This window comes from Carcharhinus amblyrhynchos, chromosome 29 (assembly GCF_965287045.1).
Source record: "Carcharhinus amblyrhynchos chromosome 29, sCarAmb.v2.hapA, whole genome shotgun sequence".
NCBI lineage: Eukaryota > Metazoa > Chordata > Chondrichthyes > Carcharhiniformes > Carcharhinidae > Carcharhinus > Carcharhinus amblyrhynchos.
Window position 1 is genome coordinate 23905231 of NC_137352.1, and position 72089 is coordinate 23977319.

A 72089-nucleotide genomic window follows, 5' to 3' on the forward strand; every position below is an offset into this window, starting at 1 on the left:
AAATACTGCTACATTGAAGCTGTGATGTCAAACATCCGGGAGCAGCTCATGAAACTGCTCCAAGATCCTGTGAAGATTATCGATTATCATCATGCCTGTGCAGATATCCACCACTTCATTTGGCACCCGTCTTCAATGGACCAGAGTAAACTTTACTGCAAATGGTATCCAGTGAAACCCGAGGTCCTCAACCAAGGCTGCATCCAGGAATGCCTGGAGACAGCACTGGGCTATCGACTCAAGTACAAGAAACCTGGGACTTGCAGGACAAGATAAGCCAAAGTAAAAATGTTGTGAATCGCATGCCCAAATATTTAGTTTAATGTTGATGATCTTATTCTCATTTTCTAAGATGCCCCATTAAGAAATAATACCTTGTGTAGATTTGGAAAATGAGCTGATGTTATCACGAATGCACTTCCATAGGGAGCTCTGATATAATTATTGATGATTTTTTTTTAATACTACCTATACCCACAATTTGCAAAGCCACACAGTTCCCCTTAACAAATATCAATACCAATAAAATTGTTCAAAGTGTTTCTTATTCATATTTTTTCATGAACTTATCAAAGTTATTTCAGAACTTTTGCCTGAATTGTAATGATGTGGAGATGCTGGCATTGGACTGGGGTGAGCACAGAGAGAAGTCTGACAACGCCACTTTAACCTGGTGTTGTGAGACATCTTACTGTGCACACATTGTAATCCCACTGAAGAGTTGTAGTGATTTGTGATGGGAGGTGGGGGCATGGTGGTAATGTCACTAGGCTAGTAATCCAGAGACACAAGGTACTCTTCTGGGGACTTAGTTTAAATCTCACTGCCGCAGATGGTGGAATTTAAGTTCAGCGCAAACCTGGAAGTAAAAGTCGGACCAGGAAATCAACGTTGATGGCTGTAAAAACACACCTAATTCACTGATACCCTTTAGGAAAGGAAATGTGCTGTCCTTTTCTGGTCTACATGTGGCTCCATACCACATGTATGGTTGACTCTTAAAACTGTCCTCTGAATAGCCCTAGCAAACCACTGAGTTTTGGGCAATTAGGGGCCAGAAGTAAATGCTGGCTAGTCAGTGATGCCCACATTCTGTAAATTAATGAAAAAGAAGCATGTCGTTTTCAATAAGTGCAGCCACATTTGAGTTGAAGATTGTCAAGAGACAATCTAAATGCTTAATGTATTCCTGACCACTAATGTCAGATCTGATAATGATTGTGATGGCACTGTGCCTTTAAGAAATGCACTTTAATCATGTTTTTCTGCAGGATGTTTTGCCGGCACCATGTTGTCTGTAGCCAGTGTCCTATATTGTTATTGAGACAGTATAATTGGTATCATGTTGATTTTAATCTGAACTAATGCAGCGTTCAGTGGTTTCAATGATTCCTTGGGATTGCTGAGTAGAGCTTGATTGGAATGATTGACAGGTCATGTCATGTGATTGAGGACAGCTATTTTTCACAGAGCTTTCCAGTTTTTAGTTTTGTTTTCAGAAGCAGCTTGAAGCAGAGAGGTACAGCAGTGTTTTGTTCCTCTCTCTGGAGTCTGAAGTCTGGAAGTCACCAGAGATTAAGTTTACCTCTCTGAAGTTTGGCTGCTTTGAAGATATATCCTTCTCTGCAAACAGCTGGCTTGGAATTCTGGCCATGTGTGTTACAAAGCTGAAAATCCATCATCACGTGAACATGCTTGTTTTGTGTTAAGTCTGAAGAAGGGTGTGGGATTGTGTTTACCTTGGAACAACAGAGATAGCTAGCTGTTGGGGGTTATACTGTGTCATGTTCAAGTCTTGTATTTGTTAAAAGTTATGCTAATTCTTTTTGTTATATTTTACCAGTGTTCTTAAGTAAACTTTGTTTGAGCAAAGCATCCTAGTGGATTAATTGAATCGTAGATGGAGTGAAACATCTCATGTTCACCCAAAATCAAATGTAAAACTTAGGGTCTAAGCTAACTTCACAAAACACCTTACAGTTTCTTGCCTGGGTTTCAACACCAGCAGAACTCTGTGCATGCACAGTGGCCATGAACTTCAGCCTCCCATTTGCTGGCCAGCTCAATCACTGGCCAACCTGGAATGATTCCCCCCCCGCAACTGCCTCAAATCCTGATCACAGCCCCCTGACCATTTGTGGGTCAGCCTCGATTTCACTCTCCCCCAATTCCTGACTGCCCTGATCTCCAGCACATCCCCAACCCAGAGTGGCAATCCCCCTCCACTACCCCCCAGCACAGCACCCCACCTTCCCAGCCCACTCTCATTGCTGGGATCCCTCCTGCCCCCATTGATCCCAATGCAAGAGTGGCAGCAGGACCTGCCATCCCCACCAGTTGCCTCATCAGAACCCACCCCCAGGCCGCGCTCCCAATGGACCATGTTCCCTTGGCACTGCCGCATGCCTGGTTGGCAGTGCCAAAATGCCCCCTGGGCATAGGCATTTTGCCCCACGGGCAGTTCCAGGAGGCACAGGCTGGCACTGCTATGGTGCCCAAGCCAGGGGTCATCACACCCCCACAACGCAATCTCCTACAGGGCACTGATTGCCCCCCTTCTCTCCGATGAGGTTGGGTCACTTGCTCTCCTTTAGTGGGGAGTTACTATAATCCCCGCTGGTGTGAAACGCTCTGGTGGGGAGGGAGAAGTTGGCGGGTGCCGGGAATTCAGTCCCAGGCCCGCTAATAGCATTTAAATGATTTTTAAAATAGAATTGCAATGTTATCCCCATCCCCCCTAGAAATCTGGTACTGGGAGACGCTAGCGGGACACGAACTCTCGTGCAAATCCCACACATCACCCCCTGCACAATTCTCCTGGCCCACTGTGCTAAAAAAGTAACGTAGCGCGACAAGAGAATTGTGGCCAGTGTGTTCTTGTGTCAGCATCTTTCCAGAAAATGTCCTGAAATTGTCTAATTTAGGTAACAAAATAGAAAAAGTAGGCACGTAAATATGAGAAGGATCTGACAACTGGAAAGACACCTTTGTATACAGGGTGTGCAGCCAGATTAATATCCCTCCAGGTGTAAAAGATCTGTATGTGTGTGAAAATTATAATTGGTGATATTTTTATATATCATTCAATACATATTCCTCTGTACTATTTTAAAATGGGCTATTTAAGGATTATTTTCCTTTTTAAAATAACAAGGAGAAAAGATTTAGCTAAAGTAAGCCTTCTTGCAAGAACAGCATTGGTTACAAATTCGACCCTAATGTTATCTATAATCATTGAAACGCTAAGATAAAAAACAAAGTACTATGGATGCTGGAATCTGAAAGTAAAACTGAAAATGCTGGAAAAACTCAGTAGGTCTAACAACATCTGTGAGGAAAGAACAGAGCCAAATGTTTTGAGCCAAGATGACCCTTCATCAGAAAAGAGAACCCTACAATGCAGAATAAGGCCATTTAGCCCATTGAGCCTGCACCGACAGCAATCCCACTCAGGCCCTATCCCTGTAACCCCGTGTATTTACCCTACTAGTCCCCTGACACTCAGGGACAATTTAGTGTGGCCAATCCACCTAACCCCTACATCAACACTTTGGTACAATGGAGAGCCATCTGTTGGTTTAAGAAAACTCTGCATTTGTAATCATTCAACAGTTCTATTTCTTATACTAAAAATTAATGGAAGAAGCAGTTAACTAATTGATTTATAATAATCAGTTAAAGTCCTTATACTCTGCATAATTAATCTGACTTTGTTTTTTGCTCGGGTTGTTCACCCAAAAAGGGGAATTTTACTTTGTCTCTAAGTTTGAGTTTGTTTACTTGATTGGTATGAAAAGAAATGCATAATCAATTTGAATGTATCAAAGCTAGATGGCATAATTACCTCATTGAGGTCATTGAGGTTGGCTTATTGGAATATGAACCCCCTGATTCAGAGTCCAATTCGTGGCCTAATCAGGGAGTCTTTGCCTTGTACTTAACTGGCAGTGTCAGTTCCTCTGACACCTCTGAAGATAGACTGTTAACTGCTGGCACTGTGCGTTCTGCTGTTAGAGTTTGTAAATAAAGGGGTTTTGGTGAAGGGATTTCTGCCTCTGAAGACTTATTACAGAATGGTAACTTACGGAAAAGATCAAAAGTGTTTTTCACTTAAGGTAATCTCAGATGTGCATCAACTGCAAATGGTTCAATAACCTGTGTGATTCTTGTCTCCAATTGTGAAACAAAGTGAGCAAAAACCACAAGGTAATTGCAGGAGCAAACTAGGACCAGACCAGAGCACAATAAATAACAAGGAGCAAAGTACAAGCTAGTTGTTATAGTGAGTTACTAATTATTTAACATTTGTTTGTGCATTTCATTTCCTTTTTCAAACGAACAAAAAGGATTCTGGTACTTCTAAGGAAAAAGCATAGCAATTTATCAAAATAGCTGTAATATTCTCCACATTTTACTGCATCTTTACAGCTCCAATCCCTTGTTAACAGAATGAATTGAATAGACTTTATTTTCTCAGCCTTTGAAGGCCACCTGAAGAAACATTGAAGAACAGATGCCTCTTTTTTTTTGATGATTCATCTCTGTATGTTACTATGTGCTATCGATGAAGGGAAAAACATATGTCAGGGAATTACCGCTGCTATAGAGTTCATCTCTGTGGGAGCAGCACGGTGGTTAACACTGCTGTCTCACAGCCCCAGGGACTTGGGTTCGATTCCTGGATTGAGTCACTGTGTGGACTCTGCACATTCTACCTGTATCTGAATGGGGGCTTTAGTTTCCTCTCACTGTCTGAAAAATGTGCTGGTTACAAAGGGAGGTAGTTCAATCTTAGGGAGGGGTGTGGGGGGCATTGCTCATATATACAAAGGGTGGTCCCTGAAGAATGACTGCCCCCTTCTGGAACTGGGAACTGGAAGCTCTCAGTTCCAGAATTTCAAAAAAAACATTGGGCTGCCTGCTCTCACTTCACTGCCCACCTTTGATGGCACAGCAAGAAGTCTCACAGCACCAGGTCAAAGTCCAACAGGTTTATTTGGAATCACGAGCTTTTGGAGTGCTGCTCCTTCATCAGATGAGTGGAGGTTGATTTACAAATACATCATATAGGCAAAGACTTTGCCTTTGCCTAAATATGCCACGCTCGTGAACCTGTCTTCACTCACATATATTCATAAGATATAGGAGTATTATTAGACAATTTGGCCCATTGAGTCTGCTCTGCCATTCAATCATGGCTAATATGCTCCTTTTCTCCATTTTCCTGCCTTCTCCCATAACCTTTCAACCCATTACCAGTTAAAATCTGTCTAACTTCTGATCATCATTCACCTGATGAAAGAGCAGTGCTCCGAAAGCTCATGATTTCAAATAAACCCGTTGGACTTTAACCTGGTGTTGTGAGACTTCTTGCTAAAGAAAACAATGCTAATTTATCCGCTTTTGCCTCATAACTGAACTTAACATAATTAATCCAGACAACATCTTCGTAACTCTCCCCTGTGCCTTATCTAGCACAATCATATCTTTCCTCTGGTGTAGTGATTAGGACTGCATTGCATATTAATTATTCCCTGATGAGGCCTTAAGAGTTGTCATCAGTATTCTCATAACAGCTGCCCAATCAGATGAAGGAAGAATGAAACAGTTTGAAGTATGTTTTTTGTAAAAGAAATTAAAGGCTTGCAGTTATAATTTCATAGATGCGTGTTCAGTTGAATAGCATTTCTGAAAGTTGTCCACATGATTCAGTTGCTTTAAATTGTCCTAAAAAAAAATCACTTAAAGAGATATTGGTCCAAATCTTCTGGTCTCTGGATTGTTGGAGATGAGACAAAATGCTCATAAGATATAGGAGCAGAATTAGACAATTTGGCATATTGAGTCTGCTTTGCCATTTGATCATGGCTGATATGCTCCTCGTCTCCATTTCCCTGCCTTCTCCCCATAACCCTTCAACCTATTATGAATTAAAAATCTGTCTAACTCCTGATCATTATTCACCTGATGAAGGAAAAGTGTTCCGAAAGCTCATGATTCCAAATAAATCTGTTGGACTCTAACCTGGTATTTTGAGGCTTCTTACTAAAGAAAACAATACTAACTTATCCACTTTTGCCTCACAACTGACCCTGCGAAAGACCTGACAGCCAGATCTTGGAGGGAATTTCCTGGGAGGTTTCAGCTTCTGATGGACAATTCTCCAGCTTTCCCGGGACTCACCATGATTGTCTCCGAATCTGAGTTTGAGTCAGATATTTCGGACAGTTTTACCTCAACTGTTACCAGGAAATGTTGAATTAATCTAGCACCTGGATGACTAACTGGCCCTCTCTAACTATATCCTTCCAACCCAATCCAACCAACCCCGGATCCAACTATCCTCTTCCAATCCACTCAATTACCCACTGAACCACCTCCCTCACCCACCTCACTAGCTGACTCCACTTACTTTTAATTTCCAACTTTCCTCCCAATCTGGTCTGACCTCAACACACTGCCGACCCAACCATCCCCTGACTAACTCCACCCAGACTAACACCCTGACTAGGTATGACTATCCACCCAACCAACTCAACCATCCACCCACCTCTGCTACTCAGAAAGCTAAGGAAATCTAGCATGTCAGCTACGACTCTCACCAACTTTTACAGATGCTCCATAGAAAGCACTCTTTCTGGTTGGTATGTTTCCTGCTCTGCCCAAGACCACACAAAACTACAAAAGGTTGTGAATGTAGACTAATTCATCACGCAAACTAGCCTCCCATCCACTGAGTCTGTCTACATTTCTTGCTGCCTTGGCAAAGCAGTCAGCATAATACAGGACCCCATGCACCCTGGACATTCTCTCTTCCACCTTCTTCCGTTGGCAAAAGATACAAAAGTCTGAGGTCACGTACCAACTGACCCAAGAACAATTTCTTCCCTGTTGCTGTCAAACTCTTGAATGGACTTACCTTGCATTAAGTTGATCTTTCTCTACACCCTAGCTATGAATGTAACATTACATTCTGCACTGTCTTGTTTCATTCTCAATGAATGGTATGTTTTGTCTGTAGAGCGTGCAAGGAACAATACTTCTCACAGTATGTTAATTCATGTGACAATAATAAATCAAATCATTTCTATCCACCTACCTTCTTAGCCACTCTACCAACTTAGCCACCTATCCATTCACTCACTCACCCATTCATCCACTCATCCATTCACCAATGTTCAGATCAAACATTTAAATTTAACATAGGACAACTAGTACCATAAAAGGGAGCAAGTCCTGTTTTTCCTGGACTCAAACCCACTGTGATGGAATTCCCTGATGGACACTGTACTGCATATTTCTGTGGGGGCTGCACTCAGAAGGTCCCTTTAGAAATGCATAGCAGCGTCGAATCAGGGTGGGGTCTTTCAAGTAAAGCAACAATCCAATGATCATTGCTGTTGTCCAGAAAATACAAGACCTAATTAGAGAGTGGAGTAACAACACAAGACAGCAGTAGACATTGGTGCATCTAACCTACCAACTCAACTTTCAGCATATTAGCGTGATTTACTTTAAATTCTGAACCTTATTTGCCAAAGAGAAAACTGGTCTGGTCCCTATTCAAAATTTGGAATCATAGCACTGTTCCAGCATAGAGGGAGGCCATTCAGCTGGTGGTGTATATGTTGGCCCTCTGTGAGAATAACTCAGCTCATCCCTTACCTTTGGCTGTCACTCCTCAACCTTTCACCTTTCTCTTCAGTCAATTATCCAGATCCCCATTTGAAAACCTCAATAGAACTTGTCTCTGCTACACTCCCAGACTGTGGCACAGCATCAGTCACTGATATCATTGTCCTTGCTTTTTGCTGATAGTCTGTCTCATATGTTGGATGCACCTCATATGTTGGATGAACTTTTAATTCACTCAAAACCTGTTCAGTTAAGGAGTTAAAGGGCAGCAAAGTGGTACAGTGGCACTGCTGTCTCACAGCACCAGGGACACGGGTTCAAGTCCTGGCTTGGGTCACTGTCTGTGTGGCATCTGCACATTCTCCTCATGTCTGTGGGGGTTTCCTCTGGGTACTCCGGTTTCCTCCCACAGTCCGAAAGATGTGTTGGTTCAATGCATTGGCCGTGCTAAATTCTCCCTCCGTGTACCAGAACAGGCGCTGGAGTGTGGCGACTAGGGAGTTTTCACAGTAACTTCATTGCAGCGTCAATATAAGCCTACTTCTGACACTAGCGAACTTTAAAATCAGGCCCATCATCACCATTTTCAAATTTAATCCTACCAGCAGAGGACTCTCTGCAGTGTGGTTGAGTGTGGGCTATTTCTCAGGGAAACTAAATTGTCACCAACATAAATATTCCACCATTTAAAAAAAATACTTTGAGCTTGGTATTACTGGCATTGCAACATTTTGAGATTTACCTTGCCAGCAATCCCACAGAAACAATTATATATATGGATCATAATCCCCCAAAATTGCTGGAAAACTTTTGAAATCTGAACACTAGGTTATTCCAATGGAGTCTATTGTGACAATGATTTAATTTAAAATTATTTATGTGGCCGGAAGAGAGAACGGCATTGCAGATGGTTTATCACGAGTAGTAAAAGAATTTTGGGGACATTGGGTGTAAATTCTCTGGGGTGAATTGACGAATGTAGCTTTGGAGTATTAACACAGAAACATGGAAACTAGAAACAGGAATAGGCCATTTGGCCCTTCAAGCTTGCTGCACCATTCATTTTGATCATGGCTGATCATCAAATTCAATATCCTGATCTCCCCTTCCCCCCCATATCCCTTGATCACTTTAGCCCCAAGAGCTATATCGAATTTATTCTTGAAATCAAACAACGTTTTGGCCTCAACTACTTTCTGTGGTAGTGAATTCCACACATTCACCACTCTCTGGGTGAAGAAATTTCTCCTCACCTCATTTCTAAAAGGTTCACCCCTTATCCTCAAACTCTGACCCCTAGTTCTGGACTCCCCTACCATTGGGATCAACTTTTCTGAATCTACTCTGTTAGAATTTTATAAGTTTCTATCAGATCCCTTATCACTCTTCTAAACTCCTGAGAATATAATCTTAATCAATTTAGTCTCTCCTCATATGACAAACCTGTCACCCTAGGAATCAGCCTGGTAAACTTTCACTGGACTCCCTCAAGAGCAAGGACATCTTTCCCCAGGTAAGGACAATAAAAGGTTGTTCTCACAACCTTTGTGAGAAGGTGTGGCCTCACCAACGCCATACTCAATTGCAGTAAAACATCTGTATTCCTACGCTCAAATACTATGAAGACCAACGTACATTTGCTTTCTTTACTGCCGCCTGTAAATGAGTGCTTACTTTCAGCGATTGATGCATGAGGACACCAAGGTCTCACTGAGTATCCACCTTTCTCAATTTACACCCACTCAAATAATAATCTGCCTTCCCATTTTTGCTGCCGAAATGGATAACCCCACATTTATCCACATTATACTGCGCCTCTCGTGCATATGCCTAGTCACTCAGCCTGTCCAAATCATGCTGAAGCATCTCTGCACCCTCATAGCTCACCCTCTGACCCAACTTTGTATCATCCGCATATCTGGAGATAATACATTTAGTTCCCTCTTCCAAATCATTAATATATATGATGAACAGTTGGGATCCTAGAACAGATCCCTGCGGTACTCCACTTGTCACTGCCTGCCAAACAGAAAAAGCCCCATTTATGCCAACTCTTTGCTTCCTATCTGCTAACCAGCTTTCTATCCATCTCAAGACATTACCTGCAATCCCATTTGCTTTAACTCTACATAGTAGCCTGCTGTGTGAGGCCTTGTCAAAAGCCTTCTGAAAATCTAAATAAACCACATCTACTGATTCTCTTTGGTTAACTCTATTAGTTATATCCTCAAAGAATTGGGTGGCACAATGGTTAGCACTGCTGCCTCACGGTGCCAGGGACCCGGGTTCAATTCCCAGTTTGGGTCACTGTCTGTGTGGAGTTTGCAAGTTCTCCTTGTGTCTGTGTGTGTTTCCTCTGTGTGCTTCCATTTCCTCACACAGTCTAAAGATTAGGTGAATTGGCCATGCTAAATTCTCCCCTAGCGTACCTAAACAAGCGCCAGAGTGTGGCGACTAGAGGATTTTCACAGTACCTTCATCACAGTGTGAATGTAAGCCTACTTGTGACTAATACTTTAAGAAATGCAATAGATTTGTCGAGCTTGATTTCCCCTATGTAAATCCTCCATGCTGACTTTGTCTGATTATACCACTGCTTTCCAAGTACTGAGTTATGAAATCCTTGGTAATGAACTCTCACAACTTCCCCTGTACTGATGTTTAGGCTCACTGGAGAGCTGTACTGTCTCTCTGATGCTTTTATGAAAGTTTGCTTTTAAGAAAGTTTTTTTTTAAATGATATTCTCTGCAGTTAGAATCATAGAATCCCCACAGTGCAGAAGGAGGCCATTCAGCCCATCAAGTTTGCACCGGCCACAATCCCACCCAGGTCCTATTCCCGTAATCCTCACATATTTATCCTGCTAATCCCCCTGACACTAAGGGTCAATTTAGCATGGTCAATCAACCTAACCAGCACATCTTTGGACTGTGAGAGGAAACCAGAACACCTGGAGGAAACCCACGCAGACATGGGGAGAATGTGCAAACAGACAGTGACCCAAGCTGGGAATTGAACCCGGGTCCCTGGTGCTGTGAGGCAGCAGTGCTAACCATTGTGCCACCATGCCTCCCATAACATGTTTCATGGTGTTTATCTTTATAGAATCATAGAATCCCTACAGTACGGAAAGCAGCCAACTAGCCCATCGAGTCTGCACCAACCACAATCTCAACCAGGCTCCATTCCCGTAACCCCACGCATATTACCTTGCAAATCCCCTTGACACTAATGGACAATTTAGCATAGCCAATCAACCTAACCTGCACATCTTTGGACAGGGATGAGTTGAGGCAGGGGTAGAGATGGCCCAGGGGTTACTCAGGACCATAACCATGAAGTATTTGGTTAAATAAATCATAGAATCTCTACTACAGAATAAGGCCATTTGACCCATCAAACTTGCTCCTACAACTATCTCACCCAGGCTCTATCCACATAACCCCACGTATTCAATTACTAAGGGGCATAGGTTTAAGGTGCGAGGGGCAAGGTTTAAAGGAGGTGTACAAGGCAGATTTTTTACACAGAGAGTAGTGAATGCCTGGAGCTCATTGTGGGGGAGATAGTGGAAGCAGATACGGTAGTGACTTTTAAAGGGCATCTTGACAAGTACATGAATAGGATGGGAATAGAGGGATATGGTCCCCTGAAGGGTAGAGGGTTTTAGTTATGGTCGGTAGGGGGTTTTAGTTATAGTTGGTGCAGGCTTGGAGGGCCGAAGGGCCTGTTCATGTATGTAATTTTCTTTGTTCTTTGTTCTTACTTACTCTGCTCATCCAATTCATACTAAGGAGTAGTTTAGCATAGCCAATCCACCTAATCTGCGGATTTTTGAAGCGTGGGAAGAAACTGGAGAAAACTCATGCAGACACGAGGAGACCATGCAAACTCCATATAGACAGTCACCTGAAGCTGGAATCGAACCTGGGTCCCCGGTGCCGTGAGGCCGTAATGCTATCCAATGTGCCACCATGCCACCTCATAAGTAGCTTTGTTTTTTTTTCATTGCTGCCGAGCTGTCTGCAAGGACTCCTTTTATTGCTGCTTAATTGGTTTAAATGGGTTTTGTTTATTTTTACCTTGGGCCTCAGGTACTTTCTGGGATTTTTATGACCCCAAGTTGTTAGAGAGAAGAATGATTGACAGGTCAGGTGACAGGAGTTCATTCATTTTCAGTTTTGGACAGTTTTTTTTGTTAGATGTTTAGACATCAGACTGAGAAGCAATGTTTCTCTCTCCTTGCCTGGAATTGTAAATTCTGCTAGCTGTTTGGATTCAGTCAACAGGAAAGTTTGATGTGCTTCCATTCTCCTGTATCTGACTTCCTCTTCACTGTGTTAAACAAAGATACTTGGGAGAGTTTATAATCACTTTCACAATTGAGGATACTGCCATTTGATTCTTAATAATTACTATTCAGCAAACAAAAAGGGTAGCAAAGCTAATCTATTGCTGCTCTACAATTACTTGTGGGGAAACAGGTTTCAGATTGAAACTAATATCTCATTGAGGTTCTTGGATGTGTTTGCAACAGCAAGATGATAATTAACTGTAGATGTGTTTCACCTATGGGAGGCACGGTGGCACATTCGTTAGTACTGCTCCCTCACAGCCCCAGAGACCTGTATTCAATTCCGGCCTTGGGTCACTATCTGTGTGGAGTTTGCACTTCCTCGCAGTGTCTGTGTGATTTTCTCCAGGTGCTCCAGTTTCCTCCAACAGTCCAAAGATGTGCGGGTTAGGTTAATTGGCCATGATAAATTGCCCCTAGGTGTCAGGAGAACAAGCAGGATAAATAAATGGGCTTGCAGAGGTAGGGTCTGGGTGGGATTGTGGTTGGTGCAGACTTGATGGGCCAGATGGTTTCCTTCTGCACTGTAGGGATTCTATGATTCATGGAAAAATGTGTCAGTATTAAAGCCAGGACTGGGATTAGCATGATTCACCCATTGCCACCCTGACAACCTACCACATACACGAACATTGATGAATGAAATATAGCCAATACCAGGAAGCGAACAAGTTCAGCGCTAAAGTAATCTCCACCCCATCATGTGGTAACAGAGACTAAAGGATGTTTGGATTTATTGCTCTAGCTGCTTTGCTTAACAAGGAGAAACATATTAATTTTAATTTCTTCCCCAAAAATGTCATATTATCTACTGTAACCAAAATTCAATCATTATGAAACACTGGCAAAAAAGGCTAAGATTCCATTAGCCTCCCAAATTTTTGAACCAGTTCCATGTATGATTAGAGCCACGGAGGCCTGCTCCAGCTAACACTTAAAGCCACGGCAGAGAGTCTCATCTAAAAGATGCAGTATCATTTATTCTTCGCTGATCCAGCAAAATACATTTTCCCAGACTTGGATATCTAAGCTGCATTGTGTGGTAACTATGAGCTGGATTTGGCTTATATAGTTACTATAGTGGATGCTGTTTGGGAAAAGGAGTGTCTTAGTGAGTTCAGGGAATGTGGGAATATTTTGGTAGCAAAAGATAATTTCAGATAAAATGGTGGAATCAATCTCATAAAATTCTGCCCAATATCTCTTTCTTTGGCTCTGTGTCATACTTTGTTTAATAATATAATGTTCCTATGGAGCATTTTGAGCCATTTGATTACATTAAGGGTGTATGTAAGCTTGCTGTTCTTTAGTTCCAATGTGTATACGCTAATTGAAATCTTTCACTGTGCTCTACCCTATTCATTTTAGCCTCTCCTTCTATAGAATCATAGAATCACTACAGTATAGAAGGAGGCCATTCAGCCTATTTGGCCTGTACTGATAACAATCCCACCAAGGTCCTATCGCCATAACTCCATGGACTTACCCAACTAATTTCCCTGACACTAAAGAGCAATTTAGCATGGCCAATCCACCTAAGTCACACACCTTTGGATTGTAGGAAGAAATGGGAGCAGCCAGTGGAAACCCACGCAGACACAGGGGGAATATGCAATCTTCACCCAAGGCTGGAATCAAACTCAGGTCCTTGGCACCATGAGACAACAGTGCTAACCACTGTGCCATCACGCTGCCCCACTGTGCTACTGTGTCACCCCACTGTGCCACCGTACCACCCCTTCTAGGCCCATTAGACTCATTCTAATCTATTTCATAGTCAAATCTTACTTTAGTTTGCATTGTGGTTAACCATAAACTTCTACAGCTGTCAGGAATACTGCTTAATCTCAGCCAGTTTAAACTGCTCAAGGATGTCCCATCTTGTGTCAGCAGAAATACATGCTGAGAACGGTAAGTATTCTTTTGGGTTCATGTCATCTATCCATGATTCCAATGCTCGCCATTTTCCACTACTGTATCTCGAACATACCAATTTGAGAATCCACAGATTGAAATCATTCACCTACTTGAGATCTTTAGACTTATACAACTCACACCTTGAAGAAAATGAGACCAGGAATTTCACAGTATGTAATTTATCTGGGACCCTTTCACTAGCAGCACTCTGAGTGCACCTATACCACTTGGACTGCAACAGTTCATAAAGGCAAATCACCATCACTTTCTCAAGGGCAATTAGGAAAGGACAATAAATGCATGTGACACATAAATCCTACAAATGAATGAAAAATATAGTGTCAGGCAAATATATATGTAACATGGTCACAATAGAATATCATAGAATCATTACAGTGCAGAAGGAGACCATTTGGCCCATCGAGCCTGCACCAAAAACAATCCCACCTATGCCCTATCCCCATAACCCCACATATTTACCCTGCTAATCCACCTGACACTGCATGGCCAATCAACCTAACCCGCACATCTTCAGAGTACCAGGAGGAAGCCTATGCAGACACGGAGAGAACGTACAAACTCCATACAGACAGTCGCCCGAGGTTGGAATGGAACCTAGATCGGTAATGCTGTCAGGGAGCAGTGTTAACCATCGTACTATTGTGCTGCCCCTATGCAGTATAAAATATTCTGGTACATTTGGAACTACAATCATTTTCTTCCCCTCCACATCCATCAATATATTATGCCAACAATTGCCTCCCCGGGATTAACTGCTCCTTCTAAATCTAACGAAACCCACAGGTTAATGAACTAAAATTCAAATCATAGCACGTTGGCTGTCATTCATTATTTGAATGTTAAATGCTACAATCGACTGGTGGATCAAATTCAGTCACTGAACTGGCAGAAAGGTGACTGATTAATTGCAATGGGATGGCACAGTGATTAGTACTGTTGCTTTACAGAGCCCTGGACCCGGGTTCAATTCCAGGCTTGCGTCACTGTCGGTGCAGAGTCTGCATGCTCTCCCCGTGTCTGTTTGGGTTGTCTCTGGGTGCTCCTGTTTCCTCCCTCAGCCTGAAAGATGTGCTGGTTAGGTGCATTGGACCATGCTAAATTCTCCCTCAGTGTACTCGAACAGGCGCCGGCATGTGGCGACAAGGGGATTTTCACAGTAACTTCATTGAAGTGTTAATGTAAGCCTACTTGTGATACAAATCAATAATCTAAACTTTAGCAATGAGCTAATCTATCTGCGATAATTTGTGTTTTTCATCTTGTGGCTTATTCAAGCGAACATTACATCACCTTAAAAATGATATATTAGCTTTGAAGGAGTGCTGAATGTTCCCAAAGTTCCAGGATTTCAATGATGAAAAGCAATTATGTAAACTTTGCTCTTACTTTTCTGGAATTTGCAAGGAATTATTTGGGTAAATTTAAATAATTTGCGGATGATGCTAAACATGAAAGTATGAGGAGGGTTGTGATGGACTTCAAAAGGACACAGATAAGAGGCAGATGAAATTTAATGCAGTAAGGTGTGAATGATTCATTCGAGTAGGAAGAATGAGATAAGGCAAAATTGAATTAATGTTGGAATTCTAAAAGGAGCACAGTCATAGAGAGCAAAAGAGAAAACGCTGGAAAATCTTAGCAGGTTTGGCAGCATCTGTAAGTAGAGAAAAGAGCTGACGTATTGAGTCCAGATGACCCTTTGTCAAAGAGAGACCTGGTACTATATGTACACAAATCATTTCAGGTGACAAGGTATGTTGAGACTGTCACTCTTAGAGAAGGGAAGGCTGAGAGGAGATTTGATGGAGATGTTCAAAATCATAAGGAGTCTGGATAGAGTGATAAAAAGAGAGTGTTTCCACTGGTGGAAGCATTGAGAAAGGGAGGACAGTGATTTAAGTTAATTGACAAGCAATAAATTAGGTTCACTACTGTAATGCAAGAAATGTGGCAACCAATTTGCTCACGGCAATATTCTACAAACAGCAATAAGATATCATGTGAGGTTGCCGGAGTTGGACTTAGTAGGCACAGTAAGTAGTCTCACATCCCTAGGTTAAAGTCCAACAGATTTATTTGGTAGCACAAGCTTTCGGAGCACCGCTCCTTCATCAGGTGAGTACAGGATTTGTTTCATAAACAGGGCATATATAGACACAAACTCAATTATGAGATAATGTTTGGAATGCAAGTCTTAACAGGTAATCAAGTCTTTACAGCTACAGACAATGTGAGTGGAGAGAGGGTTAAGCACAGGTAAAAGAAATGTGCATTGTCTCCATCCAGGACAGTTAGTGAGATTTTGCAAGCCCAGGCAAGTCATGGGGGTCACAGATAGTGTAACATGAACCCAAGATCCCGGCTGAGGCCATTTATGTGTGCAGAACTTGGCTATCAGTTTCTGTTCAGCAATTCTGCATTGTCGTGTGTCTTGAAGGCCGCCTTGAACGCTTATCCGAAGATCAGAGGCTGAATGCCCTTGGCTCCTGAAATGTTCCCCGACAGGAAGAGAACACTCCTGCCTGGTAATTATCGAGTGGTGTCCATTCATCCATTGTCATAGCATCTGTGTGGTCTCCCCACTGTACCATGCCTCAGGACATTCTTTCCTGCAGTATATCAGGTATCATGATGTGGAGATGCCAGCTTTGAACTGGGGTGAACACAGTAAGAAGCCTCACAACACCAGGTTAAAGTCCAACAGGTTTATTTGGTAGCAAAAGCCACTAGCTTTCGGAACTGGCTGTTCCTTCAACAGCCATTTCCAAAAGCTAGTGGCGTTTGCTACAAATAAACCTGTTGGACTTTAACCTGGTGTTGTGAGACTTCATACTGTGTGTACCAGGTAAACAACATTGGCCGATTTGAAAAAATGTGTATCGTGCATCTCATGGATTGTGTTCTGAAGTGAGATGATAACATCCGTATCAATGATCTAGCACGTCTTGCAGAGATTGCTGTGGCAGGGTTGTGTGGTGTTGTGGTCACTGCTCTCCTGAGGCTGGGTAGTTTGCTGTCTACAAAGGTCTGTTTGAAGTTGCGTGGTTGTCTGAATGCAAGTAGTGGGGATGTGGGGATGGCCCTGGCGAGATGTTGTCTTCATTGATGACATGCTGAAGGCTCCGGAGAAGATGTCATAGCTTCTCCGCTCTGGGGAAGTACTGGTCAATGAAGGGTAATCTGTCTGCCGCATCTTCTGAGGAGGTCGGTGCCATTTTTGCTGTGACATGTCGGAACTGTCAATTGATGAGTTGAGTGACATATCCTTTTTTAAATTCAGAATTCACAATTAGATCACCTTCTCTTTTTAAGTAAGAGATCCAGGGTGGAATTCATTGGCCATTCACACCGATAGGATTCTCTGACTGAGTGCCAAATTCTTCATCCTCACTGGCAGCAGCGGCGGGGTGTGAACGACTGCAGAATTCCAGTCTCAATCCTTTCCTGTTAAGTATACCCACCACATTCTGGGCATCACCCTTGCAAATCTTCTTGTCAGTGCCTCTTTTGTATAGAATGTAACCAGAATGGAATGCAGCGCTCCATTGATTTAATCCATTGAACTTGGGTCTCTGGAGCTGTGACGCAGCAGTGCTAACCACTGTGCTACCGTGCCGCCCTTTTCATCTCAATCCCTCCACAAATAAAGGGTGGAATTTTGTGTTGGCATCTGTGGACTTGCCTGCCTGTTGGATGGCTGGTGAGAGACCTGCAGTGCCTCCATCTTAGGAAGGTCCTCTGAACCATATGGCAGTCAGGTAATGGCAAGGCCACCAGCAGATGTTCCTCTAAAATCCTGGCCCCTGGAGGGGAGCAGGGTGGGGGGGAAAGGTGGTTGGGGTTTGGATGTGGAAGCCCCACACAGCAAGAGCTGCCAATCAATCAGAAATCCATAGATCTTGCGCTCAAAAGTGTTACCTGAGGAGGTGATGGCCACTATTGGAAGGAGACTCCCTTGGTGACTCAAACAGCATTTAAATAATACATGGGGTTGGGGGAGGCAGGAGGGGCATGGGGAGTGGTGAGTTGGTGGTTTTGTGAGTTGGGGTACATGGAGAGATTGGACAAGGGTGGCTCTCAGCTGTCCTTTCCTTCCCAATGTTCAGGCCCTCAATCAGGCACTGATTGCCTGCAGTTGATGGACACTGTTCCCCGAGTAGTGACATCCACAGTTTCACCAGTTGTGCATGCTGCATAGCATCATGACTGCTTGCAGCTAGATTAATGCCAGCAGCAGTGGAGAAAGGCCCTGAAGTGGACATTACAATTAGTCGCTTAAGTGTCTCAATTTGTTGCGGGCCAGAAAGTCAACCTATGGGTCTTTCTATTCTGGTGGAGATGAGGAAGTGCGAACACCACCCTGCCTAATTCCATGCAGTACCTGCCTCCAAGTTCACCATCAGTAAGAGCACAAGATTCCACCCAATGTCCAGTGTTCGCTTTGTAGTTCTAAATGGCCTTGATAACCTATGTCACAACTTTTAGATATATATTTATTTGTATTCCATAATCCCTTTATTCCACAACCGCGCCTGGACTTGCACCTTCTATGTAATAAGGAAGTTTCTTAATCTTCCAGCCAAAATGTACAATCTTACATTTGTCTGTGTTGAATTTTATTTTCCAATTATTTGCTTATTCCACAAGACATTTTAATGTCCTCCTGTAATTTGTTGCAGTTATCCTTAATATCTTTCTCTCTCTCATTTCTTACACACACACACACACACACACACACACACACACACACACACACACACACACACACACACACACACACACACACACACACACACACACACAAACTGGCTGAAATTTTTCCACCTTGCCCACCAAGGGAATCGGAGCAAGCAAGGGGTGGACAATTGGAAGGTACATTGTCCTCGGGTGGGATTTTATGGTTTTGGGATGAGTGAGGCCATAAATTCCCGCCCACTGTGTCCCACCGCACCAATGTTAGTGTCTTCGGCAAATTTAGAAATTGTATTTTTGGATCAAAATCATTCATGTAAATTGAGAATGTCAGTGGACTCTGCACTCAATCTACTTCCCACCTTCTGCTTTATCTGAATAACTGCCCTTTACTCTCTCACTCTGCTCTGAGGCCAGCTAGCAATCCATTCTGCCACTTGTCCCCTGACCTCACATTCCCTGACCTCATTACACCATTATGGGATACCTTTGTGCAGAACCTTTTGAAAATCCAGATGAATTATGTCTACTACATTACCAGTGTCTCCCTTCTCTGTTACCTCTTAAGAAAATTCAATGAGGTTGATTAAGCAAAATTTGATTTTTGAAATCCATGCTGGCTATCCATTACTGACCTGTCAGTTAGAAGCAGTATCTGATATTTAATTCTACTGCCAGCATTGCAACTGAATATCAGGCAGCTGATCTGATACTGCCCATCACCAGAGAGACGCTTCTACCTCCAAGGCTCAAATTTAGAACTTTGGGTGGGATTTTCCGTACACCCGCCCCCCAACTCCCCACTGCCACCTCCACCTGACATACTTTGTGGCAGCAATGGTAGTCTGCCATTAGACGGTGTTCAGTTTTGGTCTCCTTACTTGAGGAGGGATATAGTGACATTGGAGGCAGTTCAGAGGAGGTTTACTGGATTGATTGCAGAGGTGAGGAATTTGTCTTATGAAGAGAGATTGAGCAGTTTGGGCCAATACTCCCCAGAGTTTAGAAGAATGAGAGGACAGCTAATCGAGGTATATAAAACGATAAAGGGAGTAGACATGGAGAGGATGTTCCCTCTTGTGGAGCATTCTAGAATGAGATGTCATAGTTTTAGGATAATGGGTAGCAGATTCTAAACAGACCTGAGGAGAAATTACTTCTCCCAAAGGGTTATGAATCGGTTGGATTCTCTACCCCAGAGTGCGCTGGATGCTGGGGCATTGAGTAAATTTGAGACGATAAACAGATTTTTAATTAGTAATGGGTTGAAAGATTATGGAGAACAGATAGGAAAGTGGAGTTGAGACTGAGATAAAATCAGCTGTAATCATATTGAATAGCGGAGCAGGCTCGAGGGGCTGTATTGTCTAGTCCTGCACCTCGTTCTTATGCTATTATGATGTTAACTGCATTAATTCATGAAGGATCTCAGGTTTAGCTTGTATAGAATCATACAGCGCTGAAGGAGGCCATTTTGCCTCTCGTGGCAACTCTTTAATGGAGTTATTCAACTAATTCTATTCTTCTTCCCTTTTCCTATTGTCTTTCAAACATTTTCTTTTCAAGGACACATCTAATTCTCTCTCAAATGTTCCTGTTGAACCTGTGTCCATTGTCCAATCAGGCTGTACATTCCAAGGCATAGCAACTTGCTGCAACTAAATCACGGACTCCAGATTATTTACTTTGCGTTAGAACAGTTAAAAGAAAACCGTGGCGAAGCAGGTTGCAAAATCAAGTGTTGCTGCTCATGTTAAATATACTATAATGATGCCTAATGAGGGATAGTTAAAAAGTAGGAGGGTTTACAAGCCATAAAGGAGTAGCACTGAAGATAGGCACTTGTGTTTTCCTCACTGCTAGTGCCTTTCTGAAGCACTTCAAAACAAATTGTACCTCCCTGTGTCTTGTACTCCTTCAGAAGAAACACATCGGAATTTGATACTGATATTCTGCAGGTATGGCTTGAGGGAAAATGATTTTTGTCATCTATTTTTACATAACTACATTTGTTTTATTTTTAAATGCCAACATCCAGAAACAGTTAATAGTACAATAGTGCCGGAGGAAATGGCAATATATTTTTTTTAAAAAGAGGGAATATCTCAGCATTGGCCGTGGCATTTCTTATGACGATGTGATGCTTGAAAAATTGATTGATTTTTGATGGAAGCGCTGAGAGATAAATGAGTGGAATTGCTCTGCAGTTGCAAATCTTGGGCTAAAGTCATCAATTGGTGTCAGAATGGGAAATCATCGATTTGCAAGGAATAAAATGTGGCAAAATGAAGCATCAATTTCTTTTATGCTTTTCTAATTATGAGAGGGAGAAAATCTAATTTCACAAGCTACATGTCAAAGGCTTCTTAATCTTTCTTTATTAGTCACAAGTAGTAACAGGTCGGTCTTCATGAAACTGATTGTGGTGTTGTTACAAAGTTACATCTCCACCTTCCACACATCGAGTGAAGGAGATTCCAGATCAGACATGATATGGAGTGAATGAAGACTTTTTGAACAATTACTTGTGGAGTTAGTAATGTGATTCATACACTTTGTGTTGCTATTCTGCTCTGAATTGCAATTCTCACGATTCCCGCAGTACAGTTACTTTGTGTTATTCATTCCTTGGCTCAGCTGAATATACCAGGCAAAAGAAATACCCCCTCCGATTCTTTTTTAAATCATGCTTTAAAAAGGCATTTTGCTTTGTTAAAGTTTATTTCTTAGTCACAAGTAGGCTTACATCAACACTGCAATGAAGCTACTGTGAAAATCCCTCGTCACCACATTCCGGCGCCTGTTCAGGTACACTGAGGGAGAATTTAGCATGACCAATGCATCTAACCAGCACTTCGTTCGGATTGGGGGAGGAAGCTGGAGCACCCGGAGGAACCCTGCCCAGACACGGGGAGAATGTGCCGATTCCGCACAGAGAGTGGCCAAACCTGGGAAGTGAACCCGGGTCCCCGATGCTGTGAGGCAGCAGCACTAACCACTGTGTCACCCCCCACCCCCAATCTCAGACCCCCAATCTCAGGCCTGTTCAATGAACCAGATGTCATAGAATAAATAGAGTCAGATAGTTTTCCAAATGCTTAATTTGTTTCCCTGTGTTGCTTGATTTGGAACAAATATGCAATAAAAATTGGACAACCTGACTGCTGGATACACAACATGAGAATCTTGTTTGATATTCAAAACAGTGTTTCAGAAAGGCCACTGATATGGTGTTAGGTCAAATTGGTTGAATTTCATTGACTATATAATAACTTGCTGACTCTCTGAAATCCAGCATACTGGAATGTTCTTGCGCAACTCCCAAAATAAACTGCCCAGAGATTTCTATCAAATCACTTTAGTGTCTTGTAAAATCATCAGCAACAACTTGCGTTTATGTTGCACAAGTGCCTACATAGAAAAATGCTCCAAAAAGCTTCAAAAGGAGTGTGGGTCGGATGAAAATTCACACTGGTCCAAAGAAAGGATGTTAGGAGGGTTGACAGTTCAGTTTGCTTCCAGGGGACAATTGAAACTATTGGGATTATAAGGCAATAAAGGTATGGAAGAAAGGATTTCAGCAACAGGTCGCATGTGGCAGAGACCACACTACAGAAATGGAAGAAGATGATTTTTGTGAATGGGATTGAAGGAGATAAGCATTTGGGAGGCAGCGGTATAATCAGACAAAGTTGGCATGGATTTATAAAAGGTAAATCATGCTTGATGAATCTATTGGAATTCTTTGAGGATGTAACTAGTAGAGTTGACCTAGGAGAGCCAGTGGATTTGGTTTATTTAGATCTTCAGAAGGCTATCAACAAGGTCTCATATAACAGATTACCATGTAAAGTTAAAGCATGTGGGATTGCAGGTAATGTCTTGAGATGGATAGAAAGCTGGTTAGCACATAGGAAGCAAAGAGTTGGTATAAATGGGTCTTTTTCTGATTGGCAGTCAGTGACTAGTGGAGTTCCATAGGGATCTGTACAAGGTTCCCCAACTGTTCATATTATATATTAATTATCTGGAAGAGGGAACTGAATGTATCATCTGCAAATTTGGAGATGATACAAAGTTGGGTGGGAGGGTGAGCTGTGAGGAGGATGCAGAGATGCTTCAGCATGGTTTAGACAGGCTGAGTATGTGGGCAACTGCACGGCAGATGCAGTATAATGAAGATAAATATGAAGTTATCCACTTTGGTAGCAATAATGGGAAGACAAATAATTACTTGAATGGGTGTAAATTGAGAGAGGTGGATTCTCAGCGAGACCTTGGTGTCCTCGAGCATTAGTCACTGAAAGTAAGCGCGCAGATACAGCAGGCAGTAAAGAAGACAAATTGTACATTGGCATTCATAGCAAGGGGATTTGAGTAGAGGAACAGGGATGTTTTACTGCAGTTATATAGTGCATTGGTAAGGGCACACCTGGAGTATTGTGTGCAGTTTTGGTATCTTTATTTGAGGAAGGATGTCCTTGCTATAGAGGGAGTACAGCAAAGGTTTACCAGACTGATTTCTGGGATGGCAGGTCTGTCATATGAGGAGAGACAAAGTCAATTAGCATTATATTCACTGGAGTTTAGAATTTTAAGAAGGGATCTCATAGAAACTTATAAAAGTCTAACAAGGTTAGACAGGGTAGATTCAGAAAGAATGTTCCCGATGGTGGGGGATTCCAGAACTAGTGGTCATAGTTTGCGGATAAGGTGAGGAGGTAAGGAGAAATTTGAATATTTGGAATTCACCATCACAGAAAGTAGTTGAGGCCAAAACATTGTGTAATTTCAAGAATAAATTAGATATAGCTCTTGAGGCTGAAGGGATCAAGGGATATGGGTGATAGGGGAGATCAGGATATTGAATTTAATGATCAACCATGATCAAAATGAATGGCGGAGTAGGCTCAAAGTCTGAATGTCCTACTCCTGCTTCTAGTTTCTATGGGTGGGATTTTACAGCCTCGCTTGACCCGGGACTGGAAATACCCGTCCGAGAACATTGGACCTACCCAATGTCAGCCCCTTGCCTGCTCCAATTCCCCTGGCAGGTGGGGCAGTAGAATTCCAGCATATGTTTCTAGGGAGACAAAGAGGCTCAGCTAAGAGTCAAGTATGACTCCATGTGAGGCGAGGGATTGAAGCAATGGAGGGGAGTCCTGTTCATATAAATTGATTCTTGCCTTTCCAATGCTTAATTGGAAGTAACTTCAGTTATCTAGGACCACATTCTGGGCAAAAAAAAATAATCACGGTTGAAAACAGCCTGATTTGAGCTACATATATGTGAAATCTAATGTGTACTTTTAGTGATGTTGTAGAGATGCAGCATGTATATGAGAACTAGGAGGATGTCAAACAAAGGTGGTTCTGATGGTCTCACTGTTGAGAGGATAACCAGTCCTGGAGATTCTCTGGCAACAAATAGAGCTATGTGACAGCACTGCCAATCGGCCAGTCACCAGAGTATTGTAGGAGAATGATCATAGAATCCCTACAGGGCAGAAGGAGGCCATTTGGCCCATCGAGTCTGCACCAACCACAATCCCACCCAGGACCTACCCCCTCAACACCATGCAGTTACCCTAGCTAGACCCATTGACACTAAGGAGCATGGCTGATCCACCTAATCTTTGGACCGTGGGAGGAAACCTGAGCCCCCAGGGAAAACCTACTCAAACAGAGGGAGAATGTGCAAACTCCACACAGACGGTGACCCAAGCTGGGAATTGGGTCCCTGGTGCTGTGAGGTAGCAGCGTTAACCACTGTGCCAGCGTGCCGCCCAATGATGTACGTGACTGAATCAAAAAGGCTGAAGAGACATTGAGCAGGGCCCATTGAATCGGAAGTTAAAGGAATATCAAAATTCCTGTTCCTGACTCACTATCCTCCTTAACAAAATTCACTCCGTGCTGCTCATTATCCAGACAATGCCCAGGTTAAGGCCCAGAAATAGAGATAAAAATGTATCCCATAATTCCCAACAATCGAATAATAGAATCCAGATCTGGATCACTGGCCGAATTTTCCCCTTCTTAAATAAAGCATTGAGGCCCATCGTGTTAGCAGAATCAACAGAGCGAGGGGCAAATTCTCCACTGTCTGGAAATTGGATTGGGGACTAATTTGCATAACTTGTCCATTTTGGAAACTTGAGTTGTAGACTGGGCAAAGCCATTGGAAGCATAAAGAATACTGAGGCAATTTTTCCATTCCCTACTGTTGACAGGATGACCTCCACACAGAGCAACGGAATGAAAGATTTGCAAACGCAGGCAAAGCAGCAGCTGAGGATGCCAAACCTTCCATCGCGCTGCACCTGGAGCCTGGGGACTCTTGCATCCAAATCTCCACATACCCAAGACAAGATGTGAGTATTTCATAAGTTTGGAAAGGTAGGGTCAGCGTAGAAAGATGCATATCATTTAAGGCTACGTAAAGCAAGGTATTACTTTGGAAGGCTCTGAAAAAGTCTTGTATAATTTTATCAGGAGTTTTTGAATTAATTTTTGAGGGATCACATTCAGTTACTCTACTTATTTTTATGTATAATTGTTGGAGATTATCAAGATGATTCCATTTAAAAGCTTAAAGTCCAAACGCATTCAATGTATTCAGATCATTTCTCAAATGAAGGACAGTGGACTAACTGGTCTGGCGCTTTTTTCTGCTCATTCAGCTAACTCTCTTGACTAAAAGTGTAATCTACTGTCTGCAACTGCCTCAGCGAGAGGAATCATCACCCGAGCCTGTAAATACTGAATTGATTACAATTGGTCATAATCTAATCAAAGGTCTCGTAAACATCAACTAGAAGAGTCCAGACTTTGTGGCTTGTAGTTTTCAAGTGATTTAATACTGTCCCATCACTGTGTTTAAAATTTAGAGTTCTCGTTGAATGATCTGCATTCAATGAATGATCATTTAAAGGCCAAATTCCCACATCCGCCAAAAATTAATTGGCAACAGGAAGAGCTAAGCACCCAGGCTGGCAAGTTTCCCTGGGCCCATTGGAGAACTCCTCAATTTCTAATGTCTTAGAATCCCTATGGTGCAGAAGGAGGCCATTCAGCCTATCAAGTCCACACTGACTCTCCGAAGAGCATCCCATCGAGGCTTAAAACCCCTATCCCATCCCCACAACCTTACATGACTAATCCACCTAACCTGCACATCTTGAATTTTGCCTATCCTCTCTATGACCTTTCAAACCCCAGCCCCCAATTTACCTCACCCCTCGCCAGGACCCACCAACCTGGCCTGAGTGAGGCACCTGAGGATATATCCAAATCCTGAACCAGCTCCCCACATTTGTTTCCCTGGAGTCCAAGAGAGCTACTGGCATCTGTTTGACGTTGGATCTGTTGTAACTTAACCAATGGTAACATGCTGTGAGGGTCAGCTGACTAGCTGACCTGGTGGACAATGCAACCAATGACAAAATGCTGTGGTGGTCAGCTGACTAGCTGACCCAGTATAAATAAGAAGCAGATGGGAATTGTGGGGAACTTGTATGGCCCACGATATGGCCTTAAGTTTTGGAGTAATGAGGTTTCTTTATTAAACCTTTCTCTTGGATTTACTTTCTGAAGTAAGCTCATTTTATTGCTTGCAACTGAAGAATTCCTTCTGCTGGATGAAAATTGGTAGTAGAGGACAACCCATTTTAACTTGGTGGTGTTCTTGAAGATTCAGGATACAACTATGGCAGATGGTAGAAATAAACCAACATCGTTTGATTGTCCCTCTCTCTTTTCAGACGTCGAACCATATCGGCTATGGAAGGCAGAAATGGAAATGTGGACCCTTGTCAACTCAGTACCAAGGAACAAGCAAGGTATGGCCTTAGCTTTGTCACTTCTGATTAGAAGTAAGATAACAAGCGAAGTGGTTTCTGAGTGGACTACAAATGCCCCAAATAAAGAAGAAAGGTTACAGTTTCTGCTGCGAAACCTAGATACATTTTAGTAAAAAGATGAATTTTTGGAGAATTATGAAGGATGGGTGATATTTGACAGGATTAGGAGACAAGGGACCTAGCCCATGGAGGATTTTGATAGGGGCCGTAACAGTCTAATTATGAATTTGGAGCATTTGAACAAGATGTAGAAACACAGGAAGTACCTTGTATCTCACATACACATACCTTCCGCAACTCTGATGATCAGACAGTTATAGATGAGAGGAAATATGATGATCATCTCAGTAACAGTGAGGCAGCACATGAAGCTGTTACTTCAAAGATTCAGTTACCCAAAGTGGGCACAATGGTTTCATAGGTACCCAAAAGGTCAGGTAGGTGGAGGGATGCCACTATAATTGGAAGGGCAGGAAAATATAAACACTGGCTCAATGTCCCAAGAGCAAGAGCAAAAAGCAAAAGCTATAGATTGGGAAAATAGGATGGAAATATGGAAGCCAAAAAAACAGGATTTAAATTCTAAGGATGAGTCGTGAATTCAGGAAAAGGTCATGGATCTGTGACTGAGGTTGTGTCAACAGAGAACAGCGGTCTGATAGTATCAGGGACAGACATGGCACGAGATGTTGGAGTCTAACAAAGGAGGATAGGAATCAAACCAATGTCAGTAATAGGAGTTGAACTCCCCATGATAGAGACGTGTTGATGACTGCCAATAAAATGGAGCTTATGAAAATGAGAGAGGCCAAACAAACAGAATTAGACAGTTGGAAAGAGACACCAGATGAAGGGCAGCCTTCTCTGTTCCATCGGTAGGTTTGCGTAGAGAAAGCTTTGCAAGATGGGACTTATAAAGCAAAAGCCAGATTAGTAGCCCATGGATATGAAGAACACTTGGAGGAGAGAGATATTAGCTTTCATTCACCACAGCAGGGAAAGTGATGCTAAATGTTTTTCTCTTCCCTAGCCTTTAACAGATGGGAACATCAGTCGATAGATATCAAAGCAGCATTTCTGCAGGGTAAAACATTTCAAACAGAAGTTTTTTTGAAGCCACCCAAAGAAAGAAGTAATACACGGGGACATTTTATGGAAATTGAACAAATGCTTCAATGGAAAATGAAGAACTGATCAACGAAAAAGAAACAGAATTGTTGAGGAGTATAATAGGGCAGCTAAATTGGCTATGCACATAGACAAGACTGGAGGGGAACTATAATGTCCTTCAGCTAAGTAATATATTGAGGCACACTTCAGTTAGAGAGACCTTGCAGGCAAATAAAACCGTGTAATTGAATTTCCAGCACTAGGAGAACCAGAAAACATGAAGTTAGTTGTATTTAGTGATGCTTCATATGCCAACCTACCAAATGGGCATTCAAGTGGTGCCAGGTTCATAATATTCTTGGTAGGTAAGGGAGGAAAATGTTGTCCTTTGATCTGAGAAGCAAAGAAAATAAAAAGCGTAGTCAAACTTGCGCTGCCTCAGAAAAGCAGCCGGCATAATTAAGGACCTCACACAGCTCGGGCATTCTCTCTTCTACCTTTTTCCATCTGGAAAAAGTTGGAAAAGTCTGAGGTTACGTACCAACCGGCTCAAGAACAGCTTCTTCCCTGCTGCCATCAGATTCTTGAATGGACCTATCTCACGCTAAGTTGATCTTTCTCTACACCCTAGCTATGACTGTAATACTACATTCTGCACTCTCTCTTTTCCTTCTCTATGAACAGTATGCTTTGTATAGTGCGCAAGAAACAATACTTTTCACTGTATACCAATATATGTGACAATAATAAATCAAATCAAAATGTACACTGGGAGCTGAAACCCTAGCATTAGTGGAGGCTATAAATATGGGAGATAGTTGTCTGATACATTAACAGAGTTATTTTTCATGACAATGTTGTGAAAGAAAGTAACAATTCAGCGTTACGTGGACAATTGGTCTTTATGAGACAATATTCATTCAATAAAAAGTGTAACAGAAAAGCGGCTGAGAATTGATTTGGCCGGCATTAAACAAAAGCGAGAAAACAAGTAAGTTTCAAAGCTCAACTGGATTGGTGCAAATCTACAGTTATTTGACTGTTTTACTAAAAGGGGTGCAGGTACTGGAAAGTTGTTAAGAATACTGGAGGATGGCTGTCTTAAATTAATTTGAAAAAGGAAAAAGGGGAATCTTTTTTAGAATGTAATAAATGATAACATTGGATCTGTTATAATATAACCAATGGTAACATGCTGTGAGGGTCAGCTGACCAGGTAGACAATGTAACCAATAATAAAATTATGTGGTGGTCAGCTGATCCAGTATAATTAAGAAGCAGATGGGAATTGTGGGGAACTTGTATGGGCAGAGTGTTGGAGTAATGAAGCTTCCTTATTAAACCTTTTTCTTTGATTTCTTTCTGAGGTAAGTTCTTTTTGTTGCTTGCAACTGAAGAATTCTTTCTGCTGGGTAAACACGCTCTGCCCTATCTACATAGCACCATGGCTAATCCACATAACCTACACATCTTGGGTCACTAAAGGCAATTTAGCATGGCCGATCCACCTAATCTGCATATTTTTGGACTGTGGAAGGAAACCGGAGTACCTGAGGGAGACCACGTTGACACGGGGAGAATGTGCAGACTCTGCACAGTCAGTGACCCAAGGCTGGAATCGAACCCAGGTCCCTGATGTGGTGAGGCAGCAGTGCTATTCACTGTGCCACCGTGTTGTCCCATTGGTATACGGCAGCAATTTGACATGCAACAACCTGAAATCCTGACCAAGTACTGCACCACACAAGAGGAGGAGTAGGCCATTCGGCCCCCTTGAGTCTGCTCCACCATTCAGGAAGATCATTACTCCTTGACTCTGTGGCTGCTCAGAAATTTAACTCAATCTTGAGCATATTCAATGGCCCAGCCTCTACTGTTCTTGGAGGAAGACAGTTCCAAAGACTAATTGTCCTCATCTCAGTTTTGAATGGGAAGCCCCTAATTTTTAAACGGTGCCTCTTAATTCTAGACTCTCCTTGTGTTGTTTTTACTGGCAGCTCTGATTATTTAAGATGCTATCATAGTATTATGTTAAAATGTATGCAATGTTCTCTTGCAGAAGGGATTCGCCCAAGATCTTGCCCAATGTGCTTTATAAGATTGGTGACACTCCCCTCATCCGAATCAATAATATAGCAAAGGAGTATGGACTGAAGTGTGAGCTATGTAAGTAATAATAAGTTTCTGTCTCCTAGGAATGAGCTCCGATTCTTCAATAGACCTGTAACTTTTAAAATAAAACATTTCTTTGTGGTTTTGCAGCATATAAACATGACAGACTGGAGACAAGTTTCTACGAGCTTGGAGCTGTAGCATTAAATTTATGCTACAATCATATTGCTCCAGCATTTTAAGGAGCTGGCAAAGTTCAAGTCATTGTAAAGATAGTGGGTGGCACAGTGGTCAACTGCCTCACAGCATCGGGAACCCAGGTTCAAACCTGTTCTTGGCTGACTGGGTAGTGTTTGCACGTTCTCCCTGTGTTTGCGTGGGTTTCCTCCAAATGCTCCGGTTTCCTCCCACTGTCCAAAGATGTGCAGGTTAGGTTGATTGGCCATGCTAAATTGCCTCTTAGTGTCAGGGGGATTAGTAAGATACGTATGTCGGGTTATGAGGATAGGACCTATGTGGGATTGTTGTTGGTACATGTTCAATGGGCCAAATGGCCTCCATCTGCATTCTAGGGATTCAATAAAGATACAAAATTTCTATTGGTTACAGTCAGATAAAAATCTGTGGGTTCACCCTTCAATCAAACGATCTTCAATCGGTTTATGCATTTCACAGGAATGCTCATTTTTCAAATCAATATTCTGTAAAGTGAAAGTTTACATGAGAATATTTTAGAATGAGCTGCCAAAGGAGGTGGTAGAGGCAGGTACAGTCACAACATTTAAAAGACATTTGGACAGGTACATGGAAGTGAAAGGAATATGAACCATACCCAGGCAAATGGGTTTATTTCAGTTTAGGAAACCTGGTCGGTATGGACGAGTTGGGCCAAAGGGCCTGTTTCCATGCTATGTATCTCTATATGTGATGACGTCAGCCAAGTTAATGAGATTGGCTTCCTAGAATATGAACTACCTGATGAGTCCTAATTGATGGTTAAATCTGGGAACCTCATGCTCCCTATTTAAAGCAGGTGTGTCAGATTCTCAGCCTGCATTCAGCAGGGAGCAGCTGGAGAGCTAGCTGTGTACAGATGTATGATGTAAATAAAGTAACTTGGTGATGGGACTTTGGCCTCCGTGGAGTTATTATGCCATGACTTTATGACTCTATGATTAAAAGAAATCTCTCCCTTATTAGTAGGCTTATAAAAGTGAAGAACAAGAACAAAGAAAAGTACAGCACAGGAACAGGCCATTTGGCCCTTCAAGCCTGTGCTGATCATGATATCTTAACTAAACTTTCAAAAAATCTTTTGGCCCTTACTTGGTCCATATCCCTCTATTCCCTCCCTGTTTATTTATCTATCTAGATGCCTCTTAAATGTTGCTAATGTGCCTGTTTCCATGATCCCCTGTGGCAGCGCATTCCAGGCACCAGCCACTCACTGTATGAAAAACTTCCCCTGCTCAACTCCCTTAAACTTTCCTCCTCTCACCTTGACCCTGTGTCCCCTTGTAATTGATACTTCCTCCCAGGGAAAAAGCCCTTAACTATTTATGCAGCTCATAATTTTGTGGACCTCCAACAGGTCTCCTCTCAGCCTCTGTGGAAACATTCCTAGTTTATTCAACCTCTCCACATAGCCAACACCCCCGAGACCAGGCAAGATCCTGGTGAACCTTCTTTGCACTCTCTCCAAAGCTTCCATGCCCTTCTGGTAATGTGGTGACCAGAACTGCACGCAATACTCCAAATGCAGCCTAACCAAAGCTTTATACACCTGCAACATGATTCTCCAACTCTTGTATGCAAAAAGATGAAAGATTGAGGTTTGACTTTAATTTTCTCACCCTGACAGAAACTGAGCTGCTTTTGGTTACTTTGTGTCAGAATGTTTTTGTGTTAGAAAAGGAAATGCAAAATATTATTTTTAAAAATAGCAATATCACTACCAACTTCCATTACTTAATACAATACAAACTCTATATCTGATGCAACCTTATTTGCACCTCCAACATGTTGGTTCTTTATAATAGATATTGATGAAATGTTGGAACGGACATAGCTGGACACCCAACTCCCCTAAGGAACCTCTTCTATCATTTTTCCTAGTGGCAAAGTGTGAGTTCTTTAATGCCAGTGGGAGCATTAAGGATCGCATTGCTTTACGGATGATTGAGGATGCTGAGAAGCAAGGCATTCTGAAACCAGGAGACGTAATCATTGAACCATCCTCAGGTAACACAGGTAAGAATTATTTTGACATTGGATATAAGTTCCAAGTCTGAGTGAGTCACTGGACTACAACAAAGTAGAAGATAACAATACATCTGAGGAGGTACATTTAGAAGTCTCACAACACCCAGGTTAAAGTTCACCAGGTTTATTTGGAATCACAAGCTTTCGGAGCACTGCTCCTTTCTCAGGTGAGTGGAGAGTTGGGTTCACAAACATGGCATGTATAGACAGGCACAGTTGCAAGATAATGGTTGGAATGTGAGTCTTCACAGGTAGTCAATTCTTTACAGGTACAGATAGTGCGAGTGGAGAGAGGGATGATCACAGGTTAAAGAGGTGTGAATTGTCTCAAGCAAGGACAGCTAGTAGGGTTTTGTAAGCCCAGGCCAAATGGTGGGGGTTACATGTAGTGTGACATGAACACAAGATCCCAGTTGAGGCTGTCCTCATGAGTGAAAAACCTGGCTATCAGTTTCTGTCAGAAACCCACCATTTGACCTGGGCTTGCAAAGTCCTACTAATTCTCCTGGTTTGAGACAATCCACACCTCTTTAACTTGTGATTATCCCTCTCGCCACTCGCATTGTTTGTACCTGTAAAGACTTGATTACCTATGAAAACTCACATTCCCATTATCTTGCAATTACATCTCTGTCAATATATGCCATGTTTGTGAACCCAACTCACCACTCACCTGAGGAAGGAGCAGTGCACCAAAAGCTCGTGATTCCAAATAAATTTGTTGGACTTTAACCTTGTGTTATGATACTTCTTACTGTGCCCACTCAAATCCAACACCGGCATCTCCACATCTGAGGAGTTAATCAATGTCATCCTTCTTCCATTGTGCATCCAGTTTTGTACTATTTTCCAGATCTTTTGTTCAATTTGCAAGACTGTGTCTGAAGGTCTCTGAAGCCAATGGAACAGGACCTGATACATAACATTGCCCAGGAATAGAACAGCTGCAAAGAATATCAATGTCCTTCACCAATCTGTGCTAAATTTGTGGAGAACATTTTGTAGATGTCCCGTGTGGCAAATCGGTGCAGCTTTCAATGCATCCTGGATATATTTTGCCAAGTGTCCTCCTAGCAGATGTACCACATCAGTGAGCTTCCAAACACAGCAATCAAAGTAACCTGTTCCATTTCATTGCTGCAGAACATCAGTCGGAAGATCCCAATACACAATGCCTAAACATTCACTGTGCATTGATTTCTGCATTTAAATATTTGTCCCATCTCCTGGAATGCGAAGGAAAACTGAGGATATAGTGAAGCTGATACTATAACTGGAGATGGAGCAAGTGGTCATGTTTCTAGATGCATACTCTTCCAGCTTTGCCGTTGCCCATATCCTGGGGCACACAATAGCATAGCCAACACCAGCAAGGAATGTTGGTAACACAGAATGGTTGTATGACTGTTTTTGCCAGCAATGTAAGGATTAGAATATATACCCTTGCATTACACGTCAAGTACTGCCCACAGCAAAATAGTTAGATTTTGAATTAACGCCTCTCTACCTTCAGTGCGTTATGTACTCCAGTTGCCATCAATTATACCAGGAAAAGGTTCCACTGTCCTGGTGAGCCAGGAAATCAGGGGCCAGAACCAATACATTCTAGCACGTAAGCTGTAGATTTGAATGATTTTGATGTTGAGGGCTACATGCTTATCTGTCCTAAGTGATTCAATAATATCTTCATCAATTCATATTTTCACAGGCATTAGCCTGGGACTGGTGGCTGCTGTGAAAGGTTATCACTGTATCATCGTCATGCCAGAGAAAATGAGCTTAGAGAAGGTAAACGCAGCGTGAAGTAATCCTGAAAATGAATGACAGGAAGATCCATATTCAGAAACACCCAACCAGAGGTGGAGTGGGGGGAGGCAACCATCAATTTCAGATGCAACAGAGTTCCTGCTGGGGAAGTTAATCCAGAGGCGGATTTACAGTTTGTAGGGCCCTGTGCTCAGTTTCATTTTCGGGGTCTGCGCCACCGAGGGATCAGAAGGCTGAAGTTCACCCGTCGGACACACTTTCTCTTGTCCCTTGCACACACTCTCACTTCTTCCATGTCCCTCATGCACACACACTTTCCCTTACCTAAAAAAGAGTATGGGAGATAGGACAACTCGAATGGCTCTTTCTGACAGCAGTTTAGTGCTAATAATGGACCAAATAACTACAACTTTCACTGTGAAACTCTAAGGTTCCCACATGGAAATCTGATATCATGTCAGGTGTATTGCCATCCATTATTTCCCAACATGTTGAGTAAAGAGAGAAATTCTAGCCTGTACCGTCAATAATCTACTTTCTTGCCACACTCTAATCTTCAACCAGTTATCATTGTTCCATAATATACAAAGCTAACTCTAGGTAATGTGGTTATGCTTCAAATAGGATAAAGGAAGTGATTGACAAAACGTCTATTGAAACCTATACATTCTTAGAACTTGGCTGTATGTGTATCAAGTCTAATAATAATGTAGTGATTATTATAATGAATATATTTATTAGGCCTAAAGAGCTTGTTGCCCTGGTGTTGAGATTCTTTAATAGTATTCATTGCCATGATTTGCTAATGCTTGCAAGTACACAAAGGAAGGAAGGGAGATGGGTGCTGAAGGAAGAGGGATGGGGTTGAAGAAGAAGGTTGAGATGAAGGAGTTGGTTGGAGTGAAGGAAGGAGATGGAAGGTGAAGGAGGGAGATGGAAGGTGAAGGGAGGAATTGGGGGGTGAAGGGGAGAGTTAGGGGATGAAAGAAGAGGGATGGGGTGAAGGAGGGGATATGGGTGCTGAAGGAAGATAGAAGGGGTTCAAGGAGGGGGAAGTGCATGCTGAAGGAAGAGCGATGGGATAAGTTAAATGCTTGTGATTCAAATTCCCACTGCCCGGGCTGGGTTTCCAATTGCACACCTCACATTCAAACCCTGCCTGCGTACAGCCACTCCTGCACATTCCCTCTCAGGCACCGTAGAATGGGTCTCGGTCTGATTTCATATTGATGCTCCTCACGGCACAGACACTCAGCCACATACAGCAAGGGTACTGTGCTTCCCAACTGGTGAATGTCTCCACAATGCCTGTACAGAACCTAGAGTTGCAGTGGTTCAGATAAGGCCTATCTGTGTTTGGCCGAGACTTTTGAATTATGAGCATGTATAAGGTACATCTCTTAAAGAGTGACTTGTGAAAGATATCTGAGAGCCAAAACATGGGGCCTCCTGGCCTTTGGAGGTCACATGCCAGAGCACAGTGTGTTTCATTGTAAATCCATCCCTAAATTAATCTGATGAATGTTTCCCCACAGCGGCCCTTGGCCAAATAATGTCATTCAAAGTGAAGTGTGGTCATAGCCACATAGAGAGTGTGGATAGGGAACCAGGGCTATTGGTTAATACATGAAATAACTTTTCTATTGCTTCTGTAATGAAGAGCATTCTGTCTATACATATCCCTTCACTGAGGTTCTTAGATGAGTTGTGTTGTTTGCATATTTTTTTGGAGCAGCGGAGTAGTCAGTGAGGAGGAGGGGAGTGGGGGATGGAGGTTGTGTTAGGAGGTTGGGGGGAGTCGAATGTCTGACCTTAATCGTCTTAAAATGCTGTCTGATCTTTTTCCTTTGCAACACCCCACATCCCTGCTTCTCTCAATCTGTGAACATTTTTTATTTATTCATTCATGGAACATGGGCATCACTGGCTGGCCAACATTTATTGCCCATCTCTAGTTGCCTTTGTTCAGAGGGCAGTTGAGAGTCAATCACATTGCTGTGACCTTGTAGGCCAGATCAGGTAAGGGTGGCAGATTTCCTTCCCGAACATTCTTTCTATCATCACAAACCCTCCTCATTTCCAACAATATCAACTGATCCCGGCAACTGCTACACCTGTAATTCACAAGCACTGAAATCTCGGATGACATTATCTTTCGATGCAGTATTTGAGGAAGTGCTGTCCTTTTGGAGATGTGTTTTGAATGAGACGTGAAATAGAAACACAAGCCGGGATTTTACTACGTTGCTTGGCCGAGGCTTGTAAAATTCTGCCTGAAGCCAATGGTGAATGTCTCTCTGCGAGCTTGTCCCGGGGGGCGTGCCAGTAAAATTCCAGTACCTCTGCTAATGATGTTGGCTGAAGAATAACTACTGGTCTGAACACGGGGAGAACTCACCAACTCTTCCGTGATTTAGGTGGTAAAATTCCAGCTACTGTCTGCTCTCTTGTTGGATGTAAAAGATCCCATGGCACAATTTCAAAGAACAGGGGAATTGCCCTCAGCACTCTAACTAATAATTAGGCTTCAATCAATGTCACTTAGAGATCGTGTAGTTATTTTCACATTGCTATTTCTGGGAGTTTGTTGGACAAAGATTACTTGCTGTATTTCCTGCTTAATATGAATAGGGGCTAGGGGAAGAAAGAAGATTTGAGATTTTACAACCTCACTCACACCGAAACTGTAAAATCCCACCTGATGTCAATGGGCCTTCCCATTGTCTGCCTCTCACCTGCCCAGATTCTCATAGTGGGCCAAAAGATCATGTCCAATCTTATTGAATATCAGAGCAGACACAAGGGTCTATGTGGTCTTTCCTATTTCTTATTGCAATTAATGGCTACACATCAAACTTATCTTATTGGCTGAAAAAAGCTTTGGGATATCCTGTGATCATCAAATGCACTATTTAAGTACAAGTATTTTTTTTCTGTTTCTTCACTGGTCATCATTGTCATACACTTAAATGATCTGGCCAAAATGTTGCATGATTTCAAGAAGAAGTTAAATTTTAGCTCTTGGTGCTAAAGGGATCAAGGGATATGGGAGGGAATACAGAATCAGGATATTGAATTTGGTGATCAGCCATGGACACAATGAATAGTGGAGCAGACTTGAAGGGCAGAATGGTCTTCTGCTTCTACTATCGATGTTTCTGTCTCTCTCACTTTGGACTTGTGGGCCAGACAAAATGAGCTCAGGGGATTCAAGGATTTAATCTCTTTAAGGAAAACTGGAATCAAAATTTCCAACAACATTTTGTGGTCAAAATGGACACTTGTCTTAATTAGACATTGGCTTTACACAAAAAAGGGTAGGGTTTTTCTAGTTCATGAACATGTTTTCGCTTTGTCAGTATGTTTTTATTGGAGTTACTTGCAGATTTCAACAATTTTTATTTTTGGTATCATTACACTGATTAGCAACTACTTCCCTAATCATCTCCCTTTGTGTAGGCTGATATGTTAAAAGCCTTGGGGGTTGAAGTGGTGAGGACTCCAAATGCTGCAAATCTCAATAGTACCGACTCTCACATTGGGATGGCCTGGATGCTGAAGAGCAAGATTCCAAACTCGCATGTGTTTGATCAGGTGAAAACTCATCTTTCAGTATAACTACTACAAACCTGCCATCCCCTTTATATTACAACACATTGTGCGATATATATTTCAAAAAATGCATCTAGCAAAACACTGAATCTCCCATCTACTGACTCCGTCTACATTTCCCGCTGCTCCGGGGGAGAAGCCAGCTTAACCAAGGACCTCACACACCCCAGACATTCTCCCTTCCACCTTCACCTGTTAGGAAAAGATACAAAAGTCCGAAAACAGACAGATTCAACAACAGCTTCTTCACAGTGACATTGTGGTTAACACTGCTGCCTCAGCGCCAGGGATCCAACTTTGGTCACTCTCTATGTGGAGTCTGCATGTTCTCCATGGGTTTCCTCCGGGTGCTCCAGTTTCCTCCCACAATCTGAAAGACACGCTGATTAGGTGCATCTGCCATGCTAAATTCTCTCTGAATATACCTGGACGGCACCAGAGTGTGGAAACTAGGAGTTTTAGAGTAATTTCAGTACAGTGTTAATGAAAGCCTACTTGTGACTAATAACTAAATAACTTTTCCCTGCTGTCATCAGACATTTGAATGGTCCTATCATATATTAAGCTGAAATTTCTCTTCACCCTACCTGTAACTGAAACACTATATTCTGTACCCTATCTTTCTCCTTTCCCCTATATATTTTATGAACAGTGTATTTTGCCTTTATTACACGCAAGAAACAATACTTTCCGCTATATCCCAGTGACAATAAATCGAATCAAAGGAGATACCCTCATGGGACAGAAGGAGATGCAAGCCATTTAAGTTCAAACAACTTTCAGAAAGTTTTGAAACTGCATCCTCCCAATATCCCAGCAATTCTGAAGGCTTGTCTCTAAATCTATTCCCTTGATTTAAATGGGATCAATATTTATTTTATCCACAGTATCAAAATGCTGGCAATCCATTAGCGCATTACGACATTACTGCAGAGGAAATTCTGGAACAGTGCAATGGTAAGTATAATGGATAGTGATTCTTTGCAGGAGCTATTCTTAACTTGCCCAAGAACACATAAAACATCTTGTGCCCGAATGGTATTGTAGGTTGGAATAATGACTGAGCAATAAGCTCTGTTATATTCATGCTGTCCTTGTATGCTAGCTTTCAGTGAAAAAATAAAGCAGATCACAATGTAGTTGCCAAGTGGATGGAATTCTTCACACCCCTTATCCACCTGAACATGAGGTCTAATGCAAACTAGGATGAATTTTCAGGAGTGTTCATGCCAGTGCTCCAGGATGTCATTGTCACAAATGGTTCGGTTGTGCACAATTTTCTTATCTTCTAAATCTGCACACAGCTAGAATTTGCATTTTAATCAGAAACGCTAATGCTGGAGATTATTTTATTTACTTGATTTTGATAGATAGTTAATACATCCCCACACTGAGTTTAATACAGCCCACACTGACACTGTGTGGACTCTGCACGTTCTCCCCGTGCCTGCATGGGTTTCCTCCAGGTGCTCTGGTTTCCACCCACGCTCCAAAGATGTGCACATTAAATGGATTTGCCTGGCTAAATTCTCCCTCACTGTGCCCAAACAGGCACCTGAGTGTAACTCCATTGTCTACTTGTGACTAATAAATAAACTTACTTAGTTTCTCCCTTTGTGCTTATGGCCTTAATTTAGTGTAACCTAAAGTGATTTCAAGATCCTTCCTATTCATTACCTAGAAGCTACTGCCTTGTACCAACACCTACAAGCACTAGGATCAGCTTTTATATGGATATTGACAACAAACTCAAACTCTCTGCCAGCACCATTATCTTTAGGGCGGTTGTACCAAATGACTGAATATCTCTCATTGCCTACGCAATGTCAGCAAAGCTGAAATCATCTTACTTGCCACTACCTCGTTGGTATTGACTCTATCTTCTCTGGCTGTTTAGGAAAACCCCTTTCATACCACTGTATTCTGTTCAACCCAGAGGTCAGATTTGTGTGCCATATTTGGTCCACTGTAAATTCTGAAGTATTTGCCAGCACACCCCTATGCCACACCATGTGCCAAAATGTATGTCAAAAACTGCATGGCATTGAGCAATGAGTTCTCAAATGTCAAAGTTTCCCACAACTCCCCACAACTTCTGCTAATCCAAATCTACACAGTCTGAGAATTTATCCGTCCTCAGTTCTGAACATTTATTACTCTTTCTTTGCTCCCCCATTCAGACTTCAGGACCTTTGTCTTCACGTTTAAATCCTGTCTTCTCTACCATGTATTCCAGTCCATGTCCTGGATGATCTTCTATCCTTTATGATCCACCAATGAATGGTAACCTCTCCAGCCCCTGTGGCCCAGTTTCTGGAACTCTCCTCTGTGCTTTTCTGTTCTCGTCTTTCCAAATAACCTTCCATCAATCAACTTCTTTTATCATGACTTTTGTCTCATTCTTACCCTTTCTCTCTCTCTTTGGGTACTATGTCCTAGGAGGACATTGGTAACCTTAGGCCTCCATGTTAATCTTGCTCTGGAGGCCTGGATCATCTTCATTGACAGATGTTTACAGAGTGCGGATTATTTGTGGTTTTATAGGCATATCTTTCGCCTGAATTAATCAACAGGATGACAGTGCCTACTCATGTCTCTTAATAAAGAGCAAAGTGTAACCTCACTGAAATAACTCTTCAGAGGCCAGTATCCCTTCACCAGATTCCCTTTATTTACAAACTTATCTCCACTCAGAAGAGGTACAAAGGTACAAAGTCAGAATGTGGAGTGCCAGTAGCTCTGATGATCTTTAATATATATGTGGAATCATTGGCTCATTAGTAATTCCAACATTTGATGGATTTTCCATTTTGTTTGACATTTATAGGACAAGTAGACATTTTGGTAGCAGGTGCTGGAACTGGCGGTACCCTCACTGGCATAGCAAGGAAATTCAAGGAAAAATGTCCCGGCTGTCAGGTACTTCATGTCATAGAAAATAAATGAATGGCGAATGAGTAAACCTATTCGCTAATATTGAATCAACCACTTCCCTTTGGGATGAAAGAGATACTTGAAAAGGATGATAACTTCCTATTGCCTTTTAGAGAGTAACAATATTAGTGTAATAATCTGCCAGCTGTGCCTATCAACTGTAATTACTAATTTTGGAATAATTAATTTGTATTTGTTGAGGGACTGCAGATATCTGTCCGGTTATGTATGCATGAACCCAGAGTTAGGTCACTTTCAATTTTGGGAGTTTGGGTGCCTTGAATTGTATGCTCATAAAAAGAGGGAATATTTGGCCAAGAAAATGAACCACACTTGAAAGCATCGTGGCCTGAACTTTTACGAAGGCAGGACTGGGGCCCCACCTTCTGAAGAGAAAACATTGCCTCTAACTCTGAGGGACCCACTGCCATTTTACGCTCTAAGGACTATTGATCGCCTTTGTTAGAAGGAAGCCCCACTTTGCAGAGTTGCTGGCCAGTCCGATTGACAGACAGTTCTCCAGTGCCTCCGACAATAGCGCTGCAGTGGCTGGAAGAGGCGCTGCATGGAGCTGTCAGAACCTAAGTCCTGGGAATCAGAGGTCCAGGTAAGTGTCGGGGGGTCTCAGGCTGGGGAGGGTAGGAAAGTCCTAGAGGATTAAAATGGGGGTGATCGAGATCTCAGGGGATAGGTTGAGAATGTGGGGTGGGTGATGGGAGGTCTGGAGGTCATCTGGCCTTAAGGGGAGGGCACCCCCCCCCGCCCCAGTCAGAAAGGACCTTATGATAGACACTCTCTCCCACAATTTTTCCTACCTAAGATTGATCTTCTTATCAGATCTTCCCCCTGAGCTGTCAATTGCCTGTCACCCTTCAAATTGAGGCTGGGCAGAATACAGCCATTAAGTATCCAATAACTGACCAGTTAAGGGCCTCAACAGGGGCAAGGGGGGGAGGGGTTCCCATCTGAGGCTCTGTCTGCCCCAGCATAAAATCGCTGTGAGATCAGTGCAGGTGGGTACTCCTCGGGGATCCCGTCTGTGTAATTTCATAGTCCCCCTCACTCCACCCCTGTCAATATCACAAAGCCATGTACTTTGTCTCAATGCCATCACAAAATACAGAAGTTTACTTATTTATTTATTCATCATAAATATGCTAACATTAGCACTGCAATGACGTAACTGTGAAAATTCCCAAGTTGCCACAGTCTGGTTCCTGTTCAGGTACACTGAGGGGAGAATTTAGCATGGCCAATGCACCTAATGAGCATGTCTTCCCGACTGTGGGAAGAAATTGGAGAACCCGGAGGAAATCCACGCAGAAACGGGAGAATGTGCAGACTCTGCACAGACAGTGACCTAAATGTGTTGTTCCCAAACTCCTGCAAATAATGTATTGTTGTGTCATATTTACTAGTCTCACTTATAGTGATAGAGGTCTGAGCTATCAACATTATATGGCTCTTAGAGCAGAAACATCACTGAAACTTAGCATTGTGATGGTGCAATATTTGATTAAGAGCTCACTAACCTCATTCTAAGGTTGAAATTGTAGAAAGTGGCCATTTTGTGTAACCAGAACTCTGCTGCAATTTTAGCTAAGTCAAGTCTGGAAGATGTAATTTACCTTCTTTATCCTCATTAGATCATTGGAGTTGACCCTGAAGGTTCAACCATGGCTGAACCAGACGCACTGAACCTGACAGTCAAGACTTCATATGAAGTGGAAGGAATTGGCCACACATTTATACCCACAGGACTGGACAGAAAAGTATGTCCTGACACCCCAAACAATGGTCGTAATTATTTAACGGCCTCACTGTCCGTAATTTATGATAAAATGAGAACAATATGATATTTCAAATTCATTCAGCTTGAATCTTGGTTTAAAATGTGCAACATTCAAGGCTAATTTCATTGTAAATGCTTTCCATTTGGAAATAGCGTTTAGTAATGATGACCTGGAGGAGAACCACTCTTGCTTCTGCTTGGCATTATAATTTAGAAATGATTTATTGGCATAGCTTCCCTCATCAGGCAGTAAACATCACTTATTTGAGATTTGAGCTGTATAAAATTTGGAAGAGCGCAATATAAATGAATAAGGAGATGCTATTCAGCTGAATGTGCCTGCTGCTCCCAATAGACCATGACAATTTTTTCCTCATGGGCTTTTGATGGATGAATTATGCACCAATTAAGGATATATCCCAACTTGTTCCAAAACCTTTGCTTCTGTTTTGAACAAAATACACGGCACTGACAGGATGATGGTTCCTTTCTCTGATGTTTCTTTAACGTTTATTTTTATTAGTGTCACAAGTAGGCTTACATTAACATTGCAATGAAGTTCCTGTGGATCATTGAATCCCTACAGGGCAGAAGGAGGCCATTCGGCCCATTGACTCTGCACTGACCACAATCCCACCCAGGCCCTATTCCCGTAATCCCACATATTTACATTGCCAATTCTCCCTTACACTAAGGTCAATTCAGCATGGCCAATGCATCAAACCAGCATGTTTTTTGGACTAAGGGAGGAAACCAGAACACCCAGAGGAAACCCATGCAGACACAGGGAGAAGATACAGACTCCACACAGACAGTGGCCCAAGTTGAGAATCGAAACCTGCTCCCTGGCGCTGTGAGGCAGCAGTGCTAACCACGTGCCACCCGTCTAGAGATACAGAGCTGACTCATATCCCATCTCATATGGGATGGGCAAGAAACCTGCCTATACATCACAAAATGTAGAAGTGTGCCATTACCAAGCTCTTACCAATGTAACACATGCAATATTTCCCTATCCAACAACAGTGTCTACCTAAAGATGTGTTTAATTAAATGCTTTAGTGGCAGATTGGTAACATCTAGAACCAAATAGCTAAGTTAAAAATATGATGACCTTTAGCTTAATTCTAAAGGGTGGCACAGTGGTTAATACTGCTGCCTCACGGTGCCAGGGACCTGGGTTCAATTCCAGCCTCGGTCACTGTCTGTGTGGCGTTTTCACGTTCTCCCTGTGTCTGTGTGGGTTTCCTCCGGGTGTGCCGGTTTCCTCCCACAGTCCACAGATGTGCTGGTTAGGTTGATTGGCCATGCTAAATTGATCCTAGTGTCAGGGGGATTAGCAGGGTAAATGTGTGGCGTTATGGGTATCTGGCCTGGGTGGGTTTGTGGTCAATACAGACTCGATGGGCCGAATGGCCTTCTTCTGTACTGTAAGGAATCTTCAGAGCAACATTCTCCCACATAATAGTAACAAGAATATTCTTTCTCAAAAAGGTGATTGACAAATGGGTGAAGACAAATGATGAGGAAAGCTTTGCAATGGCTCGGATGTTGATCAAAAAAGAAGGATTGCTGTGTGGTAAACCATGTTTCAGACAGTACTTGCATGATCTTTTTCCTGCTTTTGTATCAAATGATTTTCACAATGCACATCTTCCCAACTGCCCTGTTTCCCAGGTGGGGGTGTCATTGAATTGTGGGACTTACTGCTTTTGAACTAAATATAACCGCATGAAGATGTTCTGAATTTGGTCCAGAGCGCAACTGGAAGCTTAAATGATCGATCTCTCGCAGGTTGTTATTATCAAATAGTGCAACTCCTTACCAGCATTGGAAACAGACCTTGGAAGGGAAAAGTTGCCTCAAATGTTCTGTAAAGGGATACTTGAGTTTTAATGATTGTCTTGGTTTTAAAGCGTACCTCGGTACTTGTGTTGCATAGCATGTATTCATTTGATAGGTTATAGCAGCTACCTTGGGGAATTTGATGGACACTTCTGTCGTGGAGTTGTTATCTTTAGCCAGATGGCCTTTCAAAGAAGACACTGGTGTTATGTAAACATGGCATTTATTGAACCCTATAGTGGGACCTTGTGGTTCCTTGTGGCCTTGGGCAGAGCAAGTTGCACACTAAGCTATGATACAGACAGAAAGAATGCTTTCTATGGTGCATCTGTAAAAGTTGATGAGATTTGTAGTGGATTTGCGAAAATATCAGTGAAAAATTGATAATGCTGTCACATTCCCCATACCTTTATACAGGTGAAATCCCATCAGCAATAGAGAACACTTTATAAAGAGTGAGTCCATCCTACAGCTGGCATGGATGAACTGATAGAACATGTACTTTGAAGAAAGTGGTTTTAGATTTGCTTCCTAGTTATTATTGAAGAGATTTTGCTTAAATTGTGAGACAAGTTTGCAAGTAACAAATGATTATTGCAAAATTGAAAATTTCATAAAATCATAGAATACTGATAATGCAGAAGGAGGTCACCGTCTGCACCCACCATAATCCCACCCAGGCCCTATTCACATAACCCCACATATTTACCATGCTAATCCCTTGATGTGAGGGTCAATTTAGCATGGCCATTCAACCTAACCCGCACATCTTTGGACTGTGGGAGGAAACCAAAGCATCAGGAGGAAGCCCTTAAAGATATGGGGAGAATGTGCAAACTCCATACAGTGAACCAAGGCCGGAATTGAACCCAGATCCCTGGCACTTTAAGACAGCAGCGCTAGCCACTGTGCTGCCATGCTGCCCATTTGCTCTCCGCTACTGTCTGTTCATTGATATCTATGTGCTGGGAGATAGCCTCATAACTTTCCCTTAATGTCATACTATTTTGATTATAAAATTAACTAAGGAGAAAGGATGCCTCCTAGACATATGTCCGAAGATGTGCAGGTTAGGTTGAATGGCCTTGCTAAAAATTGCCCCCTAAGTATCAGGGGGAGTAACACAGTAAATACTTGGGGTAAAAGGGATAGTGGCTGAGTGGGATTGTGGTCGCTGCAGACTCGATGGGCTGAATGGCCTCCTTCTACATTGTAGTGATTCCAGGAATTGTATATTGCAAGAAGTACCTTTTTCAAGGTTTTGAATAATATCCCTTTATCTAGTTAAGGGAAAGAACCAAAATGGCATTAATGAGGTAGCTGAAGATTTGCTTGTCTTCTCTGAAGCACCTTCACATTAGAGTCAAATTAACATTATCGGTCTGACAGAATTTGGAGAAAACCAAAGTTTTCAGAGTCGTTGTCCATTATGGTGTTGAATATTTTGCAAAAGGGCTAAGCTGGTCCCAGCATGACATGAGATCTTTTTGAAAAATTAAGCTCTATTGGTTTAGCTTTCAGGACAAGACTGGGCAGATCAGGGAGTCCCAATCTTGAAGCCACTTAAAAGCCATTACAGACACAGTTTAAGCATAAAAAGGTCTCCCATTTAAGACAGAGAGGCGGAGAAATCTTTTATTTCAAATACCGTTAGTCTGTTGAGTTCTCTTTCCCAGAGAGCAGTGGAAGCTGGATCATTGAGTAATCTTTAAGGCTGAATAAGTAGGGTTCTTCACTGATATTTGGCATGTCCACTACGAATCTCACCAACTTTTACAGATGCACCATAGAAAGCATTCTTTCTGGCTGTATCACAGCTTGGTGTGCATCCTGCTCTGCCCAAGACTGCAAGGAACTACAAAAGGTCGAAAATATAGCCCAATCCATCACCCAAACAAGCCTCCCATCCATTGACTCTGTTTACATTTTCCATTGCCTCAGCAAAGCAACCGGCATAATTAAAGACCCCATGCACTTCAGACATTTTGTCTTCCACCTTCCGTCAGGAAAAAGATACAAAAGTCTGAGGTCACATGCCAACCGACTTAAGAACAGCTTCTTCCCTGCTGCCATCAGACTTCTGAATGGACTTACCTCACATTAAGTTGATCCTTCACTACACCCTAGCTATGACTGTAACATTACATTCTGCACTCTCTTCTTTCCTTCTCTATTAATCCCATGTCTATGTCCCAAGCATTTATTTCACTGCAATGCATAGCTTTACATGAAGAATAATCAGTTCACTTTATTACGTATCAATGGGAATACTTCAATGCGATTTGCTACTTGCCCTGCTTGATGGGATCATTATTGCTAGGCATGTAGAAATTCTTTACCCTGGCAGATTCAAACTCACATCAGGAAGATGGAAATCCGTGCCTCAGCGATCGCTAAATGTTAGCGGACAGTTTTGGTTGATGTTGTGGTAAGCACTGTTGCTTCAATATTGACTGAAAAAATCTGGTCCAATGTACGATGAACATGAGCCTGTGAATGACGTTTTGTTTCCATCTTTCCTGCCATGTAGGTGGGAGTTCAGGTAGTGCCCTGTGTGGAGCCCTGAGAGTGGCGAAAGATCTGAAAGAAGGGCAACGCTGTGTGGTGATACTCCCAGATTCTGTCCGTAATTACATGTAAGTCATTGAGTAACACTTCCCTATCTAACACAGGAACACTCATACCTGCCTTTTACCCAAAGGCTTTCTTTTCATCTCTGAACCTCTGTTGATTTTGAGATGGGACTTTGGTGAAATTTAATGTTGTTTCTTCTCCTAATGAAACTGGCAAGCAAAGAAACTAAAAAGAATGCATGCACCCCAGGAAAAGTGAATGATCTCTTAAGTATTCATCCTATCACGATAAATTTCACTCTATTGAACTGCCAGTCTGGAGGGACACAAGTTGGTTAGCATTGCTGCCTCACAGTGCCAGGGACCCAATTTTGATTTCTGACTTGGGTCACAGTCTGTGTGGAGCCTGCACGTTCTCCACGTGTCTGTGCGGGTTTCCTCCAGGTGCTCCAGTTTCCTCCCACAGTCTGAAAAATGTGTTGATTAGGTGCGTTGGCCATGCTAAATTCTCCCTTAGTGTACTTGAGCAGGTGCTGGAGTGCGCCAACTAGGGTATTTTCATAGTAACTTCATTGCAGTGTTAATGTAAGCCTACTTGTGACACTAATAAATAAACTTTAATACTTAAAGTTTACAAGTTGAGCACAGAGGATGCACCTGTATGCACACTGCCAGATTTCAATTACTCTAGTCTTTGTTACTTCTTCTAAGCATAAACCTGGAGTGAAATAGCAGAAACCCTGCAATCTTTCAGCGCACTCTGTCGAGTTGCCTGACCAAATGTTGTTCAAGGAACCTAATTGCATTTACATTGACCAACATGTAGCAAGCTACGAGTGTAGAGTAATTACCACTGAGCAGTGAAGCTGGTTTAACCATCACTGAGCGTAGCCTGTGAGTAAGCCTTGATAGAGAAATGAAAGTTTTAGCACAGCTGACATCTAAATTTGATCTTAAAATCATGAAGATGACAGGAGAAGCTGAAGAGACCATTCTGAGGTTCAGGGAAGGGGAAGTTTGCAAAGGAAGTTGTGTATTGAGCTGAATTTCAACTTGGATAGCTAACATTCGTGGAACTTCCCGGAGTTTCCCGGAGATCGAGATTAATCTCCTTGATACTCGGTAAAGAACACAGGGATATTTTCTGATAATCCATCCATCAATGCTATCGAGGCACAACCTCTTTGCATCTCTGAAAGTGTTCAGCACTTCCCTTTACATTGCATGACTTTGTTTTGCTAAGCTGCAGATAGATCTGGCATCCTGTGTTCCATGGAATTAATTCCACGATGGAGGAATTCCTGTCCAAATGGAAAAAAACAGTTTGAACCAGTATTCTTATTTCCCTGATTTTACTGGTGTTCCATTTTAAGGTCTACACGGGCAGTTCAGATGAGTAATCCTTTTTCCTTGTTTTTACTATTTTCCACTTGGATAAGTTCTTGCTGATACTCTGTTTACTCACACTTGCCTCTACGGCAGGTCTAGGCTGTAATGGTTGCCAATGGAAGCAAACATTTCCTGCCACATGTTGACCAGTGGGATCAGGTCCTCCAAGACCCAGTTCAATATGCTGCAGCTTTTCCTGGTGACTTTCTCCCAAATTTTCCCATTCACATCAAGTTACATGACTTGAATCGATACATCAAATCTGAATTGCCAATTTTAATTTCAACTCAGTATCAGGGAATTACACAATCCTTAAAGTGCAGAAGAGGCCAGTTGGCCCACCATATCTGCACCAAACATCTGACTGTGTATGTTACCCATGCCTTCTCCCCCATCCTTTCCCTGTAACCTCACACATTTGCCATAGCTAATCCATCTAACCTACACACCATGGAACACTAATGGGCGATTTAGCATGGCCAATCCACCTAACCTGCACACTTTTGTGCAGTGGAAGGAAGTCAGAACACTCAGAGGAAACCTACGCAGACACAGATAGACCGTGTAAACTCCACACGGAGAGTCACCCAAGGCCAAAATTGAACCAGGTTCTTGGAGCTGTGAGGTAGCAGTGCTGACAACTGTGCCATCCACCAGAAATAACATTAATGAAAAGGCTTTGGTGATGGTGTGCTACAGTTCACACAGAGTGTCTGATTTGTCATGGCAATGTGCACTTGTACATCCATATTGTAGTCTGAAGCTTTGAATTGCGATGATCGAAGGCTGTTTTCAATATATGGCTGACCAAGCATCTCATCCAGCCATTGGTGTGCATTGGAAGGATTTGCCAATTAGCCTCTTTGGTGTCATGATGAATACAGCAAGGTTTCACAGGGTTGGTAAAAATATTTCAGTAAAATGTGGGTGGCACAATGGTTAGTGCTGCTGCCTCACAGCCCCAGGGACCCGGGTTCAATCTCAGCTTGGGTCACCATCTGTGTGGAGTTTGTACATTCTCTCCATGTCTGTGCGGGTTTCATCCAGGCGTCCTGTTTTCCTCCCACAATCCAAAGATGTGCGAGTTAGATTGATTGGTCATGCTAAATTGATCTTAAAAGGTCAAGGGGATTAGCAGGGTAAATACGTTGGGTTATGGGAATAAGCCTGGGTAGGATTGTGGTCAGTGTAGACTTGATGGACCAAATGGCCTACTTTTGCACTGTAGATTGAAAATGATTAGACAAAACTATTTAAATTTAGGAAGCTTTTTGGCGCCATTATAGTAACAACCTGAGAAAAATCATCCAGCATTGGGCATTTACGTTTGAATTTCTGAAAATTAATTATTCAACTGTTATTTATCCTGCACTAATACAGGTCAAAATTCCTCAGTGATAATTGGATGGAAGAGAAAGGGTTTCGGCAGGAAGCCTGTGACCAAAAGAGGTACAGAATTAAAGTGAGCTGATTGGTTCTCCAATGTGCTGAGGTATAGTTAATCAAACAATTCTCTGGGTGGAATTTTCTCGTCTGGCTCCCCATGGGAATCATAGCAGGCGGAACATGAACCATATAAAGGTCCGTTGACCTCGGGTGTTTTCTGGTCTTGGAACGAGCCTGCTCAGAAAACCCTACTCTCCAACAGTAGGCACTGACCTCCTCACTAACCCTCACCGATGGAGAACCCAAAACAGCCTTTTATGAAGCATATCAGTTCCAGGCTGATTGGGCAAGCACGGTGGTAAAGGCAGATGTGCTGATAAAGTGGGGCATGGCAGCTTGTTAAGTGGATTGAAATCCATGCAAAAACATTTAGATTGACATTGCGCCTATTTTGGACAGGTTCCCGATCGTGGCCATTTTCGGGCCTGGGAACCTGACGCAGATCGCGCTACTCACCTCATGCCCAACTTTACCAATTTTTCGCACCCAAAAACGGGCACAACATGATGGTAAAATCGCCCCCAGTGTTTCATTTGTTGGATAATGATTTTAAACAGGAGATATTCACACGGTGGCATAAGTACATTTCTGAGAAAGAAACTGAAAAATTATTTCGTGGTCTCAATAAAATGTTGGCACCTTTATCAGTTAACGTTGCAACTCAGGTTTCCAAATGTACAGGTACCAATGGTGTGTACATTCCAATGAATGTATTAGAATATAAGGAGTAGTAATGGTTGCTAAATATTTGAAACATGAACATTTTATGTTTATCTTGTCTTATGAAGAGAGATCAAGCTGTTTATGCCTATACTTGCTAGAGTTTAGAAGAATGAGAGGAGAACTAAGTGAGGTGCGAAAGGGGATTGACAGGATAGACATAGAACGGATGTTTCCTTTTATTGAACATTCTAGAATGAGAGACTATAGTTTTGGGCTGAGAGATGGCAGACTTAAAGCAGAAATTAGGAGAAATTACTTCACTGAAAGGATTGTGAATCTGTGGAATTCTCTACCCCCGAGTGCAGTTGACACCAGAATGCTTTACACATTTAAGGAGGGAATAGTTGGGTTTTCAATTAGTAGCAAGATGAAGGCAAACGTGAAGCAGACGGGAAGGTGCAGATGAGGCCAAGATGAGATCAGCCATTAATGTATTGATTGGTGGAGGGCTGAATTACATACTCCTGTTCCTAATTCTTATATATTTAGAGAAAGTTATCTGATCTAACTAACATTTACACTTATGTCTACCGTGAAGAGTTCAAGGAGCAACCAGAATGATAATTAGAGTGGCAGGGAGTTTAGCGATACATCGCCTCATCTCTATTAATTGAATTGACCTGTGGTTTTTCTTGGTTTTTGCAGCTGGTGGAATGTACCGATCAATCAGATGAAGATTCTCCCACCTCTGACTGTCCTTCCAGAAGTCACCTGTCAGACCATCATCCAGCTTCTCAAAACGAGTAGTATGGACAATGCAGTTGTTGTTGACTCCAATGGGTAGGCACTATGCCAAGAATTAATTTACGATGAAACCGAGAATTTTATACTAAAGACTAATTCATTATTCCATGCAATTGCGAAAGGATATTAGATGTGGGCGTGGAATTCACAAGTATTCCCAAAAATTGTAGAAGCAATTGAGTTTGAGGTTGGTTTTTTAACTTTGCAAAGATACAAAGCAATGCCCACATAAATCATCCAAAACGTCTATCATATCACTGATATGAAATGTTACACTGGTTGATTGTGGAAAATACCAGGTACAGCTAATAGTTTTGCCAATTCCAGTATTCTAATTCTACCACAGAGCACAACAAGAGACAATTGGAAGTCATTCTTAATGTTCTAAATAGGTCCACAGGGTGACTTCATATCACCAAATTCTTTCTGAAGTGTGTGAGCTGTTACAAACAGCTTAGTGCCTTGATGGTCATGTAAATGGGTAATTATTGTTTTATTAATTTACCTGCAGCGCGATACTGGGTTTAGTCACTCTGGGGAATGCTGTGTCATCAGTTAATGAAGGAAAACTGCAGCTCACTGATCCAGTGTCCAAAATAATTTACCAGCAGTACGAAAAGGTAAGGGATTCTCTTCACAAACCACAAATGCGCTTGTTGACTTTTCCTGGCAGCCTATTGAGGAAATCAGTACACGCTCTGAAATAATTGTTAGCCACAATTTTATTGCTGATTTATCTTTCATTTGACATGGTTAGAAAATAAAATAGACTTTAAAACTTGACAATTTGTCCCTTGGAAAAATGCAGGTATCCGCAATTTTAAAACTCTTTAATGAAAAGTTATTTTTTGAATGACAATTTAGAGTACATTCTTGTACTTAGGATATTCAGATTTTTCTTTCTACATTAACAGCAGAATTCTTCCATTCGGGATTATGACATGGACGGGGACCGGGAGTGCTTCCTGCTGTGGAGGCCAATGGATACCAGGCCATAAGGTTGCAATGGTGGCACAATGGTTAGCACTGCTGCCTCACAGTGCCAGGGACCCAGGTTCAAATCCAGCTTTGGGTCACTGTCTGTATGGAGTTTGCATGTTCTCCCCATGTCTGCATGGGTTTCCTCCAGGTCCTCAGGTTTTCTCTCACATTCCAAAGATGTGTGCGTTAGGTGGATTGGCTGTGCTAAATTGATCCTTAGTGTCTCAGAATGTATAGGTAGATGGATGGTAAATGTATGGGGTAATGGGGGACAGGGTGATGGAGAAGGCCTGGGCAAGATGCTCTGTCAGAGAGTCGATGCAGACTCACTAGGCCAAATGACCTCTTTCTGCCCTTGTTTGGTATTCCACCTGCCATCCCTGGTGTAATGAATAATGCATCCAGTGGCCTTGTGCCATCTCCTGCGACAGGACAATACCTGTGGGGCTGAGAATGGCTGGGGTGGGATTCCCTAACAGAAGGGGAGGCCTGTGTCCATATGGAGGGGGTTCCCTGAGGGAGAGGGTCCTATATGCGTGTTGGGAGGTGTTGGGGCGGAAGGTTCCCAGGGTGGGGGCAGTTCTGTGTCCATGGGGGTGGGGGGGTTTCCTTGAGGTGTTTCTGCTTTCACTTTTTTTTTTATTTCTGCTTTAATTTTTCTTACAGATTGGTGCATACTTTTATCAGGGCGGAGTTTCTGGCAGGGTGGGCCCAGCCAGAGCTTCCCTCCAGCCCCATCCCAGCATGACGTTGTGGGACCTGCCCTTTCCACTTTTCTTTCAAAATGTTAAAAAAAAATAGTGAGAGAAAATGGCAAGGCAGCTGACCGACTGCCCTCCACTTTTCTCACCTGAGACAACAGGCAAGATTTTACCATTTTCATTCTAAGTGCTGAATCTGGGCACAATTCAGATCCGACTTGGGAATCTGTTCTCAGGAGCCCCCATATTCACTCAGACTGAAAAGAAATTGCAAGTCCGAATCGCGCTGTGGGCAGGGCTTAGCACACCTGAAATGATTGGAGCTCTGAATTGTGTACGTGCAGTTTAAACAAAAATGTGAAAATCGCATCCCTGTCACATCGCTTCCGGGCCACAAAAAGTGGATAAAAGCAGATCAGGAGCAATGGCCCCCACAGACGTCAGCCCCACTCCTACAACATTACATTCCCCCTTATCTACCCAGACCGATCATGATTCTTTGCCCCCTTTACCCCCTACGATCACCCGTAGAGTGGCAGCAGACCCCCCCCTGCCCCTGCCCCTGCCCCCCCCCCACCCCAGAGATCCGTCTGCCCCCTCCCCCTCCCCGCCAGAGATCCATCTGGCCTCCCTTCTTCCACCCCCCCACATTTCACCCACCTCCTCTCCCCCACCCTCCACTCCCAACCAGGCAATAATCTGTCCTCCCTCCACCCCCACTCCCACCAGAGAATGATCGGGCCGCCTCCCATTCCCACCCCCTCCCCAACTAGATGACAATCTGACCTCTCTCTGCCTCCCCCCTCGCCTCCCACCAGAGAGCGATCTGTCCTCTCTCTCTGCCACCCCCATCCACCAGAGATACCAGCCTCCTCCTCCAGATCCCACCCCCCCCCCAACGCCCTCCCACCACTAAATGATTGGGCCTCCCTTCTCCCGTGCCCCTCCCTCACCAGAGAATGATCTGGCCCACCTCCCTCCTCCTCCCCACCACCATCAATCTGAGTCAGAGAGCCACTGGAAGCTCTGAACTCACCTCTGCAGAAGCTGGAGTGCCCGAAACAGGCCTTTGGCCGAGCATGCCTGTTTAGCGCTGAATCTGGATGTGCGAACGCGATGGTAAAGGAGGAAATGCTGATAAAGTTGGGCAGGCAGTTCATTAATTCAATTTAAATACATGCAAAAAAATTTAAATCACCATTGCGCCCATTTTGGGTGCGAATTGGATCATGGCCATTCTCGGGCCTCAGTTAAGTGGCAATCTGCGCAGACGCAGGCGCAGATCGAATTAATGGCCTCACACCCGACTTTATCACATTTTCGACGCAATGGTAAAATCAGGCCCAATGTGTTGAAAAATTGTAAAATTCCACCCATACCAAGCTGACTGACCACACTGTCTACTTCCAAACTAACTGCAAACTGCCTTCTGCCACCAGAATCTGTGATCACCACTACTGATTTCTCCTGCAGTTTCAAGCTAGGCAAATCTTCCAGCTACTTTTTTCCCTCACGAAACTGAGCACGGGTCCCACCCGCATTCCACACAATGAATGACAAAGTTAGCATTTGTTCTGCTTAAATTGCAAGGCTGACCAACATGTATTCTCCTCGGCTCTTCCAACTCAAGTGATCCACAGTCTAAACCAAAACTGCAACTGCCTGCTTTCTGAGCAAACCCACAGACAACCCAAACAATAGCCCCACACCCCATCTCTATGACTACGTGGAAACTTTTGAAGTGGTCTCAAACAGAAATGTAAACAAATTATTTTACCTTCAACACAACATTGTAACCCTCTCTCCAGACTCCCTTGTTCCACTAAGAGGTCCAGAAATGTGTCACCCACTGTTTAAGTATTTTTTTCATTGTCAACTCTGACAGCGTATTATAAAGTAAGAAGTCTTACAACACCAGGTTAAAGTCCAACAGGTTTATTTGGTAGTAAACGCCACTAGGTTTCAGGGTTTTGCCCCTTCGTCAGATGAGTGGGGAGTTCTGATCACAAACAGAGCATATAAAGGCACACACAGTTTATAGAATACTGATTAGAATGGAGTCTTTACAGCTAATCAAGCCTTATTATAAACACAGGTTGCAAACTGCTATCTGTTAAATATAATACACCCAGGATTGTTTGAATTGCATTTACATCAGTTTCTCCATCAGATGTCTCAATTTACCTACAGTTAATACATTAATTCCTAAAACTAAAAGCTATGCTAGTCTGAAACATAAATTACAAACTAAGTTATTGCAATAATAGTCCAAACCCGTTAATGAGATTGCATCAATGTCTGGGTAGTTTTTTTGCCATGTTATAATATGTTTAAATAAAAATCACTGACAGTCCAAACGTACCCCCATTTTATTCTCTAATACCAAATGGCTGCTACATGGGTCACTTTTGGATTATATAGCTACAACCTCATAGACATTTGGGTTGCCAATATAGCACTGTGTTCAAGCACCATTATTGTATGTTTGATTTTAATACAATTTCTCCTATTTTAACACCAGTTGTAGCAAACAGTGTTTCGGGAAAGTTATGCTGCTGTTTTCTTCACGTCCATTCTGAATATTTAAAAATATTTACTGAATTTCTTTCCATGCTTGAGGTGTACTCATGTAACTCTGACACATGGGAGGATTAGCCCTGAGCCAAGATTGCCATTCACGTTACAAACATGATAACACTCCTGTTATTTGAATGCCTATATTGTGTAGTTGTCGTGTGCTACAGGAGCACAAAGTTGAAAATGTTTCAAAAGAGTCTGTCCTAGGCCAAAACTTTCTGACCATTCACGTCCTGTCACTGCTGCAAGCAAGGACAGAGAACTTGGCACTCAGCTAAGTCTCCGTTCACTGCAGCGGGACTGGAGAATCCCGCTGGCATGAACATCTGAACAAATTATTGTTGAGGGAATGCTTTGAACATTTTTTTACTTTGTGTTTTGCTTCCCTTCCAACTCAAAACATAACCTTTGCTTTTCCAGAAAAATATATTTTCTTTAGATCGTGAGAATGCATTCTATCTCAGGTAAACTGAGTAACCTCTTGCCTCTCTTTACAATCTATACAACTCGATCAGCTAATCTATACACACTGACTTACTTACATATTCAGGTAAAAGAGTATCTTTGGGTGTTCAATATCAATACGATTATTACTCAATGGTCAAACTTAACAGTTTAATCGGTGAAAAGAGTTATAATTACAAGAAATGATCTTCCTCACTTTAAATCTGTAATGAAGGTAACTGGCAATATTGTGACTTGTACCACTTTTAAAGTGTAGTGAATATCAAATACATTGCCACAGATTAGCCATCTGTTTTCTCTAATAGGTGAAGTTAAGTGATAGTCTTGGAAAAATATCTCGGACTTTGGCACTGAATCACTTTGTCTTGATCATTCATGAACAAATACACTGTGAGTCATGACTGATTTTTTTGCTCTTGTTGTAAATGCATACTGTAAAGCACAGGGTGGCATGGTACGCAGTGGTTAGCACTGCTGCCTCACAAAGGTAGGAACCCAGGTTTGATTCCCGGGTCTGTGTGGAGTTTGCACATTTTCCCCATGTCTGTGTGGGTTTCCTCTGGCTGCTCTGGTTTCCTCCCACAGTCTGAAAGACAAGAGATTGGCCATGCTAAGTTCTCCCTCAGTGTACCCAAACAGGTGCCAGCGTTTGGCAACTAGGGGATTTTCATAATAACTTCATTGCAATGTGAATGTAAGCTTTAATTGTGACACTAATAAACAAACTAAATTTGATCTTCCCCGCCAGACCACTGCTCAGGCAGAGGGCAATGCAACTAGAAAATGCTGGATAAAATTTGTGGAGAGAGAGACAGAATTAGTGGGCAAGATCTTACCAAAAAAATGGCAGAGTGTTTGTTCTGGCACAAAACGGAATGCTTCATGACGACAGAGCTGTCGTGTTTTTGGGCCTAATCTTATGGTTCATGCCGCCAGTCCATGCTTCACGGTGGGAGAACTGACCAGGCTGTTCAATGGAACATTTGTGAAATAGGCCAATGGGGCTTAAGTGACCTAATTCCATTCATATATCCGTACGTTCTGAAGTTATAGAGGTTCAGTATTGGCGTCATCAAAACTTACACCATTGTATCCTAAACTTTATCAATTTTTTTCTCTTTGTTTGTTTAGGTAACAGTGATGGTGAAAGTGGAAAGAGAGAAATTGTTCACGGCGTAGTAACATTTAATGATCTGATAACCTTTATTAAAGCCAAGGAAAGAAATGATGGCTACGACGGAAAAAAGCAAGCCACAGATTTGAGAAAGTGATAGAATATTAACAACATCAGCAATTTGTCTGATGTTTTGCCTAATGCAGCTTATCTAAGTTTGTGGAAACATTGCACCAATTGTGTCTCTATATAACATAGTTGTAGCATTTGGTTCCATGTTATCAGCACATCCAGCATACCACAGATAAGATCCATCAGAATTAATAAAAAATCAGAACCTTAAGAGTTTCAGTAGAGTCAAACAGTCATTTACAGCACATAATGAGACCATTCAGCCCTACTGATACTTTCTAGCGTGTATACCCCATTTAAGCCGTCCCCTGTCTTCCCCTATCTAATTGTATCAGCATAACCCTCTATTCTCTTCTTCCTCACATGCTTACACCTCTTTAATGCATCTATACTATTCCTTTCAATTGATTCCCTCTCACTGTATGTTAAATTGCTGGCCTCCGCTTTTGCTCTTCCCTAAAATCGGACTCATTGTCTCTGTTTCTATTCTATCAAAACCATTCAAAATTCAATTGACCTTTATTTGGTTACTTTTGCTCCCCAAGAGAAAAGAGATCCAGCCTGTTCATCCTCTGCTGATGCCAATTGCTCCTTTGGTATAGCTGCTGATACATACTAATGATGCTGTTAGCGCGAGTGGGCGAAACGACCCCTACGGACTCAGGGTGAAGTTCAGTAACGGCACGGCTTTATTTTCTTTATGTCAACGGAGAAGCACAGTCAGGACATTCAATCGGACTGTCCCGAAAGTGCTCTAAAGACTCCCCCACAACGGGCTACAGTTATACCTGAACTTCGCGTTTCAAATGCTAATCCTTTATTTACAGTATTTGACTTCAGCCATCCTGTTTCGATGTTTTCGAGTGTTGGAGCAATTGTTTTAAGTGTGTGTTAATTGTTTTTGTCTGGTTGATTATTAATGGTCTAGAATCTCTGGGGTTTGAACCATAGGTGTGTTATTGATCTCAAAGAGGTTTGAGGGGCCAGGGACACTTCCTTAACTGTGTTAATTTTAGGTGTCTCCATGGGTTGTTTGACTGGTTTAGAAGTGCTGATTTTGATGGGGTGGGGATGTGTTCTTTAATTTAGTTCCTGTAGGTGCCATCCTGTCCAATTTCCCTTACGTGCTAGCCCTCATTTGCATTCTAAAAGCATGCTCTTGCCTACTGATCGGTGTCTGTTACTTTGTGATTTTAGTGGAGGGCTCTGAGGATAGCCTTAGTTTGCTTCCATGTTGTGTGTCCCATTTCATAAAATTTGTTATCCTATAACAATCCAGATCTTGGTATACGGGGACAATTTGCAGACGACACAAAACTTACAAGCATTGCAAAATGTGAAGAGGACAGTGTAGAACATCAAAAAGGACGTATCCAAGTTGGTGGAGTGGGCAGATTTCTGGCAAATGATGTTCAATGTGGAGAAATGTGAAGTGATGCATTTTGAAAGGAATAACATGGAGGGACAGTATAAAATAAGGGATAAATTCTTAACAGAATGCAGGATCGGAGGAACTTGGGTATATAAGCGCATAGGTTGAAGATGGCACGACAGGTGCACAGGGCAATAAATAGAGCATATCGTATCCTGGACTTTATTAATTGGGGCATAGAGTAAAAGAGCTAGAAGGTTATGCTGAACATATACAAGACAATAGTTAGATGTCAGCTGGACTATTGTGTACAATTCTGGGCACCACACTGTAGGAAAGATGTGAATGCATTGGAAAGAGTGCAGGCGAAGTTTATAAAACTTTCCAGGGACAAGAAATATCAGCTAAGAAGATAGATTGGAGCAGTTGGATCTGTTCTCCCTGGAAAGAGGAAGGCTAAGAGTTCTAAATGGCGTACCTCTTCTTCTGAAACTGTGTAAATAGGCTGATCTAGGAGCCTTGGTGACACTGCACTTGGAGTATTTTACACAGATTGGTGTTCTTAACTAAGAAAGGATATGGGGAGGCGATGGCCCAGTGGTATTATCACTCGACTATTAATCCAGAAACCCAGATAATGTTCTGGGGACCCGGGTTCAAATCCCACCACGGCAGATGGTGGAATTTGAATTCAGTTAAAAAAAAACCTGGAATTAAGAGGCTACTGATGACCATGTTGATTGTCAGAAAAACACGTCTGGCTCACTAATGTCCCTTAGGGAAGGAAATCTGCCGTCCTTACCTGGTCTGGTGTACATGTGACTCCAGAGCCATAGCAATGTGGTTGACTCTTAGCTTCCCTCTGAAGTGGCCTTGCAAGCCACTCAGTTGTAACAATCGGTACAAATTCTCAACAAAGAAATTAAACCGGGCGGACCACTTGGCATTGACCTAGGCACCAGAAAATCAACGGCAAAACAAATAGCCCTGTCAACCCTGCAAAATCCTCCTTACTAACATGTGGGGCTAGTGCCAAAAATTGGGAGAGCTGGCTCACAGACTAGTCAAGCAACAGCCTCACATCATTATTCTCACAGAATCATAACTTACAGACAACACTCCAGATGCCAACATTACCATCCCTGGATATGTCCTGTCCCACGGGCAGGACAGACCAGCAGAGTGGCGGCACAGTGGTATACAGTCGGGAGGGAGTTACCCTGGGAGTTCTTAACATAGACTGTGGACCCCATGAAGTCTCATGGCTTCAGGTTAAATATGAACAAGGAAACCTTACTGGTTATCACATACTGCCCTCCTTCAACTAATGAATCAGTCTTCCTCCATGTTAAACAACACTTGGAGGAAGCACTGAGAATGGCAAGGGCGCAAAATTTACTCTGGGTGGGGGATTTCAATGTCCACCACCAAGAGTGGCTCAGCAGCAGCACTACGGATCGAGCTGGTTGGGTCTTAAAGGATATAACTGCTAGTCTGGGTCAGCAGCAAATGGTGAAGGAACAACAAGAGGAAACAACATACATGATCTCATCCTTACCAATCTGCCAGCTGCAGATACATCTGTCCATGACAGTATTGGTAAAAGTGACCACCACACAGTCCTTATGGAGACAAAATCCCACCTTCACATTGAGCATAACCTCTGTTGCGTTGTGTGGCACTATCACCGTGCTAAATGGGACAGACTTTGAACTAATCTAGCAACTCAAGACTAGGCATCCATGAGGCCCTGTGGACTATCAACAGCAGCGAAATTATACTCCAGCACTATCTTTAACCTCATGGCCCACCGTATCCCTCATTCAACCATTACCATCAATTAATCCTGATTCAATGGAGAGTGCAGGAGGGCATATCTAAAAATGAGGTGTCAGCTTGGTGAAGTTATCAAACAGGACTACTTGCATGCCAAATGGCAAAAACAGCAAGTGATAGACAGAGCTAAGTGATCCCACAACCAACAGATCAAATCAAAGCTCTGCAGTCCTTCCACATCCAGTCAAGAATGGCGGTGGACAATCAAACAACTCCACAAATATCTTCATTCTCAATGATGGAGGAGCCTAGCACATCATTGCAAAAGATAAGACTGAAGTATTTGCAGCAATATTCAGCCAGAAGTGCGGAATGGATTATCCATCTCAACCTCCTCCAGTAGTTCCCAGCATGTCAGATGCCAGTCTCCAGCCAATTCCATTCACTCCATGTGATATCAAGAAACAGTTAGAGGCACTGGATACTGCAAAGGCAATGGGCCCTGATAATATTCCGGCAATATTACTAAACACTTATGCTCCAGAACTTGCTGCTCTCCTAGCCAAGCTCATCCAGTACAGTTACAACACTAGCACCTACCCAACAATGTTGAAAATTGCCCAAGTATGCCCTGTACACAAAAAGCAGGACATATCCAACCCAGCCAATTACTGCCCAATCAGCCTGCTCTCAATCATCAATAAAGTGATGGAAGGGGCCATAAATGTTGCTATGAAGCATCACCTACTCAGCAATAACCTGATGTGCAGATGCCAGCATTGGACTGGGGTAAACTGTACAGTCTGGGGACAATACACATCTCTTTAACCTGTGCTCAGTACTCCTTCCACTCACATTGTTAGCCACTTTAAGACTTGAATAGCAGGTTAGGTGTAAAGATTTGCATTCTAATCAGTAATCTGTAAACTGTCTGTGCTGATATATGCTCTGTCTGAGGCCAGAACTCTTCATTCACCTAACGAAGAGGGAAACCTCGAAAGCTTGTGAGTTTACTATCAAATAAATCGGTTGGACTTAAACCTGGTGTTGTCAGACCTCTTACAGCGATAACTTGCTCAGTGACGCCCAGTTTGGGTTTTGCCAGGGTCACTCAGCTCCTGACCTCATCCCAGCTTTGGTTCAACCATGGACAAAAGAGCTGAATTCCAGAGAATTCACAAGTGGCAAATAACATCACGCCACACAAACGCCAGGTAATGATCACCATGAGTCAGAGACACTCTAACAACCATCCCTTAACATTCAATGGTGTTACTATCACTGATTCCCCCACTGTCAACATCCTTCGGGTTACCATTGACCAGAAACTCAACTGGACTCCCCACATAAACACAGTGGCAATGAAAGCAGGTCAGAGACTGGGAATACTGCGGCAAGTAACTCACCTGACTCCCCTGAGCCTATCCATCACCTCCAAGGCACAAGTCAGGAATCTGATGGAATACTCATTTGCCTGAATGAGTGAAGCTCCAACAACACTCAAGAAGCTTGACACCATCCAGAACAAAGCAGCCTGCTTGATTGGCACTACATCTACAAACATTTAATCCCTCCACCACTGATGTTCAGTAGCAGCAGTGTGTGCTATCTACAAGATGCACTGCAGCAATTTACCAAAGATCCTTAGGCAGCACTTTCCAAACCCACGACCACTTCCATCTAGAAGGGTAAGGGCAGCAGATAAATTGGAACACCACCACCTCCAAGTTCCTATGCAAGCCATTCACCAACCTGACTTGGAAATATATCGCCATTCCTTCGCAGTTGCTGGGTCAAAATCCTGGAACGCTCTTCCTAAAGACATTGTGAGTCAACCCACAGAACATGGACTGCAGCAATTCAAGAAGGCAGCTCACCACCACCTTCTCAAAGGCAATTAGGGATGGGCAATAAATGTTGACCAGCCAGCAATGCCCATGTCCCACAAACGAATAAAAAAAGCTGGCTTGGAGGGCACACATTAAATGTTCACCAGGCTGAATTCTGGGATGAGTGGAGATTCCTATGAGGAGTGATTGAGTAGGCGAAGAATAATGGTGCTCCCAATGAAATAAATACAATTCTTAAGGGCTTCATGAGTGTAGATGTTAGGAGGACATTTCTCATGCCTGTGAAGCCTAGAATTAAGGGTCATGTGCTCTGAATAAAGGGTCAACCATATGGGATTGAGATGTGGTGCAATTTCACTCCAAGGCTTATAGGTCTTTGAAGCAATCCATCATAGAATATGATGTTTAGTCATGGAATATATACAGGGGAGAGACTGAAAAAATTTTGGTTACAAAGGAAAACAAGCTAGATGAACTTAAAGCTAGATTCACTTTCCAAAGAAAACTGAGCAACTGCTGTATCCTCTGTTTCAGAGATGTGGTTCACTCCTGCTTCATTGGACTGTGCCCTACAACCAGAGGGCTTCTCAATCCATCAAATCAACTGTACAGCAGCCTCAGGCAAGGCTAGGGAAAATGGGGTCTTCTGCCTAATCAATACTTCTTGGTGTCTACTCGTAGCAATACTGGTGGGTTCCTGAACCCCAGACCTAGAATATCTGACGCTAAAATGCCGTCCCTACTGCCTTCCATGGGTGTTCACCTCCATTATCCTGGCAGTTTACATCCCACCCCATGCGGACATGAAGATTGCGCTGGACGAAATATACATCTTTACAAATATCCTTGCGACAAGACATGGCGAGGCCTTGCTCATTGTGGCTGGAGACTTCAATCAGGCCAGCTCAAGAGCGTACTGCCAAGTTACCACCCACACGTCTCCTGCTCCACCAGAGGTCCAAACATCCTAGATCACTGCGAGTAAGTGTCAAATATGCCTACTGCTCTATCACCTACCATACTTTGGAAAATCAGACCACAAGACTGTGCTCCTGTTCCCAGCTTACAAGCAAAAACTGAAGTGGGAGGACCCGTCAAAGAAAGTTGTGCAATTTTGGCCTGAGGAATCGGATGATCTCCTATGGTGCTGTTTGGAGTCAGTGGAACTGGTCAGTATTTAAGAATTCTGTGACTGGCCTGAATGAGTATGCCAATACAGTAACTGACTTCATTAGCAAGTGTGTAGAAGACTGTGTGTCACAGAAGCAAATCCGTGTGTTTCCCAACCGGAAACCATGGATGAACAGGGATATCCACTGCTTGCTGAAGTCTAGGTCTGAAGCATTCAAGTCAGGCAACCCTGAGCAATACAAGAAAGCCAGATAAGATCTCAAGAAATCCATCAAAGGTGCCAAAAGACAGTATTGGACCAAGCTAGAGTCCTTGGCTAGCCATACCGATCCCCACTGACTATGGCAATTTCTGCAAGATAAAACAGGCTACAAGATGAAGGTATGAAAAATTGCCAGCTCCAATGCACCCCTCCCTGATGAGCTCAATGCATTCTATGCCCATTTTGAGCAAGAGGTCAGTGAGAACGAGCTCTCCACCCTAGAAGTTTTGGATGAATCTGCATCTGGGGTCACCATTGCAGATTTCAGAGCAGTCTTTTGAAGGTCAATGCACAAAAAGTGGCTGACCCGGATGGGGTACCTGGACGAGCACTCAGATCCTGCATGGATCAGCTGGTGGAGGTATTCACAGACATCTTCAACCTCTCTTTCCAACAATCTGATGTCCCTATCTGCTTCAAGAAGGCAACAATCATCCCAGTACCAAAGAAGAGCCAGGCAATGTGCCTTAATGACTATCAGCCGCTGGCTCTGATATCCATCATTATGAAATGCTTTGAAAGGTTAGTCATGGTACAAATCAATTCCAGCCTCCCAGATTGGCTGCATCCACTGCGGTTCGCCTACTGCCGCAACAGGTCCACCACCTCCCCAGCCCTGCACTCAAGCCTGGAACACCAGATAACTATGTCAGACTCCTATTTACTGACTACAGCTCAGCCTTCAACACCATTATTCCTACAAAACTCACCTCCAATCCCCATGGCCTGGGGCTGGGCTCCTCCCTCTGAATCTGGATTCTGAACTTCCCAACTCACAGATCACAATCAGTAAGGATGGTGTATTCTGGGAGAAGTCAGACCAGCAACATCTACCAAGAAATGGAAAGTGGTGTTCCTCAGGGATCAGTGCTGGGGCCTTTGCTGTTTGTAATATATATAAACGATTCGGAGGAAAATGTACCTGGATTGATTAGTAAGTTTGCAGATAACACAAAGGTTGGTGGATTTGTGGGTAGCAATGAGGACCATCAGAGGATAAGGCAGGATATAGATCAGTTGGAGACTTGGGGGGGGAAATGGCAGATGGTGTTTAATCTGGACAATTGTGAGGTAATGCATTTTGGAAGGTCTAAAACAGATAAGAAATATACAGTAAATGGCAGAACCCTTAAGAGTATTAATAGGCAAAGGGATCTGGGTGAACAGGTACTCAGGTCACTGAACGTGGTAATGCAGGTGGAGAAGTAGTCAAGAAGACATACAGCATGCTCACCTTCATCTGCTGGGGTATTGAGTTTAAAAATTAGCAAGTCATGTTGCAACTTTATAGAACCTTAGTTAGGCTGCACTTTGAATTTTGTGTTAAATTCTGGTCACCACACCATCAGAAGGATGTGGAGATGTTGAAGATGGTACAGAAAAGATTTACCAGGATGTTGCCTGGTATGGAGGGCATTAGCTATGAGGAGAGGTTGGAATAACTTGGTCTGTTCTCGCTGGAGAGACAGAGGCTGAGGAGAGACCTGATAGAAGTCTACAAGATTATGAGGGGCATGGGCAGAGTGGATACTTAGAAGCTTTTTCCCAGAGTGGAAGAGTCAATTACGAGGGGGCATAGGTTTAAGGTGAGAGATGCAAGGTTTAAAGGAGATGTACGAGACAGATTTTTTACACAGAGAGTAGTGGGTGCCTGGAACTCATTGCCAGGGGAGGTAGTGGAAGCGGATACATTAGTGATTTTTAAGGGGCATCTTGACAAGTACATGAATAGGATGGGAATAGAGTGATATGGTCCCCGGAAGGATAGGGGATTTTAGTTAAGTTGGGCAGCATTGTTGGTGCAGTCTTGGAGGGTCGAAGGACCTGTTCCTGTGCTGTAATTTTCTTTGTTCATTGTTCTTTGATAGGCTACAGCACCTCCTCCACAGTCATCCTTAACACCAGTGCCCCACAGGGCACCGCTGGGGTGCCCCCTACTATGCTCCTTATACACTAATGACTGTGTGGCCAAATTCCCCTCCAACTTGATTTTCAAATTTGCCATTGACATCACTGTAGTGGATCGAATCTCAAACAATGACGAGACAGAGTACAGGAATGAGATACAGAATCTGGTGAACTGGTACGGCAACAATAAATTCTTCCTCAATGTCAACAAAATGAAGGAGATTGTCATCAACTTCAGGAAGCATAATGGAGAACATGGCCCTGTCCACATCAATGGGAGCCATCAACAGGGACAAAGTAGAAATGGTTGAAAGCTTCAAGTGTTTAGGTGTCTAGATCACTAACAACCTGTCCTGATCCCCCCATGCTGACACTAGTTAAGAAAGCCCAGCAATGCCTCTACTTTCTCAGAGAGTAAGGAAATTTGGCATGTCAGCAATCATTCTCACCAACCTTTACAGATGCACCATAGAGAGCATTCTTTCTGGTTGTATCACAGATTGGTATGGCTCCTGCTCTGCCCAAGACTGCAAGAAACTACAAAAGGTCCTGAATGTAGCCCAATCCATCATGCAAATCAGCTTCTCATCCATTGACTCTGACTACACTTCCCACTGCCTCGGCAAAGCAGCCAGCGTAATTAAAGACCCCACGCACCCTGGACATTCTCTCTTCCACCTTCTTCTGGCAGGAAAAAAACACAAAAGTCTGAGGTTACTTACCAAACGACTCAAGAACAGCTTCTTCCCTACTGCCACCTGAATTTTGAATGGACCTAACTCGCATTAAGTTGATCTTCCTCTGCACCCTAGTTGTGACTGTAACACTACCTTCTGCATGCTCTGGTTTCCTTCTCTGTGAGCAGTATGCTTTGTCTGTATAGAGCGCAAGAAACAATACTTTTCACTGTATGTTAATACATGTGACAATAATAAATCAAATCAAATGATGAGATATGGGGATAATACAGGAAGGGTGAGGTAGATGATCAACCGTGATTATATTGACAGATGAAGCAGGCTTAAAGGGTATAGAATCATAGAAACACTACAGTGCTGAAAGAAGCCACTTGGCCCATCAAGTCTGCACCGACCACAATCTGACACAGGCCCTACTCCCACATCTCTACATATTTACCCAGCTAATCTCTCTAACCTACGCATCTCAGGACACTAAGGGGCAATTTTTGCATGGCCAATCAACCTAACCCGCACAGCTTTGGACTGTAGAGGGAAACTGGAGTACCTGGACGAAATCCATGCAGACACAAAGAGAATGTGCAAACTCCACACAGACAGTAACCTAAGCCAGGAATCAAACCCAGGTCCCTGGAGCTGTGAAGCAGCAGTGTTAACCATTGTGCTACCATGCCACCCAAGTAGAAGTGTCTCTTCCCATCTTATTTCTTATTTTTGCAAATCTCCTTGCCCAGTACACAAAGTTCACATATTAATACTTGGTTGATAACTGAACAGTCACACATATTTGCCTACAGCTTAGAGTGTGAACGATAGCTGAACTTATATCTCATTTGCCATTTACAGTCAGTGCAAAGCCATCATATTGCGTAATGTTACATTTGCAATGTAAATCCAAATTCAGGCAAATATGTGTGACTGTTCAGTTATCAACCACATAGTTATTGACTACATAGCGGAGTGTAGATATCAGATAAATTGATCAGATTCCTTCTCGTACTCTAAATGTTAAAGGGATGCTATTGGAAGGAAAAGCAGCACTAACACCAGCAAGCACAGAGCCTTACTAAGTGTGTATGTGGACTAAAATTTTGAGAAGGCCAGTTAGTAAGCATTGGGATTGATTAAGCCCGATCAAGTCTGATTAAGTTGGGGCAGCATACAAACTCCACACTACACACTCACCTTTATGATTGCGGTATACAGCCCAGTATTAAATAGGTGAGTGGCTACTTGTTCAGCTTGGGGGCCTGGTTCATGAGAGGTTAGCACCAATTAAAGCCAGCCTAATGGTAAACTGGGTTGGGGCTGGACTGCGTGTTCTAGCCCTGGCAGACCTGAAGATCACCGGGCACTGTGATTTCAGACAGCCCTGTGTTCAATATCTTCACTGCTGCCAGTCAGCTGTGCATATTCTGCAGTGACGAGGTCACTTTAATCTCCATGCCCCCCCACCCCCCCCAGTCACCTGGCAGGATTTTAAATCATTACAGCACTCCATTCTGCAGCAGAGATTTTCCTTTCTCACTGTCAGAAGTTGCAGGTGAGAGCAAACCCCTATGAAGTCCTCTGATAAAGAGAAGATATCAATTTTACCTGTGTGTGTGTGTGTGTGTGTGTGTGTGTATGTGTGTGTGTGTGTGTGTGTGTGTGTGTGGGGGGGGGGGGGGGGGAGCGGCGGGGAGGTGGGGGTTCTTCCCAGCTGTGCTCTCATCCCCAGTGTATGCACACAGCTTTGATTTGAAGTTGTTATGACTTCCCAGCAAGCTGAAAATACTTAAACCCTCTCCTTTGGACTTGAAACCTTTGATCTGTAACAAGTTCAACTGCAGTGCCTTGTAAAAGATCCAGCTCCTCCAGCCATTCCTATTTATTTTGAATTCCCTTCGCAGTTGACTGCACCTCAAGTACCCCATTGGCCTGACTGCAATGTTTACAGAGTCTAATCCTGATTGACAGCATGCGGTTTCTCTATCTGATCCCTAGGACTAAAGGGAGCACCTAAGTAAGGTTCTGAGGAGGAAGGAGGCTTGAGTGGGGGGCCTGAGTGGGAGGTCTGAGGTGGATGGGGAACTGAGTGGGTGGTCTGAGGGGTAAACTGGTCTGAGTGGGTGGTCTGAGAGAGAGGGGGATGGGGTCTGGGTCAGATAGAATAAACCTCATGCATGCATGGTGTGGCAAGGAGGATGCCTCTTGTTGCTGAGGGGTTGGTGATGCTTCCTCAACCCTTGGGGTTCAACAAGCCAGGTCCTTGCTTGTGAAAACCTCTACCAAAAGTCACCCCGTGCTGATGCCGCTGGCAAAGTGGTAAATAGTGAGGACCATTGGATTCAGTATCAGCTTGCTAATGGGTGTATTTAAATGTCAATAGACTTTCCTTCCGCTTTGGCCAGGAACTCGATCGGAGCTGGCAGCGTGACCTGGGAGTAATGCAGCGGGTTCAGCACCTTGTGCAAAAACCCAACTCCCAATTCTTTAGGCCATTGTGAATCGCACTGAAGGATAGCGATTCCCTCCCTGCCCCCCCCACCCCCTCTTCAATATCATTAAAATAGTGAAAACAAAATGGAAAGGTGTCTAGCACATTTTAAAATTTAGATATTGATGTTTTTCCATCTGCGGCAATGAGATGAAAGAAAATGTAAAATCTTGCTCGGCATGTGTCGATGGAAATTCTCATTTCTGCGTAAATGCAAAACGATGATATGCATCTAAAATACCAATTTTTGTTTCAACAGAGTTAATTACTTTTTGAAAATATCGCCACAGGATTTCCATGAAGCTATTCACAGTCCACTGCCATAACTTCACCTAACAAGTAATGAAAATTGCCTTTACATGTGGAAACAGAGCTCGTGCTGGATTTCCATGCGATTACAATGGCAAATCGATTCGGAGAACGTTGTCATCCATTCTATTTTCACAACCTAAGTAAAGAAACAAGAGGTGGTTTCAGAGGACGACGTGCTTGCCTTGGAAATGTTCAGAAGAGGTTCACAAATATGATCCCTGGAATGAAGGGTTTGTTGTATGAGGAACGGTTGAGAACTCTGGGTCTATACTCATTGGGGTTCAGAAAGATGAGGGGGGATGTTACTAAAGCTTACAGGATAATGCGAGGCCTGGATAGAGTGAACATGGAGAAGATGTTTCCACTAGTAGGAAAAACTGGAACCAGAGGGCTCAACCTCAGGCTAAAGGGATGCTCCTTGAAAACAGAGATGAGGAGGAATTTCTTCAGGCACAGAGTGGTGAATCTGTGGAATTCTTTGCCACAGAAGGCTGTGGAGGCCAAGTCATTGAGTGTCTTTAAGACAGAGATAGATAGGTTCTTGATTAATAAGGGGATCAGAGGTTATGGGAAAAAGGCAGAGAATGGGGATGAGAAGAATATCAGCCATGATTGAATGGCAGAGCAGACATGATGGGCTGAGTGGCCTAATTCTGCTCCAATGTCTTATGGCCTTATTTCCAGTAACTGCTTCCCAAACGAATGGGGCTTGTTGTAATGATCTGATATTATTGAATTCAGCTTTGAGTTTGGTAGCTTATAAAGTGTCTCATTGTTAGATGTGATGCAGTTCCTCAGGCTTCCATAGAACTCCATCGGAACAGTATAGGATGTCGAGGGCAGAAAATGGGAGTGAGGTGGAGGATTAAATTGGTTGGAATTTCAGGGTCGTAGAACTGAACTGATGTGTTTAGCAATATCTTTGCCTAGTCTGTGTTTGGTCTCCCCAGTGTTGAGGGGACCACTTTGTAAAGAGTAAATAACAGTAGATTTGCTCGAAAGAAATATAAGTGAATTTCTTTTTCATCTTGCGCCTGAACAGTGACTTCATTGCAGTATTAATGTAAGTCTCCTTGTGACACTATGTTCTGACCTCTCATAGTGTTTCTGTGCCCCCTGAACAGTTTGGGGATTGACAGTCAATCCTGCAGCTGGGCCTCAAGATTGGGATTTCCATTCCCCAGGTCCTCAACTGGAACACAATCCAGGAATAGCTACAGATTAAATGATTGATTATTGCATCCCTATCATTCAATCTCATTAACTGAATTTCCTGTTGTGTCTTTGCCTCAATGTAGAAGTTGAATTAGGTAAAGGTAGTGATCTAATTCAATTTGATTCCTGTGTGTATGTCACGGCTGTCAACTATAAAAGTGATGCAGTTCTTATCTCAAAGTATGGACAATGAAAGAATCCTCAACACCCCTCCCATTAGTAGTCATTAGTAGTGGTGGAATGTGATGCATTCAATGCGTAAGGGCTTCCATTGCCTCCCTCCTTACAGTTATTCTTAGATCCCGGAATTATGAGAACAAAATGCACGCAGCAAACAGGGTTCTGTTCAACTTTAGGTTCATCCATAAAACCACAGCACAAACCTCTATACAGTTTGACTAAGATTTATAATCACCCATGTGGCTGGTAATTACTGGTGTTGAGGGTAAGCTTGGATCTAAAGGTGACCAGTCCCTGTCCTTCTTCTCCTGACTGCGGTAACCACACTTGGATGTTGTCTCTTGTTCAAGTCACACTTTCACAACACCTGGGCCTCAGGCGAAGATTCCGTTAACATTCTGCTAGATCTTGCAGCTCTTCTGGTGCAATGCCAAACTGTGAGGGCGTAGGCAATTCTCCCGCTGTTTATACAAAAGAGGGATAAAATAATTAACCTTCCACCGTGAACGACATTTAGCTCATGGCTTATTCTGGTGTAAATGTTCCTTTCATTCTCAGAACAGGAACTGCTGACAACTTGTAACTATAGTTCATGTGTGTCATTCCCCAGTTTCTAAATCAATCATCAGTCAGCTTTCTCATTCCCTCTGAGCTGAGGGTTAACTGTTTCATGTCTTTCAGTTCAAGGGTTAATTGTTTCATGTCTTTTGGTTCATGGATTAACTGTTACAGAATCATAGAATCCCTACAGTGCAGGAGGAGGTCATTCAGCCCATCGAGTCTGCACCGACCATCATCCCACCCAGGCCCTATTCCTGTAGCCCCTCATATTTACCCTGCTAATCCCCCTGATACGCGGTTAATTTTAGCATGGCCAATCAACCTAGCCTGCACACTTTTGGGCTGTGAGAGGAAACCAGAGCACCCGGAGGAAACCCACACAGACACGGGGAGAATGTGCAAACTCCGCACAGACAGTGACCCGAGGCTGGAATCGAAGCCAGTGCCCAGACGCTGTGAGGTAGCAGTCCTAACCACTGTGCCACCGTGTCGCCTTGCTTCATCTTTCAAATGGAAGACCTCAATTTAGTTAAAAAAAGAGTTTTTAGTTGATATAAATGGTGGTCTGGTCGCACACTGTCGAGTTAGCTTTTCATGTGGCTTGGTGAGTCACCATGGTCTGCCCAACAGCCTGACTATCTGAGATGTCTCCGCTCTAAAGCCAAGAAGGTCAGATAGCCACTGTTGTTTGTATCTCAAAGTGTAGTTGTTGTTTAGTTAGGACGAGTGTCTTTTCCACGGTATTGGGTTTTCATTGCTACGTTCGCCTTTCTGTTGTTGAATGGCTCACTGTTCAGCACAACTCTCTTTCTAAGTAATGAAAGAAAGGGGACCTGCATTCATATAGTGCCTTTCATGACCACGAGGCATCTTAACGAATTTTGTAGCCAATTAAATAGTTCTTTAAATGCAGCTGTCGATTTGCACACTGTGTGCTCCACAAATAGCAATGGGATAATCACAAGCAATCTGTTTTTATGACATTGATTGTGGGCCAAGCATTGGCCAAGACACAAGGGATAATTCCCCCCCTCTTCAAAATAGTGTCATGGCATCTTGACCATCCACAGAAATTCGGCATATCCTCTAAGACTCTCACCAATTTTTACAGATGCACCATAGAAAGCATTCTTTCTGGCTGTATCGCAGCTTGGTATGGCTCCTGCTCTCACCAAGACCACAAAAAACTACAAAGGGTAATAAATGTAGCCCAGTCAATCATGGAGACCAGCCTCCCATTCTTTGACTCCATCTATATTTCTCACTCCCTTAAGCAGCCAGCATAATCAAGGAGCCCATGCACCCCAGAATTGAACATGGGTCCCTCGCGGTGTGAGGCAGCTATGTGAAGCACTGTGCCACCATCCTGCCCTCATGGGGAGACCATTGCCTTGCAGGAGGTTCCTGATGAGAGGAGGGGAACCTCTCTCTATAGCCACTCAATGACCCATGGGGCTGGAGGAGGGGGGACCCCAGCAGCAAATGTCTTCTCCTGTGGCTATGGTGCTGCCATTGGAAGATGCACATCTCCGCCGCACTCTCCTATGACCTACCTGACCCCAGTACACTGCTTAAAAAAATGAC

The 72089-nt window shown here is 43.0% G+C and overlaps 1 protein-coding gene across 1 annotated transcript; it reads left to right on the forward strand.

The window, feature by feature from the left end:
* The first annotated feature begins 24854 nt into the window (after nucleotides 1-24854).
* LOC145359792 (cystathionine beta-synthase-like protein) lies at nucleotides 24855-56786 on the forward strand. The gene is made up of 15 exons (XM_080214570.1): nucleotides 24855-24994; nucleotides 29652-29758; nucleotides 31820-31954; nucleotides 33675-33754; nucleotides 37193-37327; nucleotides 38233-38302; nucleotides 40173-40264; nucleotides 41926-42051; nucleotides 43566-43650; nucleotides 46447-46552; nucleotides 49259-49327; nucleotides 50693-50827; nucleotides 51303-51411; nucleotides 55821-55905; nucleotides 56647-56786. Exons 1-15 carry the CDS (start codon nucleotides 24855-24857, stop codon nucleotides 56784-56786), a joined length of 1614 nt encoding a protein of 537 aa, XP_080070696.1.
* The last annotated feature ends 15303 nt before the right edge of the window (nucleotides 56787-72089 follow it).

Bases quoted from the DNA above. Each gene is read 5' to 3' on its own strand.
- LOC145359792 (XM_080214570.1), top strand. From the start codon at position 24,855: ATGACCTCCACACAGAGCAACGGAATGAAAGATTTGCAAACGCAGGCA. The intron at 37,328-38,232 runs GTGAAAACTCAT...TTTTATCCACAG, and splicing joins ACTCGCATGTGTTTGATCAG to TATCAAAATGCTGGCAATCC. The intron at 43,651-46,446 runs GTAAACCATGTT...CCTGCCATGTAG, and splicing joins AAAAGAAGGATTGCTGTGTG to GTGGGAGTTCAGGTAGTGCC.